Source organism: Lactuca sativa, chromosome 5 (genome assembly GCF_002870075.4).
Source record: "Lactuca sativa cultivar Salinas chromosome 5, Lsat_Salinas_v11, whole genome shotgun sequence".
In the NCBI taxonomy this organism is placed as follows: Eukaryota; Viridiplantae; Streptophyta; class Magnoliopsida; order Asterales; family Asteraceae; genus Lactuca; species Lactuca sativa.
Window position 1 is genome coordinate 198,506,493 of NC_056627.2, and position 72,089 is coordinate 198,578,581.

At 36.3% G+C, this 72,089-nt stretch overlaps 2 protein-coding genes across 2 annotated transcripts; one reads left to right on the forward strand and one right to left on the reverse strand.

Moving 5' to 3' along the window:
• Window positions 1-28,892: 28,892 nt before the first annotated feature.
• Window positions 28,893-31,023, forward strand: LOC111880557 (protein ALP1-like). The gene has a single exon (XM_023876985.3). The coding sequence runs from the start codon at window positions 29,260-29,262 to the stop codon at window positions 30,715-30,717; it is 1,458 nt and encodes a 485-aa protein (XP_023732753.1). The 5' UTR covers window positions 28,893-29,259; the 3' UTR covers window positions 30,718-31,023.
• Window positions 31,024-39,132: 8,109 nt separating this feature from the next.
• On the reverse strand, window positions 39,133-42,005 carry LOC111880587 (uncharacterized). Its single transcript, XM_052771848.1, has 4 exons — window positions 41,997-42,005; window positions 41,179-41,632; window positions 40,542-40,777; window positions 39,133-40,452 (listed from the first exon to the last, which is right to left on the reverse strand). Exons 1-4 carry the CDS (start codon window positions 42,003-42,005, stop codon window positions 39,133-39,135), a joined length of 2,019 nt encoding a protein of 672 aa, XP_052627808.1.
• Window positions 42,006-72,089: the final 30,084 nt, after the last annotated feature.

Consider the following 72,089-nt stretch of genomic DNA (forward strand, 5'->3'; position numbering starts at 1 on the left):
TCAGAACTTATGAGCACTCATGAGTGTTGTAGCAACACTTTGCAATGTCCAACACCTTAGACATATAAAAGCCACCTCATGGCGGTGATGATTCATATCCACTTCCAACATATGACTGACTATGGAGAATTTGAATAATATGAAATAACATAATTATAATTATTCTGGAAGTCAAAACATGCAAAATGAAATGATAGTCAACGATTGACAAAGGATAGCAACACTTTACTCATAAATAAATACAACTTTTATTCATCATCAATTGTTAATTACACTTTACACATTTCAAAGCAATCTAACTACTACAATTAATATCATCCTTCAGCCCTATGCGCCTCGCATGCTGGAGATGCTTAACCCTGCCCAGTCCCTTCGTGAGGGGATCTGTCGATTTCTCATTCGATGAGACCCTCTTCTATTCGATGTCCGATGAAATGGTATTTTCTGTCGATGTGTCTGGATCTCCTGTGATCCCTTGGTTCCTTTGCTAAGGCAACTGGGCTTTCACTATCATAGAAAATCTCTATAGGCTCCTTTATAGTTGGTACAACTCCAAGGTCTCCAATGAAGTTCTTTAGCCATATAGCCTCCTTCGATGCCTCACTTGGCGCTATATACTCTGATTTGCAGCTTGAATATGTACTGTCTTTTGCTTGGAACTTTTCCAAGAAATTGCTCCTCCATTTAAGGTAAAGACCCAGCCTGACTGAGAGCGGAAATTATCCCTATCAGTCTGAAAGCTAGCATCACTATACCCCAATACTCTCAAGTCATCACTCCCACCGAGGGTAAGGACCCAGTCCTTAGTCCTCTACAGGTACTTGAGAATGCTCTTTACTGCAGTCCAGTGAGCCTTGCCAGGATTCCCCTGATATCTGCTGACCATGCTCAACGCAAAGGCCACATCAGGACGAGTACAAGTCATAGCATACATAATCGAGCCTACAGCGGAATCATATGGTACTAGACTCATCTCCGTTATCTCAGCCTCTGTACTTGGACTCTGAGTCTTACTCAATCTGGTGTTACTCTGGATCGGTAACTCTCCTTTCTTGGAATTTTAAATTCTGAATCTATTCATCACCTTCTCCAAGTAGGTACTCTGAAAATCCTTATCCCTAGGATATAGGCAGCTTCTCCAAGGTCCTTCATTGCGAAACACTTCCCAAGCCAGGATTTCACTTCCTGCAGAGTTGGGATGTCATTTCCTATGAGCAATATGTCATCCACATACAATACCAAAAAGCTTACTATACTCCCACTATCCTTGACATATACACAAGATTCATCTTCACTCCTCGAAAAGCCAAACTCTTTGACTTTCTCATAGAAAAAAAAGATTCCATCTGCGAGGTGCTTGCTTTAATCCATAGATGGATTTCTCAAGCTTACACACTCTATTAGGGTACTCTATACTGACAAAACCCTATGGCTGACTCATGTAAACATCCTCAACCAAATTTCCATTAAGGAAAGCGGTTTTAACATCCATTTTCCATATTTCATAATCATGAAATGCAGCAATGGCTAACATAACCCTAATAGACTTAATGTTCGCTACTGGTTAAAAGGTCTCATCATAATCAACTCCCGGAGTTTGAGATAAGCCTTTTGCAACTAGTCGCGCCTTATAAGTGTGTACATTACCATCCATGTCGGTATTCTTCTTGAAGATCCATTTGCACCTGATTGTCTTATGACCTGGCACATTGTCAACCAAGTTCCAAACTTGATTGTCATACATGGATTGTATCTCGCTGTCCATAGCCTCTTTCCAGTTAGCAGCCTCAGGGCCTACCATGGCTTCCGTGTAGCTGTTAGGTTCATCCAGACTTACCAGTGTGTTGTCACTGATAAGTGTATCACCTTCTGCAGTAATATGGAAACCATAGTAATGCTCAGGTGCATTCCTAACTCTCGTGGAACGCCTCATAGGTACAAACTCTTATGTCGGATCAATAGGAGTGTCCTCCTCAGGTTGATTGCTAGGGTTTGAGGTTCCTTCACCACTTGACTCTTGAATTTCTTCAAGGTCAATTTTCCTTCCACTGTTTCCTTGGCTCATGAATTCTCTCTCGTAAAAGACTCCTCTCCTTGCTACAAAGACCACATTATCATTGGTTCTGTGAAAGAGGTAACCTAAGGATCTCTATGGGTAGCCAATGAAAATACACCTCTCACTTCGAGGTTCGAGCTTATCGTAAGACTCGCGCCTCATGAAAGCCTCGCAACCCCAAATCTTGATGTGGTCTAGATTGGGAACTTTTCCAGTCCACATCTCATGAGGTGTTTTAGCAACTTTCTTTGTAGGGAGTAGATTAAGAATATGGGCGGCAGTCTCTAAGGCATACCCCCAGAATGATATTGGTAGCGAATCTCGACTCATCATGGAACGAACCATATCCAACAAGGTTTAATTGCGTCTCTCAGCCACACCATTAAGCTGTGGTGTCTTGGGAGGTGTCAATTGTGAGATAATCCCACATTCCTTAAGATAGTCAAGGAACTCTGTACTAAGATACTCACCACTTTGATCGGATCGAAGCATCTTAATGTTCCTGCATAACTAATTCTCCACTTCCTGTTTGAACTCTTTGAATCTTTCAAAGGTCTCTGACTTATGCTTGATTAATTAGACATATCCATATCCACTAAAATCATCAGTAAAAGTCACATAGAAGCGGTTAGCATCTCTTGTGGCGGTTCTGAAAGGTCCACACACATCAGTATATATGAGGTCCAAAAAACCCTCACCTCTAGCACAAGTACCAGTGAAGGGTGACTTTGTCATTTTCCCAAGCAAACAAGATTCACATCTATCATCTGACTTTAGGTCAAACGATTCTAAGACTCCATCCTTTTGGAGTTGGCCTATTCGTTTCTTGCTTACATGTCCAAGATGACAATGCCATAATGATGCTTTATCCAAGCTAGTGGAAGAATCGATAAACCATACATTATTTCCTAGGTTATCAACAACCGACACAGTTTCATACACACCATCACAAGGTAATGCTTTAAAATAAAAAACATTTTTAAATAAAGCATTAATACCACCACTATCATTATCAAACGAAAAGGTAAAACCTTGTTTGTGCAAACCATGAAAGGAAATAATATTTCTCGCCATTTCAGATGAGTAACAACACTTATTCAAATCTAATACTAATCCACTACTAGCAATAAAGAATAAACTCCAATCTTGGTGACAGTTGAAGCTTTCCTGTTCCTCATGATCAAGTTTATTTTCCCATGCTCCACATTCTCACTTCTTCTTAGTCCCTACAAATCAGTACATATATGAATAACACATCCTATATCAAGGACCCCAAGAATTAGAATGGGGTGAATTATTAGACAATATAGTGTATGTACCTGTATGGTTGGGTTTTACTATCCCATCCTTCACATATTGAAGGTACTTTGGGCAGTTTCACTTCCAGTGCGACTTTTCATGGTAATAGAAGCATTCCGCCTCTTTAGGGCTAGCAGAAGGAGTGACGAAGCCTTTCTTGGTTCCACTTGAAGAGGAGCCATCAAGGGTCTTCCTCTTGGTGCCCTTCGAAGGGCTCTTCCTCTTCTTTCCTTTGCCTTGCCCGATTACCAAGACAGGGGCCACGGTAGGAGTAGGAGTGGTAACAACCGACTTACCTTTAAGACCACTTTCCGCGGTCTTCAAAAGTCCTTGAAGTTTGCTGAGTGTAACTTCCTCCTTGTTCATGTGGTATGTCATACAGAATTGATCATAACATGAAGGTAAGGAGTGCAAAATGATGTCTATTGCCAACTCCTCGGGGAAGTTCACATTCAGTTTCAGCAAACGGTCCACATACCTTTGCATTTTTTGCATGTGGCCCGTGATGGGTTCACCATCCTTCATACAGATTGTTATCATGGAGGAGATGATCTCATATCGCTCTTGACGAGCACTCTGATGGTAGCGGTCCATCAAATCCTGGTGCATCTCAAAAGGATAGTAGTCCTCATAGGACTTTTGGAGCTCGACTGTCATAGTGCCCAACATGATACATGCCACTTTGGTAGCATCTCTTTCATGTGCCTGATATTCAGCGATCTCCTCAAGAGTAGCAGACGGCTCGAGTTCTTTAAGCTCCTTGTCAAGGACATATTCCTTGTCCTCATACCGAGTGACCATCCTGATGTTCCTAATCCAATCCATAAAGTTGGATCCATCAAAGATGACTCTCCCACAAAGTTTCATGAGGGAGAAGGAGTCGGTAGGGTTTGAGCCAGAAGCAACATTGTTGGAAGACATCTGAAAAGAAGAAAGACAAGTTTAGATTAGATTAAAGATAGTCCTTAATAAAACACCCAAATGTAATATTAAGGCTAGGACCCAAAAAAATATTTTATAACTTAGAAGAGGGATGTCGTAATCCAGGCTATAAAATATTTGATGGTAGGTGAATGACGATTCACCAATTTCCACCATGAAAAACAAAATAAATTATTAGGTTTTAATTGGTTTTGAAACTCCTAGATTCTTTGAGATTCATTGAACTTTTCAATGACATGTTTCAATCTTGAGTGTGCCCTTCAGGTTTTGTGACTGGGATGCTGAGGATCACAAAACAAGGTGTGAAATAATCATGCAAATTACTTGGTACCCTTAATATTTACCCCTCAATCGATCTGCCGGTTAACCATACGTGCTCCACCGATACTATGATAAACATTAAGTTACCCTTTGCCTACCATGTTAAGTCCAGGTTAGTGTGCCGATTAACTACACACACTCCACTAACAACTTAATCAAAGTGCAAAGTGTAATTTCATGGGTTAGCACCTTATTCATATTTTCCTAAAGTAACTAAGATTGGGAATTTATAAAAACATTTAGTTACTTTATATTCGTCATACATTTAATGAAGATTTAAAGTCCTTGTCTTACCCGTTCGGCTAATGACCCTCCACTGATCAAGGAAGCGGTGGGTGAGAGTGGACACCCATTAAGCTTCCATTTTATAGGAAGCAACCTTATACCCCCTTATAGATCGGCTTCGTGAATGAGGCCTACTAATGGTAAAACTACTTGTTCTTATACATATATAATTATTATTAAACTTATAATATTATAAAGTAAAAGGGTTGAATTTTAACTTTTAAAATTGTAGGAGTTGGAACTAAAGTTTTTAAAGTGAATTTACATGTTCCAAAACTTGAGGGCAAGTTTTGTAACTTTCAAAACTCTTCATCTTTCATAACTTATGATTTAAATGGTTTAATAAAATGAGAGACTTTTCATTTTATGTAATTTATGTGTTTCTTTAATGGACTTTAAAAGGATGACTTTTGGTAATCCATAACTTGAGGACAAATTATGGATTCAATTAAAACACATAACGATAAAGAATTAAATCAAGCAAGTTAAAAATAATTCCTATGATCTTCTAAACTCATAAGTTCATGAATGTTCATATCAATAATTTCAAGAATCATAAATTAACCATATAAAACTTGAAATTTTGATAATATCTATTGAAAATGGATTAGCATAACCATTACACCATCTAAAACAAGTTTTATAAGACCAAAACAGTTTAGGGTAATGTTTCTAGTCCATTTACAGCAGCAAAACTCGAAAATCTGCATTCTGGGACTCCTACTCATCGAGTGCACGAACCTACTTGACGAGTAGGATGAATTTAGTCATGTACTCGGCGAGTTCATGCTGTAGAGTGGAGAAAAACTGAGTTTTTCACAATTTTGCATCAAGTATCAAACAAACAAGCCTAAGCTCTGATACCACTAAAGGGTTTTTGAGCATTCTAACACTTCTAAGGTGTACATGCAACCCTAGAAACCTTGGATCTATGTTTTACTATGATACATGCAAAATTGATTTTCCAAGGTTCTTAACCTATCTAGCATACCATGGGGAACTTTTAAACATAAATGGTAGAAGAAGAACATACCTTTGGTAGTTTGGATTTCTTGAGAACCTTGTGAGCCTAGCACCTCAAGTGTGATGCCTCAAATGTCTCACACAACACTACAACTCTTGGAATAGACTTGAGAGAAGTTCACTAACACCTCAAAATCGGATAGCCCTCTTGTTCCTCACTTAGTGCTGATTTTGCTTGCCTTGGAGCTTCTTATATAGTTGTGGCACAAGTAGGGTTACACCATGTAAACCCTAATTGTCATGGCTTTTTATATTCCATGATCCATGGGTTTGTAACCTCCATGGATTATCCATGGAGCACCTTATGGGTTTTAACCCAATCCATACAAACCATGGATCATTAGCCCACTATAAAAGAATAGATGATTTACACAATCAACCACATATATTTAATTTGTCTTTTTTCGATCACTTAATTAATTCAAATTAATTCTTTGATCAATACTAATTAAATAATATTATTAATATATTAGAACCTATAATATATTTGTAACGCTCCGATTCTCAGGTATTGTTTTAATTAAGAATTTATTTGGTTTTAAGTCCTACTCGACGATTTAAGGTTGCCCTACTCGTCGATTAGCAACGAGGTGGGATCACGTATTTAGTAACCTACTTGCCGAGTCCATAAAGGGACTCGACGAGTAAGAGCTTGCAGATGAAACCCTAAATCTCGGGGTTCTGCACTCTATTTAAGGAAGCATAAGCCTCATTTGGCCTCTTTGCAGTCCTTGAGAGCTCATAGAAACCCTAAATCGTGTGGTGCTTCATTCTTGTGCATTGTAAGCTTGGAAAGGAGGTCTTTGGGAGGAAGAACTTGGAGAGCAAGAGGATAGGAACAAGGAAGGAGTGGAAATCCGAGATCTACCTTAGTTAGCATCCATTGAAGGTATCAAGTCATCATCTTTATTTCTTTTCTTTCTAGACCTCATATGGTGGAGATCTAGGGTTTTTATGGTTTGAATAAGGTGATATTGCAAGATATGAGCTAGATCTGAAGTTGTAACTTCAGATCTGGACCCTTCTCAAGTTTTAGAATCATAAAGTTTCTGCTTTGGTCGTGGATGAGGCCCTCCTTGTGCATGAAACCCCATTAAGAGCTTAGATTTGGCATTAAGATCCTTTTTAGCCATGCATGCACGTAAAGTTTGCAACTTTACGTGAAACGCACGCCCTGGAAGCTTGGATCTGTAATTTGGAGCCATTGCATGGCTTAAATGAGTCTGTATGGCTTAAGGACTGAAGGAACTCGGCGAGTCGCAAGGTCGAATCGGCGAGTCATATGAAGATGGCCGTGAACTCGACGAGTTGGATGAACAACTCGGCGAGTCCGATGAAGATTTCCATAGACTCGACGAGTTGCATGAACAACTCGGTGAGTCGGATGAGTTTTTCCCAAAGTTAGGAATGCGTGTGTATCGATGTGTTACTAGAAGGAAACTCGACGGATGGCCATAGGGCCTCAATCGAGAATCGTGGGAACTCGACGAGTCACCCCGGTGACTCGGTGAGTGGGTAAGGATTTCAAGGAACTCGGCGAGTAGCCGAGGGTACTCGACGAGTTAAGGTCAACATGGACCGTTGACCTTGATTAAGGACTTTGACTTTGACCAGGGTTAACTAGTTGGGTTATGAAGTACTCTGTGAGGATGAAGACTTATGAGCATGTTCGTATTATGGTAATAAATGGTGGAGTCTTTGACGAGTGATCGGAGAGCTGTGATTTATTTATCGAGCTGACATCTACGAGGTGAGTTATCCTCACTATACTAAGGGGTCTAATGCACCAAGGCCGACCCATTGGATTTGATATCCTAGTAGTTATTGATATGCTGAGTTGAGTTAGTGATGAATGCCAGTTGATATGCTAGTCGGGTAGATCTGTAGGACTGCTTGTGATACTGTATGATTATCTGTATGTGCATTAGTCATGATACATGTTGACATGTTATGTGGCATGGGTTGAGGTTGTATTGCTCCGTGCGGTAGCCAACAAACCCTAGAGTATTCCAGATATGAGCTGAGGGCCCGGTAGGCATTCCAGACTCATACTGGGACTCGAGAGCATTCCAGATACAAGCTGAGGGCCCGGTAGGCATTCCAGACTCGTATTGAGGGCTTGATGGCTTTCCAGATACGAGCTGAGAGCCCAGTAGGCATTCCAGACTCGTACTGAGGGCCCAGGGGGTATTCCAGCTTGAAAAGTTGTAGACCCAATGCATGCTGTTCTGTTTTGATTAATATGATATGTTAATGTTGATATTGTTATATGGAATGTATGTGTATCGGTATTTTGGGGGCAACTCACTAAGATTTCAGGATTACAGTTTTAGTTTATTGTTTCAGGTACACCAGGGGATCGAGGCAAAGCCAAGGCATGATCGTACAGCTCCTCCTATTGTGTTTATGTTTCTGGGAAAAACTCTGATAATCAATATTTTAAAAACAAAGTTGTAATGTTTTGATGAACTTGACATGTTTTAAAAAGTTTAAATTGGTTTGAAATTTTTGAGTGTTACAATATTAATAATCCTTAAGTGTCCTTTCTCTCATTTAGTCTATCCAAGTGTTACAATGTCATGCAACCCAAATGGACCATGCTAATCGGGTCAAGTACATTCCAGAAATAGTTATGAACTTAGACACCTAATCCAACATGTTATGTATCTATGTGATTATTGCATGTGTATGTGTTTATTTGATATATGTTATTGTATGTTTGCTGGGGCCCGTTTTACCAAGCTCAACACGATGTCGGGTGGGGTCCGATGTTGGAGGTGGCCCACTATATGTTTATTTTATGTTTGGTATGTGGTATTTTGGGAACTTAATAAGCTTTGTGCTTACGGTTTTCATTCTATGTTTCAGGTGATTTGGTTCAACAAAATGGAAGAGCTCGGGATGATTGTAGGGCACACACCACATGTTTCTGTATTCTGTGATTTACTTTGATTTAAATGATGTTTTTCTAAATCTTGACTACCTTGGTTTTATAGAAATGATATGTATTAACGATTTATTAATTTAAGAATGAAATTTCATGTTATTATTTTTGGGATGTTACAAGTTGGTATCAGAGCCTTGGTTTGAGGGATTCGGGCATACTCTCGGGTGTGCCTGAACTCAAACTGAGGATTTGGTTAAAAAAATTATTAAATAAACACGTAAGTAAAAAGAAATTTCTAAACAAAGAAAGGGGTGTGATGCGTGCAATCGGCCAAGCTCAAGTAAGTCATTCCCAAAATACCAATACATTTTTATTATGTTATATGATATGATTATGTGAATTACATGCTAGATTAGGGCTAAGGATCTACTCAGTATTATATGTTAGGAGAGATGCCTTTATATTCCTGATTGTATGAGCTTTAGAATTGCATGAAACTATGGTTTTCAGATCAATGGATAGAATGGCCTTATTAGTGTATGTTGGTTAGATTTTTCATTGCCCGACTGTTGCTTGCTTTGTGCTTTGTGGGATTCTTAGTGATGTGGATCAACTACTAAGTGAATAGGTTAAGTCATATGCGACACAAGTTATATAATATAAGAGTGATGGAGTTGACCCTATTTCGCAACTCTCGTTTAGGGTTGAGTCTTTTACTCGAATGATTATCTAATATCTGTTGCATGTGACTATATTCATGAGGTATTTGTTCGACATTGGTGAGAGTCTATCAGCAGCTGAGGTAGCTGGTTGTTGACTTGGTTCTTCAGTCACTCCCTAATGACATATCACGACATGACCCTTAATGATCTTACCTATTTGCTTGATGATGCTGAATCAGCAATGATTTGGAGAATTGGTAAAGCAAATTAGATTGGAAGATGTACTTCCCAACCCTATTTAGACATTGACGGTGGTAACATTGAAAGTCCAGAAAAAACTTTCTCTTCCCAATTGAAAGGGATTGGCCATGGTCAAGTAATTTTGACCCAATGGTAAAGAGAAAGGCTAAGTCTGTGATAGTCCTGTGTACCATTTCCAAAGAGTCCATATGTTTCCTTTTGCCAATAGGAGGGGTATTGGCTGCGAAGCTGTCGAATTTACCCGAAACCTCATAAGGATGGTAAAGTCAAAAGTTTGACTCTACTTCAGGTAAAGTCCATTATCTAACTCTATTAAGTCTCTTTTGGAGATTCTTAATACATGATGTAATGTAATTACATTTTGATGTTTTTGAAGAATCAAAGGAAGCTTAAAGAAAAGGTAAGTTAATTTTGATCGCATCATTCGATGACCAGAATTTTGAGCCACTGCATAAGAGTTATGAGATATTGCTTAGCAATAGATAGCAACAAAGTTTTCATATGAATTTGCATTGTAAGGATAAGTTGTTCCGCAAGTTTTAAAATAAAAGAAAAGTTTTGATTTTATTTATTTTAAGTATCCTTACAAACGTATCTGTGAAAAAATGTTTTTTATATGTTTCCATTGATAAGAAATATTGGAAAATGAATTTGATTCTCTCGTTTGTGGTAGTGTCATAATTTATTAAATAAGGAAAGATTCTCATCACTCAAGTTTCAGTAGGATAGAAACTTGGAATCATACAAGTTGTATTGTGTGATGAATGAGAATTTTCATCTTTGGTAAATTAAGACTAATTCCTTGTTCACATTCGCATGTGAGTCAAGTGAAGGACTAAAGGATCGGGTACATTAGGTTGTGCACTAGTCAGGTCCACCAAAAAGGTTGATAAGATTATTCGTTATGATTTACTAAAGTTTAGTAAATATGATTATGCTTACAAGTTTAACTGTAATTCTAAAACATTGGAAAAGTTTCAATGTATGGCAGCATGAATAAGAAGAATCAAATAAGGCAGAAAGATAAAAGTTTCTCCAATCTGAAGAGATGGGAGAGTACTTGTGTATCTTGTTTTATGATTATCTTAGTGATTATGGAACCATATCACAATTGATCCCTTAAGGACACCTTAGTGCATTTGTTTGCCTAAGGAGTGGAATCGTGAATTGTTGAAATGGTTAGATCAAAAGATAAATCATACTTCGTTCCAAAAACAAATCCTAGAGTTATACTCCAAGATTGTAATTTGAGTGACATAGTCTTTAGAAAGTTTTTAACACTTGTCAAATGTAGAGTAAGATGTTTCCTATTCTTGTACATTTGAGATTGGTAAGTTGTGATGTTTTGGATAAGACAAAGACCAACTAAGACCAATTGTGAGAAGTGTTTAACTTGATAAGAATCTGCACTAACTCTTAAATATTTGTTTTATCAAGGAATGGTTCTTAACAAAGAGAATCTTATATTCCAAGATGTTAGTGGGAGTCTTAAAGATCTTAAGATAGTTTCAAGAACTAATCAAGAGGATTGTTAATCACTAGCCCATGACTTGAGGTTTGTAACTTATCATGTTGACATATTCTTATTTCTGTGACCATTCCAGTTAAAAGTTGAATATGCTTATGAGTTCTATGAGTTCTTAATTGTTTGCATAACAACCTGGAAGTAATGATAGGCCCTTGTGCTGTCGGGTGGCAAGAAATTAAGATTGAACAAGTTTAGTCCATATGTGTTTGGATTTTCCACTAACCTTGTCTTGTGATTATGGTTATGAAAAATTCACATGGATAGGAACACTTACACCATAAAATCTAAGTTTCATAAGGTTTCTCTTCGATTCGTGAAACTGATGGCGAGGAAACTCTTTCACTAAGTAGATAGCAATTGTGAGAATGACAAAAGGTCTAAACATTATGATTACGGCATCCCTCTTCATAATTGTTTAGACACACAAGTGAGCTATCTAAGGAAAGGTGTATGATTTGATAAAGTCTTATCAAAGCAATTGCGTATCAGAAATTTGAACTTTGGTAAGAAAGTCAATAAAGTATTGATTTCTAAAAGTCCAGCTGATCTCTGGATACATGTCAAAGCTAGTGGGAGCATAAGTGTTATGCTAGTAAGATAATAATCATTATGCTAGTAGGAGCATGATTATTATGTTAAGTGTTGCAAGTTAGCAATATTAGTTATAGAAAACAAAAGTTTCAATACACCTTGAAAAAGTTGTTTTGCTATAATTAAGGGAGAGCATTTTATACTTCATTCCAATTCTACAAGCTTAGATTGAAATTTTAATCAACTTTAGTCAAGGATATATATGAGTGTTATGTTGTAATGGTTCAACATAAGGAAATTCTATATATTTTGTGTTCTCAAAATTCGATTATGATTACGGCATACCTCTTCATAGTTCGAATTGTGAGAATATGGCAAATAAAAAGTTATAGCATGAATCGTATCCTACATGCTTCGGGTATGGGTTCAATTACATGTGCTATAATCCGTTCTAAATTTTCCAAATGCCTAGGGCATTAAGATGGAAAAAGGAATAGAACTGGAAATGACTAAAATGATAAAGCAAATTGTCAAGGAAAATCTGAGGTTTACCAAATATTGGTTGCTCATGGACAATTAGAAGTATAGCGTAAGGACCATATTGACATATTTTGAAAAGAGGAAACTATTGTTCAGAAGTGATGGTCAAAATGGTAATATGTAATTGTTTCTATAGGTGGAAGGTATTCTTTGAATCTGTGTAAGATTAGAGAACTTAATGTAAGAAGGATGTTCAAAGGAATGTACTTTGAATTTAAAACTTCATTTCCATGGAATTGATCTCCATTGGAATTCTTTGTAATGTTTGTTGCCAAGTCTTTGTGACTTTTGGTTATAGTCATTACAAGAGGATCATTGCATATAAGTTTAGAATCTAACAGATTATAGTAAATGAGAAGAGGATTGGGATTGTGAAATGAGCATCATTGAAATATTGTCAATCGATCTGTTTCACAAGGAAAAGACCATATGTAAACATAGTGTGCATACTTGAAGTATGGCATAAATATTTTTTAGACAAACATGGTATGCATGCTTGGTGCATGGCATGACTATTGTTTCAATTCAAGTATTAAGTTGATAAATTGAAACAATGAATAATGAGTAATCAATATGGTGCTTAGATAAAATGGTTTTTATTTACACTCAAGAGTTTGGGACCATATAGGATTAAGTATTGTTCTTGTGTTTCACTTTGCATGTTTTGACTTCCAGAATAACAAGGACATTCTTCCGAATGACTAAGTTATTCAAACTCTCCACAGTCAAATATACTTTGGAAGTAGGTATTGATTTAAGACTATCATGAATTTGGCTTGCATGATTTGTCTAATGTGCATTAGACATAGCAAGAGTTGCTACAACATTCATGAGTGCTCATAAGTTCTAAGTATTGGATTAAACCCACGCTCATTTGAATCACTTCATGGATTTTATCACGAGTGAATCGTGAGACAATAATATCTTATATTCTTCAAACCTAGAGATATGAGTTGTTGACTATGAGTTGGTTATACATTGATTGCACGAAAACGCATTGGTAACTCGATGTTATAAAACATGCATCTGTTTAAGATTCAACAAGTAGTCCGTACAAGCATATGAGTCCAAGTTTATCCATTCCTTTTACCCTCAAAGGGATAAAAGCGATATCTGTGGGCCCCTCGATGATTTAGTGATGACAAAATGTAAGTTCTCGATTGGGCCTGGACTGATTTGATTTGTTCAATTAGTTAATCGTCATAAATCGGAAATCAGGAAAAAACAAATGGACAAAGAGAATGATTATAATCCATGTCTCAGTCCATATGATATCTAGAATGAAGGAATATATGATCACTTATCTAATGGACGTGTCATTGATTTGTTCAGAGTTTGACAGTGGCTTTTGAGAGCTATAGTCGCTAGTCGGGTTATGAAGTTGTACTTGCAATAATAGTTTTAGACTTATCCAAGTGGGAGACTATTGGATTAATGTCTAGGTCCATAACTATAATTGATATATATTTGACCCGACCCGGCATGGTCCATTTGGATTGCATGGCATCATGCATTTGGATAGACTAAAATGAGAGAAATAACAATTAAGGTATATTAATATATTAATAAGATTTTATTTAATTAGTATTGATCAACATTAATTTAGAATTAAGTAAGTGATCAAAAGAAGACTAATTAAAATATATGGGTTGATTGTGTAAATCATCCATACTTATATAGTGGGCTAATGCTCCATGGATTATCAAGTTGGGCTAAAACCCATAGGATGCTCCATGGATGCTCCACGGTGTATTTAAACACATGGATCCAAGGAAATGGAAAGCCATGACAATTAGGGTTTACCCTAATTGTGACTAACTATATAATGATTTTATTATTAAAGACATCAGTCACTAGTGAAACAAGTGAGGGCAAACCGATTTTTGAAGTGTTCTATTTTCTCTCTAAGTTATTCCAAATGCATTTGATGTTGTGTGAACCATTTGAGGTGTCACACTTGGGGCACTAGGCTCTTAAGCTACATGGAATCAAGTGATGGGTTTTGGTCATAAGACATCCTATGTGCTCATACAAACCCTAATGCTTGGATCTAGGTTTCTCTATTGTACATGCAAGTTATCCAAGACTATAAACCCTAATTCTAGCATTCAAGTAATCATATTAACATGAGAATAGGTTTAAGATGTTACCTTGATTGTTATGTAGTAATAACAATCCCAAATCTCCTTGTATTGACTTTAGAAAGCTTAGAGTCACAATTGTCACTCCTCTAATGGTTCACAAACACCATAAGCAAGAGGATGAAGAGGAGAGAGGATGGAGGCTGCCCAAAATGTGTTCTAACCCTAGAAGAAGTCTTCCCCACGTTTTTGGGTCATAAGGGTCTTATATATAGTTAGGAAATTAGGGTTATCTAACAAGGAAACCCTAATTTGGATGCTTAAGCCCTAAGCAACCCATGGACTCCTTTAATTAGGGCCTTGGACGATTTCCTTATGGGCTTCCCCATAGAATTCGTCCACTCCTTAATTTAAGACAATCCATAGCCCAAATTGCAATTATCTTATAATTACAATTCCAGTCCCTTAAGTTTAATTAATCTCTTTTAGTCACAAAACTAATTACCAATTAATTATTGACTAATATTAATTAAACAATATGATTTCTCCTTTAATATATTATTCTCATAATATATTAAGAAATCATATTTAATCCTTTCTATCCATAATTCATCCTATCAAGTTGCTTTGGTGAATGCAACCCAAAAGGACCATGCACCATCGGGTCAAGTACATACCAAAACAGTTATGGACTTAGACACTAATCCAACAGTCTCCCACTTGGATAAGTCTAATAACTATTCTGCGTATGACTTCAGATCCTGATCTGCAATCGTAGCTTTCCAAAGCCGCTGTCAACTCTGATCATATCAGATACGTGTGTCCTTAGATAAGGGATCATATATTCCTCCATTCTAGATATCATATGAGATATGATTTCAAATCATTCTCTTTGTACTATATCTCGATTCCCGATTTATGACGACTGACTAATTGAACAAATCAAACTAGCCCTAGCCCAGCCGAGCATTTACGTTTGTCATCACTAAATCATCAAGGGGCCTAAAGATATCGCTTTTATCCTACTTTGGATAAAAGGAACGGATAAACTTTGATACAATGTTTGCTTGCACTTACTCACCGAATCACACACAACAATATGTTTTATAACACCAAGTTACTAGTGCGTTTACATATTAACAATATGCAACCGACTCGCAAGATACAACTCACACATCTCGGTTTCAAGAATATAAGATGTTATTGTCTCACCAATCACTCGTGATTACAATCCATGGAGTGATCCAAGTGAGCATGGGTCTAATCCAATGCTCAAATCATATTCATAAGCACTCATGAATGTTGCAGCAAACATTTGCTTATGTCTAATACTCTTTTAGACAATCCACACACCAATTCACGACAGTCTTCATTCATATCTACTTCCAACATATGAACGACTGTGGCCCGTTCGAATAATTCGATTATTCTTAATAAATTCAATTATTCTGGAAGTCAAAACATGCAAATGTGAAACACAAGAATAATACTAATCCCATATGGCCTCAAACCTTTGAGTATAAATAAAACTCCTTTTATTTATCACCATATCGATTACTCATCATTTTTCGTTTCGAGTAATCAACTTCTTACTTGAATTATTACACTTGTACCATGCTCTTAGCATGCACACAATGTTTACCTATGGTTCTTACTTTTGTGAAATAGATCAAATTGAACACATTTCCAATCATTCTCATTTCACAACTCCAAATCCTTTTTCATAAGTGTGAGAATATCAAATTCTTATTACTTATAAAATATGCTAGATTCTAACATTCTATGCAATGATCCTTTCATAATGTCACTGCACCAAAGTCACAAAGACTATTGCCAATGATATTACAAAGTCTTCTATCGGAGATTGTTACAAGACAATTCCTTAGATATGATGTCTCTCACTCAAAGTACATTCCTTTGAACATCCTCTTGCATAAAAGTTTCTAATCTAGACATAGATTTTCACGCTTCCATATTTTCCATATGACAACTCATTCTTAATAGAATATTATCTATTCATAATAATGTCGATATGGTCCATCCAATATGGAAACATTTCCATATTTTCCAATACTATACTTCCAACTACTCACAAGCGACCAATCCTCGGCGAACTTTGGATTGTCCTTTGATAGTTGTTTAATTATTTTAGTCAAAACCGATTCTAGTCCTTTTTCCCTCTAAATGCGCTAGACATTTGGAAAATTTTAGAATGGTCAAACATTAAAGCATTTGCAATCGATCCTATACCCGAAGCGTATGGGACACAACTCATAATGTTTTATTTGCTATGTTCTCAAAATTCGAATTGTGAAGAGGAATGTCGTAATCATAATCGAAATTTTAAGAACACACTATATACCTTTGACTAAATTTATTAACATTCCACAACCTAAGCCTTTAGATTTGAAATGAAGCATAATATTCTCTCCCTTAATTATAGCAAAAAAACTATTCCATCCTTACAACTTTGCAAAGAATGACTCTTGTTTTCTATAATTAATATTGCCAACTTGCAATACTTTCCTTAATAATCATACAATCATAACATTTATGCTCCCATTATCATGATGATTATTATAAACATAACACTTATGCTCCCACTAGCTTCGACATGTATTCATAAACATCTTAACTTTCAGAAAAACAATACCTATTGAATTTCTTAAGTCCATGTTTCTAATACTTAATGCTTTGATCAAGGCTTCTTGAACTTATACACATTTGCCTTAGATAGTTCATATGCATGTCTAAACAATTAAGACTAATTGCCAAACCTCACAATTCAAATTATGGAAAGGGATACCGTAACCATAATCGAATTCGATAATGCAATTTTACAATCACTATCTTCTTAAAATCTTTCTTAGTGAAAGCATTTCCTCACAATCATTTTCATGAAGGAGGAAATCTTATAACACTTAGATTTAAACGGTGTATTTGTTCCTATCCATGTGAATTTGTCAAAACCAAAGTTTACGACAAATTCAAACTCATATGGATCGAACTTTCTTAATCTTGATTTCTTGCCTTATGGTAGCACAACTGCCCACCATGTCTTCCAAGTAGTTAAGCAGCTCACCCTTTCCTATCAATGTACCTTTCATTGATCAAGGTCCTTGCCTTTTATGCATTCAAATGAGAACTCATAGAACTCACATGCATGATTAACTCAATTGGAACGGCATAGAAACAAAATAATGTCAACACGATATGTTGTAAACCTCAACTCGTGTGCTAGTGATGATCAATAAGGTCTATTTTGATTTGTTCTTGAAACCTTTCAAGACCAATAAGACTCCCACTGACTCCTTGACATATAAGAATCTCTTGTCAACAACCATTTCTTGACAAACAAATATTCAATAGTTAGTGTAGCTTTTATCAAAACACTTCATAAATGGGTCCTAGTTGGTCTTTGTCTTATCCAAGACATCACAACTTTCCACATTTGATGAATGTTACAAACCTTCTTAATACTTTTCACTCAATGTCACAATCTTAACTTTAAGACTTGTTTTGGAACAAAGTATGATTGACTTCTTGATTTAACCATTTCTTCAATCCTTGATTCCTCTTCTTAAACATACAATTCTACTAAGACTCACTTAGAGGATCAATTGAGATATGGTTCTTAATCATTAAGACCTATCATAAAGCATAAAAGGTACTCTCCCTTCTTCTTAGAATGGAGAAACTTTTATCTTTCTGCCTACATGATTCTTCTTATTCGTTTTGCTATTGATTTAAACTTTTTCAATCAATTCATAATTACACTTAATCTTGTGAGTATAATCATATTTACTAAACCTTTAGTAAATCATGACGAATATCATTGTTACTCTTATGGTGGACTTGATTAACATGCAACTTTGTGTGCTCGATCTCCTAGTCCTTCACTTGACACTTTGTCAATGAATTAGTTTAATTTCCAAACATGAAATTTCTCATTCATCGTGCAACCAAGTTGCATGATTCCAAGTTTCTGTCCAATTGAAACTTGGGCGATGAGAAACTCTCCCTATTTGGTAAATTCTCGACTTTCCACAAATAACATAAAAAGAACCAAATCCATTATTGCTAATAATAGAAGCATTCAAACATCAATTTTTTCATATACGCCATTACAAGGATAAATAAATAATATAAAATCAAAATTTATTTTATTGCGGAAAAATTTTGTCCTTACAATGTAATTCATTGAAAAACTATGCTAATACATCTTTCTTAGCAATCTAATTCTAACTCTAAGTAGTAGCTCAAAAATCTAATCTTTGAGAAATGCGATCAAAATCCATTCCTTCACGGTTAGATTCTGCTCACTTCTTCCCTTAAGCTTCCTTTCTTTTCTTCGATCCTACAAAACATCAATTGCAATCTTATCACATTATATATTAAGAATCTAGAATAGAATCTTAAAAGAGTTAGTTAATGGATTTTACCTATATTAGAGCCATACGTTTCGACTCTCCCATCTCTTAGATCTCTTAGGTAAATGGGGCAGCTTCGTCTTTAATGCCCTTTCTCTTGGCAATAAAAGCAAATTGACTCTTTTGGAACATGACATGAAACTATTTTAGACATTGCCTTTCTCTTATGATCAAACCTTTCGATCATAGCATGTCTTTTGTTGCCATCGTCTATATCCATAGAGGTCTTGAAGGCAGATTCACCAATCAACTTTGCTTTTCTATTACGCCAAACCATTGCTGATTCAGCAGCAATAAGCATATAGGTGAGATCTATAAGGGTCACATCGCGGTTCATCATATAGTACTCTCTTATGAACTCACTATATGAGTTAGGAAGTGACTGAAGAACCCAATCACCAGCCATTTCCTCACAGACAACGGATCCCAACATTCTTAACCTATCAATGTGTGACTTCATCCCTAGGACGTGTGCACACACCGACTTTCCTTCTTTATGTTTACTTGCCAAAAGGGCTTGAGTGATCTTGAACTTTTCAAGCCTTTGAACTTGTGGGTTAGGGAGAATAATTGGAGGAGGTGGAGAAAGTGAAGCATGATTTCTTGTTCCTCGATCGAATCGTGGAATATCATATTCATGTGGAATACTTGTTCCACGGGATTTGGGAAGACCATAGTTGTCGTACTTTGACATCTACAAAACGGGAGAAAACGAATTCAAGTTGGTTGATTGATCGAGTCCTTAGTAAATCACCCAAATGAGATACTAAGGCTAGGACCCAACACAATATTCTAAACTCGGGAGAGGGATGTCGTAACCCAAATTGCAGAACATTTGAAGGTAAGTGAATGACAATTCACTAATTTCCATCATGAAAAACGAAAAAGAAATTTAAGTTTTAAATCTATGAAAACTCCTAGATCCAATGAGATTCATTGAACATTTCAATGGCATGTTTAAATCTCGATATGCCCCTCTATTTTGTGACTGGGATGCCGAGGAAAACAAAGCAGGTGTGAATAACCATGCAAACTTACATGGTGCCCCCACATGTTACAGTCACCTATTCGATGTGCCGGTAAACCACACACGCTCCACCGAACTATGACAAACATTGAGTCACCCTTTACTACCTTTGCTTAGAACCATTTAGTGTGTCGGTAAACCACACAAGCTCCACTAACGTCTTTGCAAGGGAACAAAGTGTAATTTCATGGAATTGCATCAATTCACTTTGCCTAAGTAACTAAGATTGGGAATTTTATGAAAACATTTAGTTACTTTAATAATTCATTATACTTATAATGGAAGGTTTCATCCTATCCTACCCGTTCGGCTAACGACCCTCCACTAGTCAAGAGTGCGGTGGGTAAGAGTGGATACCCATTCAATCGCCATTTTATAGGCAATTTCCTTAAACACCCCTTATAGACCAGCTTCGTGAATGAGGCCTACTAATGGTAAGACTGACTTTTACTCATACATATATATAATGTTAGACTTTTAATGTTACATATAGTATAGGGTATATTTTACACTTTTAAAATACTAGGTGGTCAAATTTAATAATTATACTTTTAATTCAATTAAATTGTAAACCAAAACTTTATGGATTTATTAAACCTCTTTTAACTATACACGTTAATTAATTAATAAAACCATAAGGGTGTGATTTGAACTTTTTCAAAACAATACTAGGGTTTTAGAATTTAACATTCCTAATTAAACTTTTAATCAACTTTTAAATTCCAAAACTTGAGGGCAAGTTTTGAAACATTTCAAAACATTAGGGTTTAGAATTTAAATATACATCAAAATTAAACAATTAATCAAAATTTAAATTCCAAAACTTGAGGGCAAGTTTTGAAACCTTTTTCAAAACATTAGGGTTTCAACTATTTAAATTTCAAAACAACAAAACTTTTTGGGTTCAAATTTAAACTATAAAACCTAAAGGGGAAAATATGAAACTTTTCAAAGCACAAGGATCAAATAACAAATAATCTAAATTAACATTTAATCACATAATTATCCATATTTGATTTATTTAATGATTTCTTGCAAAATAATTTACCAATTTAACCAAAATAATTAATCAATTATCACATAAGGAAACAAATAATTTATTAATTGATAAATATCTTCAATTAGATCAAGAATATAGTCATATATATCAAAAAATCGGATTTATATTGATCTAATATGATAAGGAAACTATCCTTAAGCAAAAACAACAAGAAATCCCGGTTTTCCCTCTCACTGACCAGCCGACTCGTCGAGTCAGGCATGGACTCGTCGAGTTCATCATGAACTCGGTGAGTTCATCTAAAAAACTCGACGAGTTCTGACCCCAGAAGCACAAAAATCGAATTTTTTCAACATACAAAGCATCAATACAATAGAAACCAACCAGGCTCTGATACCACTGATGGGTTTTGGTCATAAGACATCATATGTGCTCATACAAACCCTAATGCTTGGATCTAGGTTTCTCTATTGTACATGCAAGATATCCAAGACTATAAACCCTAATTCTAGCATTCAAGTAATCATATTAACATGAGAGTAGGTTTAAGATGTTACCTTGATTGTTATGTAGTAATAACAATCCCAAATCTCCTTGTATTGACTTTAGAAAGCTTAGAGTCACAATTGTCACTCCTCTAATGGTTCACAAACACCATAAGCAAGAGGATGAAGAGGAGAGAGGATGGAGGTTTCCCAAAACGTGTTCTAACCCTAGAAGAAGTCTTCCCCACGTTTTTGGGTCATAAGGGTCTTATATATAGTTAGGCAACTAGGGTTATCTAACAAGGAAACCCTAATTTGGATGCTTAAGCCCTAAGCAACCCATGGACTCCTTTAATTAGGACCTTGGAGGATTTCCTTACGGGCTTCCCCATAGAATTCGTCCACTCCTTAATTTAAGACAATTCATAACCCAAATTGCAGTTATCTTATAATTACAATTCCAATCCCTTAAGTTTAATTAATCTCTTTTAGTCACAAAACTAATTACCAATTAATTATTGACTAATATTAATTAAACAATATGATTTCTCCTTTAATATATTATTCTCATAATATATTAAGAAATCATATTTAATCCTTTCTCTCCATAATTCATCCTATCAAGTTGCTTTGGTGAAGGCAACCCAAAAGGACCATGCACCATCGGGTCAAGTACATACCAAAATAGTTATGGACATAGACACTAATCCAACATCAAGCACCAACAAAAAGGTATGTCATTCTACAAGATTTTATATTATTTGTACTTTATAATATTCTAGTTAGGATAAATACATTGGAGATTGATATTTGCATGTATAATAGAGAAAACATAGATCCAAGGTATTTAGGGTTGCATGTACACCATAAGAGTGTTAGAATGCTCAAAACCCATCACAAACATCTGTTTTGATGTAGTTAGTGTTGGGTTTAGAGCATTCTAACACTCTTATGGTGTACATGCAACCCTAAATACCGTGGATCTATGTTTTCTATATTATACATACAAATATGAATATCCAAGGTATTATCCTAACTAGCATACCAAAACATTGATACTAGGGTAATAAAATAGATAGAATACATACCTTGTTGTTGTTGCTTGACTCCATGAAGCTTGAGAGCTTAGTGCCCCATATGTGACACCTCAAATGGTTCACACAACATCATGAACACTTGGAATAACCATGAGAAGAAGACACTCCAAGCTCAAATTTACTAGCCCTCATATGTGCATTACTTGTGTCAATTTCTTGAGCTAAAGGGGTCCTTATATAGTGTGCACATTAGGGTTACACCATGTAACCCATGACTTTACCCATTCCTTATGCTCCATGGGTTTTAACCTCCATGGAGTATCCATGGACCACCACATGGGTTAAACCCAACATAACGAATCTTGGATCATAAGCCCACATATATTTGAATGAATGATTTACACAATCAATCCCCATATATTTAATTAGTCTCTTTTGATCAATAAATTAAGTCCAAATTTATTCTTGATCAATACTAGTTAAATAACATAATTTTATATTAATATATTAGAACTTATAATATATTAATATGTCACAAATGTCCTCTTCTAATAAACAGTCTATCCAAATGTCCCAATGCCATGCAATCCAAATGGACCACGCCGAGTCAGGTCAAGTCTTACCAATTATAGTTATGGACTTAGACACTAATCCAACAGTTAGATGTAGGTTTCGGCTTAGGATGCATGGGTTTGTGATGGTTAGAATGGGGTAAGGTCATGGGTGGTAACCATGGTTGGTAAGGAGTGTTGTAAGATTATGATGGGATCGTAGCATTCACCAGTCTGGGGTAGACTAGCGTTGGAGGTAGTCATAAGAGTAAATGGGAATCAGTTTGTGCCTTAGGCACGCCGATAGGATTGTCGAAGAGTATTTCTATGTGTTAGATTGAGGAGAATTGGGGGTCTGAGGCAAATTCGGGCATCTGTAGCTCTAGTTGGGTGGGACCCATGGGTGAGTCCTGTGTAATTATGGCAATACAAGTGGGACCTGGTAGAGACCGTTAGGTCAAGGTTTTGGATTTTGAGTTGTAGGATTGAGTGGTTGGTCAGTGTGTGATGCAGAAGGGTTATAGGCTGGGTAGCCTTGTTATTTGACTCTTGGGTAACCTAGTGGTTGAACCAAGTGCGAGACTGGTAGTCTCAGCGATAGTTTGGGGACCTTTATATCTCGGTCTAAAGTGGGATTGTCGTGAATCAAAAGGTTTTTGGTGAAATCCAAGTGTAGATCTATGGATCTCGGGTTATGAGTTAAGTATCGGGTTGGTTTGGGTGACATCTCGAGTTGGTAAATCACGAGTGTTTATGTGCAGAATTTTCTTTTTAGTGGGTTACGAAATTGGGGTATCTATATGCCTAGGGCATCAATCAAAGGGTTCAAAGGTAAGGAATGGATTCGGTTTTGGTGATAGATCAAGCTTTTTTGATTGTGTCTTGGATTGGTTCAATTGGTGAAGGTAATCAAGATAAGTCAAGGTAGTATTATAGATTTGGATCTCGTGTGTGGAGTCGCTCATTCGAATAATATGTTAGGTTACTAGTTGTTGGGATTGGATAATCTCAGAGTAGATGATTTGATCTTGTTGCGCAACTCTCGTCTGATTCTAACCATTGCAGGGATGAGTCTCTTACTCGAAGGATTATTTGAGCCTTGGTCAAGTATAAGTTTTATGTAGGTATAATTGATAGGAGATACTGTTTCTAATATGAATCTCAAGTATCAGAAGTTGAGTAGTCAGTTGGGAAAATTAATGGGATAGATTCAGCAATGTTATAGTATGGGCGGTCTGACGGGAGTCAGATCAATTCGAGACTTCAGATTTCAAGCAAAGTGGGGTTGGTTTTTTGCATGGGATTATGGATCCGTCTTCTTAGGGATTAGAAACTTCTGCTTGGGGTAGCTTTTGTTGCCTTGGGAAGGCCTTTGTATACTCAAGGTTGTGATTGTGTCCCTCAAGCTGTCAGGATTTTTGGGGACGGTGAGGAATGATTTCAAGGACGAAATCGAATTTAAGTAGGGGAGAGTTGTAACGATCAGTTTCAAATCGCTTCATTTTTCGGGACCGTGGCCCGATCATCAGTTATCATAAGTCTTAGGGCCTTGGGGAAGAAAGTTTTATACCCATTTGGATGTAATGGTGTTGGTTATGTGATGATAGGGTTCGGTTTGTGTTTTAGAGTCCAAGGTTAATGGTAAAGGCATTGCTTCAGACATTTTATGAATTTTGGATTTAAGTTCGGTTTGTTTTCGGATTAAATAAAGTTGATATAAGTGTAGGGCTTCTCGTTACCTTTTCGTGGATATAAAGAACGTTGAAAACGGATAAGGGATGCAAAAGTTATGACCATTTGAAGTTGGAGGGGTTTTGGGCCAAATCGGGTACGCAAGGCGTACCAAGTGGGAATGCATGGCGTTCAAAGGGAAAATGGATAGGGGCCAGCTTGTGAACGTTGGGTGTTCCCTAAGGGAACATTGGGCGTTTGATGGGCTGTTTCAAAAGCTCGTTTTTAGGGTTTGGCCCCTTTATAAGCATCATTATGGACCCAAACCTCTTCCATTCTTCAACCTCCATCTTTTATAACCCTAAGGATGAAACCCTAGCCCCATTTGTGTGTTTCTTGATCTTCATGGTGATTTTTGGGTGTTTTGGTACTTAAAGAGAAAGAAGGAACTTCTTGAAGAGTCAATGCCCGACTTAGAGCTTTTGGATCCAGGCTTTTCTCACCAAGATCTAACTTCTGGAGGTATAAAGTCTCAACCTTGACAACTCTTTCATGTAAATCTAGCTAGTTGGTTTTGGTTATTTCTTGGTCCTTTTGTGGTGGTTCTTGTGAGTAGATGTTACTCCAGAACCTTTGAGCTTCATATTTGGTCCTTGTTGGGTTATAAAGTGTTAAAGTTTGGATCTTGATGAGTATAAACCTTTCATGCATGTTTTAGTGGTCCTTTGGTAAAGTTTAGGACTTAGGGTTTTGTTTTGGTTCCCATTAAGTCTTGCTAAGTCATAAATAATGGGTTTTGGTCATAAGAACATCCTATGTGCTCATACAAACCCTAATGCTTGGATCTAGGTTTCTCTATTGTACATGCAAGTTATCTAAGACTATAAACCCTAATTCTAGCATACAAGTAATCATATTAACATAAGAATAGGTTTAAGATATTACCTTGATTGTTATATAGCAATAACAATTCCAAATCCTTCTTCTATTGACTTTAGAAATCTTAGAGTCACAAATGTCACTCCTCTAATGGTTCACAAACACCAAGAGCAAGAGGATGAAGAGGAGAGAGGAAGGAGGCTGCCCAAAAACGTGTGAAACCCTAGAAGGATACTTCTTCACGTTTTTGGGTCATAAGGGTCATATATATAGTGAGGCTATTAGGGTTTTCTAACAAGGAAACCCTAATTTGGATGCTTAAGCCCTAAGCAACCCATGGACTCCTTTAATTAGGGCCTTGGACGATTTCCTTATGGGTTTCCCCATAGAATTCGTCCACTCCTTAATACAAGGCAATCCATGGCCCAAATTGCAATTATCTTATAATTACAATTCCAGTCCCTTAAGTTTAATTAATCTCTTTTAGTCACAAAACTAATTACCAATTAATTATTGACTAATATTAATTAAACAATATGATTTCTCCTTTAATATATTATTCTCATAATATATTAAGAAATCATATTTAATCCTTTCTCTCCATAATTCATCCTATCAAGTTGCTTTGGTGAAGGCAACCCAAAAGGACCATGCACCATCGAGTCAAGTACATACCAAAATAGTTATGGACTTAGACACTAATCCAATAATAAAGTCAGGAACTTTATGACTTAAGAAGTCCCTTTGAATTAAATTTGGAAGTTTAGACTAAGGTATTAAGGTAAAAGCTTGAAACTTGGCCTCTTTATGGAGTTAGAATGCTTGAAATCATGATTAGGTCTTTTTTGGACCATGCAAAGGTGCCAAGTTGACAACTTTATGGATTAAGTCATTGATATGAAGCTATTTTGAGGATTTGGACGTTGGACTTAAGGTTTTAAGACGTTTGGGGTAATTTTTGGGCAAAGGTCGGGAACATCGTGCATTCATCTCAGAAACACATCGCGTTTAGACAAAAGGACCCGATTTGTGGTCTGGAAACGAACGCCTTGCGCTCCACCAGGGAACACAGCACGTTCTATTCATCTGTGGGCTTTTGGGGCTTTTGGTCATGGGCTTGTTTTGGGGTTTGGGCTTGTTTCTTTGGGCTAAGAATTATATGTTTGGGCTCTAGTTGGGTCTCAGGACTTTGAGTGGGCCTTAGGTTTGGTTTGGGCCTCGAGTTGTGTTATTAGGCCATTAGTGGGGCTTGGGCCAAGTTTAGGTTTGGGCCCATTATGGAGAGGATAAAATGGGCTTTTACCCTAGGAGTCGGTACTTTTGAGTTGAGACCACGGTTATTGGATTATGGCATAATTATTAATTGGGTTTTATTTGTTGTTAGTGTGGGATTTCCGGTTCGGTAGTTGAGTGTTATCTGATTAGCAGCGGATCGAGGTGAGTCTCCTCATTGCTCTATGGGTCGAAGGCACCAATGTCGGCCCTTGTGTATGCTATGTTAGTATGCTAGTTGTCTTTGTGACTCTTGCATGTGTATGTGTTTATATGCTTACCGGGCTAAAGTTCGATGTCAGGCGGGGCCCGATGGATATTTGTATGTTATGTATCTATGTGATTATTGCATTTGTATGTGTTTATTTGATATATGTTATTGTATGTTGGGCGAGACCCATTTTACCGAACTCAGCTCGATGTCGGGCGGGGCCCGATGTCGGACAAGGTCTGATGTCAGGCGGGGCCCACTATATATTTATTTTATGTTTGGTATGTGGTATTTTGGGAACTCACTAAGCTTTTTGTTTACAGTTTTCATTCTATGTTTCAGGTGATTAGTTTTTAAAAAATAATGGAAGAGCTCGAGATTATTGCAGGGCACACACTGCATGTTTCCGCATTATGTGATTTACTCTGATTTAAATTATGTTTTTCTAAATCTTAACTACCTTAGTTCTATAGAAATGATATGTATTAACATTTTATTAATTTAAAAATGAAATTTTATGTCATTATTTTTGGGACGTTACACTCCGTGACTGAGAACCCTCCATCTGATCATATACTCCAACACCAAGTATCTTCATTGTCTCTCGAATTAACATCTTACAGAGCTATATTCAAATTATCTAACTGAGAACTTTCCTCTCCTCCACGTATATCACGACGCCAACACCACCTCCAACATGAAGTCATTTTTTGATCAACAATTAAGCAATTTTGCATCAACTCTAAAGGAAAAAGACGTGGAAATCTAGTAGACAACTTTTGATCTCCAAGCCAAATATCATTCCAAAACTGAATTTTATTCCCGTTTACTAATTTTCTTTTAGCAACCGACTTAGGAAGAATATATTTATTGTTCATCTTGGTTGAAACTTTTGAGTAAAACCTCAAATGTTTTGATTTCAAATGTACATATCGATAAAACCCTAAGATGCTGTGAGTTTCAAAGCTACATATCGATGTTCATCTTGACTTTTGTCCATCTAGTTTTTAAATATTTTCGAATACTGAAACTACATAATGTTTGTATAAATCAATATTTTGTATACATTTGTACAAAAATAAACAAATCAATTTCTTTTTCAATACATGAATTTTTTCCTGATGGGTTTTTAATTTTTTCAGATATTCATATTAATTTTCGTATAGATCAATGTTTTGATTATTGTCCATGGGGGTTCTTGATTTTTGTTTATCTGGACTCCATCAAATTTTCCATAAGCTATCATTTCATTGATGCTTCTACTCCTATCTACAATTTTGATTTGGAAATGTAGGATGAATACACATATATTTTGTGTTCTTGGTTTCGATCATAGGCATGGGTTTGGATATGGTTCCAACTTCCATGTTCTTGGATTCATTCATGCGTTTGGATATGGGATGAAGAAAAAATGCAAATGGGTCCATGGGTTTCTATTTCAATCATAAATAATTTCATTATCTAAAAAAGACAAACCTTAACAATAATAATAATAATAATAATAATAATAATAATAATAAAATTAATTTATAAAAAAATGAACAAAATGAAAATAACAAACCCACATGGCCGCCATAAAGATGAATCTAGTCATCTAGAACACAATTTACACCTTCTTTAACATGCGATAGTGATTAAATTGCTACAATTATAACAATTTAGAGTATAATTTAAGACAACATGAAACTTTGGAGACTAAACTAAGAACAAACCCAATACAATCATATGATATGTAGCATAATTATTATAGTTTTCTTTACTTAGTTACTTGAATGACAATAAATTATCGATTTAAAATGAATGGATGACTTTCCAATTGAACAAAATAAATGCAGAAATATTTATATTGAAGTCTAACCACGTGGTACATTGTATTTCCAATTCAAGCGACACCAATCCCAAGTGACAACCGGTGTTCCCCCTCGTCTTTCAAAAGTTCACCGTCCCACGCCAACAATCGTAGACACTTGCCAGGAACTTTCCTCTTCTTTTTTAAAGTACTCAAAAACCGCATTCACACCAACCTGTCGCCTCACGTCTCTATTTCATCCCTTTTTTTATTTTTTATTATTTCAATTCTATTTTTTCTTCATCAAAATCCTCCTCATTATTACCAATCACAGTCTTTCTTGTTGTGTTCACATCTGTTTTTGGGTATTTTGTCAATCAGAACAATTGCATCTGTTCATACCCAGTTTCCCTTTCTGCGTTTTTTTGTCTTATGATGTAGCTACTTTCTCAATATTCTTTAGCAGCTGGTTACTTCTGAAATTCGACGGGATGAATGACAAATCAGTGCCGCAGCAGCAGCGGAGGAGAAAGGTAGCGAAAACTGAAGTCGCCAATGGAAGCGGCGGTGGCGATGGAGGCGATACGGAGGGGACAGAGACAAATGGGTTGACAAAGATTATTACGTCTTTCTTTTTTGTTGAGGAGCAAGAGAAGTCCGATAAATCCCAGGTAGAAGATAAGATGATGTTCGAGGCTAACCATAAGAAAGAACACGGTGATGTCTTTGATACATCCAACCCGATTAAAAAGCGTAAGTCTCGAACAGCTAAGCCAGCTGCCTCGATTCCTTCGGATGCAGCTGCTGCAGTTGACTTTGGGTACGATTTGAATCTAGCTACCAGTAGCGGTGGAGTAGCGACGGAGAAAGGTGGCGATGGCCCACAAAGGAGGCTATGGGTCAAGAATCGATCACAAGATTGGTGGGATAAGTACAACAGTTCAGATGTTTCAGAAGATGAGTTCCGAAAAGCCTTCCAAATGGGGAAAGATACGTTTGAGATGATATGCAATGAGCTTACAGCTTCTGTTGCCAAAGAGAACACCATGTTAAGAGACGCAGTTCCTGTAAGGCAAAGAGTTGCTGTCTGTATATGGAGATTAGCAACCGGAGAATCTTTAAGACTTGTTTCAAAAAGATTCGGATTAGGCATCTCTACATGTCACAAGCTTGTTCTTGAGGTTTGCTCTGCTATAAAAGATGTGTTGATGCCAAAGTATCTCCAATGGCCAAATGACGACTCCATGAGAGTAATCACCAACGAATTTGAATCACTTTCAGGTATACCAAACGTTGTAGGATCAATGTACACAACTCATATACCAATAATCGCTCCAAAAGTTAACGTAGCTGCTTACTTTAATAAGCGTCATACAGATAGAAAGCAAAAAACTTGTTATTCTGTAACAGTTCAAGGAGTTGTGGACCCACGTGGGGTGTTCACAGATGTGTGTATCGGGTGGCCTGGATCGATGCCAGATGATCAAGTGTTGGAAAAATCCGCACTTTATCAAAGAGCAAATGGAGGACTTTTAAAAGGTGTATGGATTGTGGGTGGATCTGGATACCCTTTAATGGATTGGGTCCTCGTACCCTACACACAACCACATTTAACATGGACTCAACATGCTTTTAATGAGAAGATCGGTGATGTTCAGAAGGTATCTAAGGATGCTTTTGCAAGATTGAAAGGTAGGTGGACATGTTTACAGAAGAGAACAGAAATGAAGCTTCAAGATCTACCAGTGGTGCTTGGGGCGTGTTGTGTTTTGCATAATATATGTGAAATGAGGAGGGAAGAGATTGAACCCGAGTTGATGAATGAAGTTGTGGATGATGAAATGGTTCCTGATATTGCATTGAGGTCTGCAGTTGCAATGAAGGCGAGAGACTCAATGGCACATAATCTTTTGCACCATAATCATGCTGGAACTTCATTCTTGTCATGATCAATTGCACATATCACTGTGAGTTTGTTTCATTACATATGTTTTCATATATCGTTGGTGTTGAATCACAAACATGGTCTACAAAGATTTCTTTGTCTTGTGGGACTACGACATCATCATTTTGTTTTTGTTTTTTGAATACGCGCGGCTTCTTTGATGTGTATACCCTTCTACAAGTATATGAATATTTGGCATATAGCTAGGAGGAGGTTATAGACTGTTGCATATACAAGTTGTAATTTGGTTCTTATACATTTTTAAATCAACAGTGGATGAATGAATCCAAAGTCCAAACATTTTGTTTAATATCCTTTGGCTTCACTCCATTATTATATCCAAAATATAAAGTGGGACAGTGTTATTGATTACGATAACTGGATTGATATTTCAACTAGTTTTTACTTTTTGATTGTCTTCTCGTTTTATTTGCAAAAGGAATGGAAACAGTTTTCAAAGGAACTGTTACTGTCCTTTTTGTCTATGCTTTGGGCATGAAAATCACATAGAAGATCAAATTAGAATAACCCCTGAAAAGCTGCTCATGGTGGTCTAATTATGTAAACAGTGCCCTGAGGTGTACAAGCTGATTAATGAAAAAAGTTGAACCATGGAGGGTTAAATGCAAAGACATAGCAAGATACTTGCAAATGATAGGGATTAAGGGTTAGGGTTAAGAAACTTCAAGTATAAATTGGTCATTAGGGTTAAGTATTAAAGGGGCAGAAATTGAGTCTCACAGTGGAGATCCCCATTTCTCGAATCAGAGGAGCCCTTTTTGTATTTTTTTTTCTTTCGTTAATAGATTTGCGATAAAGAATCCTTTCTACTCCTAGTTTTATTAAATTGGTATCAAAACATTCTGGATTAACCCTTGTATATAGTTGCCATTACTGTTCGTGACGTTTACTATTCACGATGCTACTATTCATGACGCTAATGTGCGCTACATGGTAGCCAACAAAAAAAATAAAAAAATTTAGAAGCTGAGTTTCCAAATGTAGGTTGATGAGACGAAGTACTAGTTATGTTCAAAATTTTGATGATGTGCCCATGGCAATTGCGGGTATGGTCAAAGCAGTGAACAATATCTAAAATGAGCTCAAGGAACTACAATATGATGACCACAGGTCTTAGGTCCTAGCGATACGTTATATCTTAAGGAAAAAAAGACCGATGAGGAATTGGATTCCATGTTGAATCTGAAATGAAACGTTCGAGTAAGATTATCTGATGAGAAAGTTAGAGATGTATATATATGATGGTGAGGACGCACATGGGCAGATCTACATAATCGAAATGTATTTTGTAGTCCAGGTCATCATGCTTGAGGAGATACTCAAAGTTGTGACTTTATGTATCGAAAGGTATTTTGTAGTCCAGGTTATCATCATATCAATCATCAAAACAAGTACCTAATAAAACATACTAATATGTTGTTTTTTAAGCATAACTTCTATTTGCAATGCTAACTATGAATGATATATTATGTCAAGTTTTGGGTTTAAACCTACTAATTAAAATGAGAAACTTATTTTTATTATCAACACGATCATATCAACCATCAAAACAAATACCTAATAAAACATACTAATATGTTATTTTTGCGCTTAACTTTTATTTGTAATGTCATCTATAAATGATATACTATGTTAAGTTCCGGGTTTAAATCTGGTGATGCCAGTTTTGGTAAAAAAAAAATATTGATAATGAAAAACTCATTATAATTATTAACATGATCATGTCAACCACCAAAACAAGTACATAATAAAACATATTATGTTATTTTTTTTATGCATAACTTTAATTTGTAATGCAAACTATACATAATCTATTATGTAAGTTTCGACTTTAAACCCAGTGGCACCGGTTTTGGAAAAAAAAAATACTAGTAAAAATGAGAAACTCATTTCTACTTGTTGGGATATTAAAAGACATATGGTATAAAAAGAATCTCATATCATCTCACATCCGTGGGGGAAGGGAAGATGAGAAGCAAATTTCTTCTATAAAAAATCAACTTTAAACTAGAAGAAGACATTTTTTTTGTAGGTTGCCTTTTGCAAAATCAAGTTGTCAAAGTTTATCAAACCTAAAATACTTGGTTTAAAGTCTGGTTTCTTTAATGTTGCTCAAACTATTTTTTCTAGGGAAAAAAAAAATTGGTTTGAGTTCATCTAAGTTTGACGGATTTCTTAGGTTTGACATATATATATCCAACCCAACACAAACCCGTTTTCGGCTCTATATTATTATTTTTTATTCGAATTTTTTTAATTTCATTACTGCTAGATATTTTTGCGTCCTCCCCTATTAACCAGTATCACTGAAATGATGGTCGGACCCTGTTCAAATCATGGGAAAGGACCCCGTTCAAATCATGGGAAACCATAAAAAGTTGTATGCCGACTAGATTTTAGCCATCCATGAAAGCCAAATTGTATGAGCAAATCTTAGCCCACTCAACATATTCAGCGATCAAATTAGTTTGTTTAAAAGGCTTGTGGTTCAACATTCGGGGATGCCAAAACCCATATTATAAACATATTAATTTTCATGCAGTTGGTGAACATGAAAGTTTGGGACTTTAGAAATCGGGTATATAACTTCTTGGATTCACAATTTGACCACCAAAGTTTTATACTTTCTCTTTTCCTCCCAATGACCATTGGATTTAACCAATCACAATGTCACCGCCATTGACCAATGTCCTCTTCTTCAACCAAAAAAAAACTCGTTATTACATTCAAAGCTCTACAATCTTCTATATCCTTCCCCTATCCCTTAATCTTTCATCATTGCACCGGAGGTTGCCTCCTCTTCTCCCAATCAAATAGCACTGATCAGAGACATGGCTGGAAATCGACTCACGAGCATCCTTTTGTTTCTTCCCGTTATCCCTTTCCCTACGTTAGGGCTACCAAGATGATAACCTAAACTAACAAATACCACCACCTTATGAAGATTATAATTATAAAACATAACATTTGTCAAAATGTTAAACACTGTGCATAAGAGCACATCAAGCTACAATGCTTTTTGTTTTTCTACGCCCACAAAGCCCATGCGCACACACATACACACACACACACACACACACTCTCTCTCTCTCTCTCCTAAATACAATTACTTTTCATAAAAAAATATTATACAATTGTGTGAAGGCACAACTAATAGCATGCTACTAATTATCTTTGATAATGAAATGAGTGTGAAACATATTCATGAAATCCCTCCTGATCTCAATGTTCATGGTTTCCCTATACACTGCTGAAAATAATGCCCAATACATTGCTTGAAAAAATATCAACTTCAATGAGTAAAAAGTGAATGGTTATTCAGGTTATTTTCTAACTAATTGGTTGGACCATTAGATTTGTTTGAATGTAGGTAGTTTGTGTTGACAACATGCTTTGCTTTTTGGCAATGCTAATTAAAGTTTTTACCCACAATTCACCTATGTATTTTTTTTATTTTATAATTTCATGCCTTTTGGTCGTTTTATGTTCTTTAATAGATTGCTTAATGTTAAACACAAAATTATAAAATAAGACCATTGTTTAATTGTATTGTTATAAGTTATAGCATAAAAAAATGAAAGTAGGATGATCTACTATAAACATAAATAAAAGTACATTGTTATTTCTTCTGTTTTAGCTTTTTATATTTTGAACCATATTCATTACATTGCATCTTTACCTTTTGAGTAACATGATTTTAAACCATATTTCTTCTGTTTTACTTGCTGTTGTGATTGTGAATTTATATATGGGATAGAAATTGTAGGTTCTGCCATGACATTTTTGTTGGTGACATGGAAATTCGTCAGAGTATCGGGCAACCTAAAGATCATCCAAAAGAAAATCGTACGATAAGTTCAGATTTCAAAAGATGGATTGTAGTAACTAAAGTTCGGTTTACCCTTTAAGATCATGTGAAGATGAGTGCATTCTTTTTCATGGTCAAATTTATGAATAATTATAATAATAATATTTATCACTTTTAGTACCCGGTGTATTTTTGAAGGAGATAGGGTCAAAACTATCATTGTTAATGAACTATTTCATAAGGACTTGATTACAGTAAACAAATCACATAGACAAAAACGATAATATACTCATTTTGTTATTAGAGAGATATAAATGACACCAATTTCTAACTCAATAGCTTTTGATGGGAAAAATTAAGGTAACTTAGGCGATGTACTCTATCTTTTACCCTAAGATTATTAGTAAAAATGAAAAGTACGTTGCTATTTTTGGTAAGATATTACAAGCGGGTGAAACGTAAACTTCAAAATGACATTTTATCACAAAAGTTATTGCTTAAACTTCCGCCGCAATGCGCGGCTTAAAAACCTTGTTAAGGAACATTTATCAAGGGGATCAAATCGGAGTTACGGTCCAAGTTACAGGGGACACTATTGCTAGAATTAATGTATAAGGAACAACAAAATAATAATTGTTACATATTTACAAGAATAAAAGAAACATATCAATAATAAATATTTATAATGGATATGTTTTATTAAATACCAACTTAAATAAATAAAATTATTTTTTATTATTTATGAAACGATGGTAAAATAAATAAATTGCTTTATTATTAGTGAGTTTAATAAAATAGTTTATTAGTTACTTAAGGGATTTTTAATTATAATTAATAATGTTTTGGCTTTCGGCTTTTATTTGTTGATTATGAATGTTTTTTTTTTTAATCCATAATAAGTAAAATGAAATGAAGCTTCTAGTGGTCGCTCTAAGTATGAGAAAATAATAAATACTATTCAAGTCTTGAAGTGCCATTAAGGGGATATTGTTTGGGATTGCTTATGAGAAAAGTTTAGGGTAAATTACACCATTAGTCCCTTGTGAACATGCCAAAAAAACATGTTTAATCTCTATTTTCAAAATTTAACTCGGGCAGTCACTCGTTATTATTTTTCTTGCACGGTTAGTCCCTATAGACGTTAACCGTTAAATGCTTTCGTTTAAGCTCCCCACGTGCCTTGCACGCTGGGGCATTTTCGTCTTTTGAGGGTTTGTGTCCCTTCTTAATGTCGTTGCAACTTAAAATCTTATAAAACACTGCAACCCTCTTTTCCTTTGTTATCCTCTCCTTCGTCTCCCCTTGTTCGATCGATTTCTTCCAACTAGATAACAATGATCGATTTCTTCCAAAACCAAGAACGGCGGAAACGTTCTGGGGCGGAGGACCTCATGTAAAGTATCACAACACAGTAAAAGTAAACAAGCAAACAACATCATCCATTGCATTAAATATATAATTTTAATACAAGCGTGTTCTGTACAGTTATAGACACCAAAAATAATGTGAATCAAAATAATAAGATGAGTCTTGGATGCGCTCCATCTTCTCAAAAGTTGGCATCGGTACCTGTCTACTGATGACCTGAGAATACAAGTTATTTTGAAAGAGTTTATCAGCATTAAGCTGGTGAGTTCATAAGTATTTTAGTGTCAGTGTTTGTATCAAAGCGTTTGAACATAGTTTTAAACAATAGTTTGTAAACATTGGTGATAAAAGTATGTGAATGTTTGTACGTGTTTGTAAAAGTTTGAATCTCTCAGAAAAACCTATATTTTCTATTAAAAGTAGCCTTCTACCAAGGCGTAACTATTTTGTACGTTCGTTTATCGTAAAAGTGTGTAATTTTCCCAAGGGTAACTATCATTATCAAAATATAGTTTGTACATAAATGTTTAAGTGAAATAATCACTAAATGTATATAAAGGATAAATTATTGTAGTACTGTAGTATTGTAATATAGGAACTACTGCTGTACTAACTACCTTAAACCGGATTTATATTAAGGTATCATGCGATTAATTGTACCATACTATCGACTGGGTAACAACGACAAATGAATGGTCGTAAAAAGAAATGACGTTTGGCACCCGCAGACCTGCAGGTCCGACTGTAGCTAGCAGCAAGGTGTAGGATAATCAATCCAGTATAGATCTATACGCAAACTCACGCTCTCCCTCTAAGAGACTCTGGCTACAACTCGGGCCATGACATTTAAGGCATGCTCCGATACAGTGGATCACAATTTTGTCAATGTATATATGTATATGTAATGTATTGTTACTTGTTCTAGTATCGTTGTATATGTTCTCTTTCTAGTATAGTTGTATATATTCTTTCTCTAATATAATTGTATATGTTCTTTCTATAGTATAATTGTATATGTTCTTCTTCTAGTATAGTTGTATATGTTGTTATAGTAGTAATGTATATGATCTCATAGTAATGTAATGTATATGTCCTCATAGTACTAAGTACTGACTCATGAATGAACTGACTCATTGATCTAGCAATAGTATAAGTATGATCCTGTGTTACCCCGATGGTAACTTACTAATGATGTAACTGATACATATGAATATGGAAGCACTTTTATGTCTATATATGCACATATGATATATAATTAATATTGAAACGACCCTCGGACGGCTACCCGACATCCCACCAGACCACATCCAAATCGAGGAAAAGGAAATAGGGCGGATGGCCTTCCTAAGCCCTTTAAACATTGCTTATATATCTATACATATATGGGCATGCAATTTATAAGAAGTATAACAAAGTTTAAATAAAAGTATTTGATAAGTAAAAGAGTTTGTAAAGCAGTTTGAAGTAAAACAGTTTGAACAGTAATAAAATCATTGGTTTTATAGTTATTAATCACATGTGATTGATGTAATAACTATAAGTATTCAACTTGTATCCCCCCCCCATAAAAGCATTTAAAACATTTAAAAGTATTTCAAAGGTTAATTAAAGGGGTATAAACTCACTTGTGGTGAGTGGATTGGATTGAAGTGTCGGTTACGGTGCTAGGTGACAAATGAAGACTTGTACACATGCACGAGCCTAGTTATCATATAATGAACATATATATAACTAATTAGCCTTATTATAACTGATAAAATGAGTTGGGACACTCTAGAACCTGAAAACACTTTGTTTCAAGTGTTAAAGTTCACAAGGATTGCATCCGAGTGTTAGTAGGGCAAAACTAGGGTGTTTGGGGTCCAAGGGTAAACTCCTTGGGAGTTTATGGTCTAAATGACCTTTACCCTAGGAGTTTACGGCAGTAAACTCAAGGGTTTACGGTCTAAACTCCATTCCTTGCAACCATGTGTTGTTTGGAGGTTTAACAAGTCCTTTGAAGCAATCCTACTAAGTGGTTTAGTCTTTGGAATAGACTATGGCCACAAAACACCCTCTTTGAGGAGTTTACGGCCTAAGGGCATTTTCCTTTGGGTTTACTAGCGTAAACCCTTATGGGAAAGGATATTGTCATGATTTCAAGTCCTTAACACAACTAGGTAAATGTCTATGTTAGTTTTTAGGTCTAAGGAAGGAAAATGACCCATTTAAACACCTTTTAGGGTGTTTACGGTTTTGGGAGATCCTTAGACCGTAAACACCTATGAATGTTCGCATTTGGTGTTTTTCAAGGCTTAAACACATCAATGGAAGGTTTAAACATGTTAAGGTAAGTCTTAAACATCAAACTAGGGCTAAACATGGGACTTAGGTTCATTTTGGGGACTTTATGGTGTTTACGGCCCAAGCATCACCTTGGACCGTGAACACCTCAAGCAAGGTGTTCTTGACCGATTTTCTTGGTGTTTAAATGAAATACTAGCTTACAAGCACTCAAGGATGGAAGTACTTACTATAATGTAGCTTGATTTGAGCTAAAAGGGCAAGAACACTTAGTGTGTGTTCTTGGTGTTCTTGGTGTTTTGGAAAATATAAACAAAATACATAAATGAATGGATGAATAGATGCACAAACACTAGATTAAGTGTTTTACTAACTTGAAATGGTTAGAACACTTACAAGATTGAAGTTTTGGAATTAAATGTTGGATGATACTTGAGAGAGTTTTTAGAGTTTACTCTTTTGACTTTTGGGGAGTAAACACAAATGACTAGTTTCTTGGGGAGTAAACTCATACATAGGCATGAGTTTACGGTTTTTGGCTGATTCCTAAACCCAAAACATAAAAGTTTGGTCGGGTGATTCTAATACGCGAAGTGTTTGCGGTTTTCAAAAATAAAATCCCGAGACGACACTTTCTTTTAACCGTTCGTTTAAAAATAATATTAAAATAATCAAACGAACTTTATATTTTTTAAAAATGAGAAATAGTGATATTAATTCACGATACGAAGTGGTTGACTTTTAAGGTTTTACCGAATGAAAATTTCGGGTTGTCACATCATCAAGGACGGACGCAGGAATTGATAGTAGGTGTTGCCGATTTTTTTTTCCGGTCAAACATAATATAAAACCAAAAACTAAATCATTATGTCTAATACAAATAAGCGCTCCATTACATAAAAGTTAAAACCATAAAAACAATCTATCATCTATTACAATTTAAATTTGTCCTCTTCGTGCGGACATCTTTTGAAACCGTTCCATTACCTTTTCATTATCAACTTTCACAAGTGCTTCGGTCTCAACATAGCAAAGCAACGCATCGTTCAAAAACTCATCGCCAATCTTGTTGCGTAAGTCGGTCTTCAGGAGCTTCATCTTCGAAATACATCTTTCTACACTAGCGGTTGCTACGGGTAATATCAAAGCTAACTTTAAAAGCTTATAAACCAAAGGATAAGACCGATGTTTCCCCGTACTAACCATCAAACGAGAAAGCTCGAAAATTCCTTTCAAAGTGGTAAAACGCTCATCTTTGATGGAAGAGTGATAAAATATCTCAAGTTGTCCTTCAAGATCTATCAAATCCGAATCATCAAAGTCATACTTGTACAACTTAGCCAACTTCAACAACTTTGATTTGTCAAATTGTGAAAATGAATCACAAGGGCTCAAAGCACCCATGTATTCTCGTAACTGGGTGCTTGTTTCACTAAATCGATCCCGGTATTCTGTCAGTTGCATATCTACCACCGTGTTGAAGATTTCAACCTCAAAGTGAAATCTATTGGTCTTTGTGGTCGTACGGTTTCTCGCACCAATATAAAAATCCTGCATTTCCAGAGTAGCAATATTGTGTGTTTGACAAAAAGAGGATACCTTTGGCAAAATGGTAGCAAACCCCGTGTCTCTTAAAGATTGCAATGCGTCCATTGTCCCTCTAACCATCGAAGCCGCTTCTAGAATGTCTAGATCTTTTTTTTGAAGTTGCTTTGATAATGTACCCGTGAGGTGTAAAATGTCATACATCATATACAAGTAAAACACGAACTCATAAGATTGAAAATATGCTAAAATTCCGGACGCTTGTTGGCGGTTTGCCAATGACCCTCCATCCACTTTCACAAATTCTAAAACCACAAGAACATCCGCAAACAACTTCACCAGACTTGTGAGTGTGTTGAAATGTGAACCCCATCTTGTATCTCCCGCCCGAACAAGTGTAGTCTCTTGATTTAACCCTCTTCCCGTTTCAAGTTCACCACTACATAAGCCTTTTTGCACCCTTTGTCTTGCTTGTTCCCGTAGCATGTCTTTTCTTTTACACGAGGCACAAACAACATTAACCACCAACGAAATTTGCTCAAAAAAGTCACTAACACCATCATGCTTCTTTGCTACAGCTACAACCACCAATTGAAGTTGGTGTGCAAAGCAATGTACATAAAAAGCTGTGTCATTCTCTTGTAATATCAAAGCTTTCAAACCATTGAATTCCCCTCGCATATTGCTCGCCCCATCATAACCTTGTCCTCTTATCTATTTAAAAAATTGAAAAATATATAAATAATATAACACACAGCTAATTAAATTAAATTGAAGTAACAAAAAAGTAAAGAATAAATTACCTGACTAAAACTCAACTTATTACTTGTAAGTACTTCATTTAAGGCGTTTTTGAGTGTCAAAGAGGATGTATCCTTCACGTGCACAACTCCAATGAATCTTTCTTTCACAAAGCCAAGACTATCAACATATCGCAAAACAATAGCCATTTGTTCCTTTTTTGAGACATCGCTAGATTCATCAACCAATAAAGCGAATACATCTTGACCAATCTCTTGACGAATACTCAAAAGTACTTCTTGTGCAAAACATTGCACAAGTTCTTTTTAGATTTTAGGGCAAATAAGTTGATTGTTCTTAGGAGCATTTTCTAAAGTATTGTTGAAAATATCTTCACTAGTCTCTCGAATGGCTTTTAACACTTCAATGTAAAGCCCTCTATTTTCCGAGTTAATCGACTCGTCATTACCACGAAACGGTAAACCGGTCTTCAATAAAAGTCTAACAACAATAATAGAAACACGTAATCGTGCTTTATATTTATGGTCCTCTGCTTCGGTTTGCCTCCTCAACACTACATTAATAGCTTGTTTTTCTCTCAATAAAAAGTCACACTTTTCTCTTGCTTTGTTGTGAAAACTATCAACATTACCCACATGAGTCCGAAATGCATTTTTTTTTTATTCCAAGTATCAAAACCTTGAGAAACAAATGCATCTCTCCCTCCTTTTTGTCCCATGAGGTCTCCACATACATAACAATATAAACAATATGCTTTTTTATTTTTCACACTATATTCTAACCAATCAAAATCGTTAAACCATGAAGGAACAAAGCTTCTTAATCTATCACCTATTTTCTTTTTTGGAAACTTATGTAGCCTTATTTGACAAGGTCCTTGAAGCAAATTTGCCCTTCTTACATCATCTCTTATATTTGAGGCATAACTTGTAATCATTGGCCTATCCGCCGGGTCCTTTGGAAGATCTTTCAAATCAACACCATCATTAGTTTCATTAGAGCATGGTGTTTGTGGAATTGCATTAGAGACCGAAGGAATTGATTGGTTGGTGATTGGTGTTTGGGAAGATCCTTCACCACTTTCATTAAGATTAGGTCTTGGTCTTTTGGTAAGAAAACCACCAAGGGTAACCTACAATTCAACATTAAGCTAAATAACTAATAATTTCACCAAATCATCCAATAGCTTCAATCAAAAGTCAAAACATAGAAATTACACCAAATCAAAATTGAATTTCAATAAAGACAATATGACATAGCAATTTTATTTCACCAAATCAATCAATAAGTCAATAACATCAATGAAAATATAGCAATTTCACCAATTCAAGATAAAAACATAGCAATTTCAACCTAAATAAATTGGTAAAATTTCACCAAATAAATCAATAAGGCAATAACATCAATGAAAATATAACAATTTCACCAATTAAAGATAAAAACATAGCAATTTCAACCTAAACAAATTGGTAAAATTTCAATTTTCAAACACTTACTTGTTTCATTCTTAGCTAGGGCTTGGTCAATTGGAGTCAAATTGAACAATTGGGAATCGATTTTTGCTACTCAATCAACAAGATACTCAAGAAATTAGAAGGAATTAGCAATGGAAGTATCAAGCACCAAGCAAGTCTTCGTGAATCGTGAGGGCTGAGGCGTCACAGTCGAACTCTACAAGTCGACTTCATTGTGTCGATGATTTTTTTTTCTTTTTTTTTCTTTCTGTTTTGCTACTCATCTTGGCCGCAAGTTTTTTTTTTTACCCTTCTTCCAATTGGATCAAAAGATCCAATTATCAAAATGAGCTTTGGGCTACACTAGTTTTTTTTGGCTAAAATTAATAGGCTTTTTGGACTACTAATTGATAAGTCTAAGTTATAAATATATTTTTGGGCTTAGTTGATCCAATTGGGTGGCAAAAAAAAATTTGTAGTTGCCAATTTTTTTTACGTAGTTACCGATATATAAAAAAAATTTGAAAAAATTTACACTTAATATATTTTTTATATATCGGCTTAGTTGATCCAATTGGGTGGCAAAAAAAAATTTTGTAGTTGCCAATTTTTTTTACGTAGTTACCGATATATAAAAAAATTTTGAAAAAATTTACACTAAATAACGAAAATTAGGTGTTGCCGGTGCCACACCGGGCACCACTACAAAACCGTCCCTGCACATCATCCCCTGTTAAGGGAATTTCGTCCCGAAATTAAAGTCTAAACAAATAAAGCAGTTACACATAACTAAGCAAGAAGATGAGGGTATTTCAGTTTCATCAGATCCTCACTCCCAAGTGTATTCCGGTCCTCGCTTGGCGTTCCAACGGACCTTCACAATCGGGATACGGCTTTGCTTCGTCTGCTTGACTTCTCGGTCCATGACCTCTACCGGTTCTTCCACGAAGTCGAGGCTCTCATTGATCTCGATCTTGTCGAGTGGAATTATGAGAGTCTCGTCAGACAAACACATTTTCAAGTTAGATACGTGGAATGTAGAATGTACGTTACGAAGTTCGTTGGGCAGGTTGAGTTTGTAAGCCACGGGGCCGATCCTTGCGAGGATCTTGAAGGGTCCTATATATCTCGGATTAAGCTTCCCACGCTTACCGAAGCGTATCAAACCCTTCCAGGGTGAGACTTTTAGAAGGACTCGGTCTCCCACCTGGAATTCCAAAGGTTTCCTTCGCTTATCAACGTAGCTCTTCTGTCGGTCTCTAGAGGCTTTCAATCGTTCACGAATTTGAACGATCTTCTCTGTCGTTTCCCGAATGATCTCCGGACCCGTGAGAGTGCTTTCGGGAACTCGTCCCTTAGCTAAGTGGGTATCACCCACCTCAGCCTAGCACAGAGGGGATCTGCACTTTCGGCTGTAGAGGGCATCGAATGGAGCTGCCTTTATGCTCGTGTGATAACTGTTGTTGTAGGAAAATTCGACGAGGGGTAAATGGGTATCCCAAGCTTTTCCAAATTCAATCACACAGGCACGCAACATATCTTCTAAGGTCTAGATTGTTCTCTCACTTTGTCCGACGGTCTGTGGATGGTAGGCGGTGCTCATGTCCAGCCTTGTTCCCAGGGAGTGTTGTAGCGATTGCCAGAATCTGGAGGTGAACCTACTATCTCTAACGGAGATAATGGATATAGGTACACCATGTAGTCGTACAATCTCCCTAATGTATGTTCTCGTAAGCTTCTCCATCTTGTCAGTTTCTTTGATAGACAGGAAGTGTGCAGACTTGGTCAATCTATCGACGATGACCCATATGGTATCAAGTCCACTCGTTGTCTTGGGCAACTTGGTTATGAAATCCATATTGATCCGCTCCCACTTCCATTCTGGAATCTCTGGTTGTTGTAGTAAATCGGAGGGCTTCTGGTATTCGACCTTGACCTTTGCGCAAGTAAGGCATTTACTTACGAAGGTAACAATCTCTGCTTTCATATTAGGCCACCAGTATAGCTTTTTAAGATCCAGATACATCTTATCCGAACCTGGGTGGACAGAATACCGAGTGTTGTGCGCCTCGGTCATGACCAATTCTCGGAAACCACCGTTTTTGGGGTCCAGATCCGGTCCATGAAATATAGGGCTCCGCCACCCTTGGCTTCTAAATTCTTATCCATTCCTCTGAGGGATTCACTCGTTACCCGTTCAGGTTTCATAGCTTCTACCTGGGCCGCCTGAATTTGCATATACAAGTGTGAATGGATAGTCATTGTCAACGACTTGACTCTTCGACCAGAATATTCCTTCCGACTTAGGGTGTCCGCTACTACGTTGGCTTTACCCGAATGATAACGAATTTTGCATTCGTAGTCACTGAGTAGTTCGACCCACCGTCGTTGTCTCATGTTGAGCTCTTTCTGATCGAATATATGTTGTAAACTCTTGTTTTCGGTAAAGATAGTGCTTTTCGTTCCGTACAAGTAATGTCTCCAGATCTTCAGAGCAAATACGACTGCTCCTAGCTCAAGATCATGGGTCGTGTAGTTAACTTCGTGCGTTTTCAGTTGTCTCGAGGCGTAGGCGATGACCTTACCTCGCTGCATCAGAACACATCTGAGCCCTTGATTCGACGCATCGCAATAGACCACGAAGTCTTCTATCCCTTCGGGGAGGGATAGTATTGGTGCGGTGCACAAGGCTCGCTTGAGCATTTGAAACGCTCTTTCCTGTTTCTGTTCCTAGTCAAAGGCCACGCCTTTCTGGGACAGGGTTGTAAGAGGTTTCGCAATTCGGGAGAAGTTCTGTATGAATCTGCGGTAGTAGCCAGCGAGGCCTAGAAATTGACGAATTTTTGTAGGCGTCTTCGGTGCTGACCAGTTCTCAATGGCCTTAATTTTGGATGGGTCCACGTGAATTCCCTCTTTGCTTACCACGTGTCCTAAGAATTCGACTCTTCGGATCCAAAATTCACACTTAGAGAACTTCGCATAGAGTTTCTCCGTTCGTAAAGTTCCTAGAACTTGTCGCAGGTGATCGCCATGCTCTTCCTTACTTCGGGAGTAGATCAGGATGTCGTCAATAGAAACGATGACGAACTGATCCAAGTAAGGTCGGCATACTCTATTCATCAGATCCATGAAAACTGCAGGCGCATTTGTCAATCCGAATGGCATCACCACGAACTCATAGTGTCCGTAACGAGTTCGGAAGGATGTCTTTGGAACATCCTCCTCTAGCACTCGTAACTGGTGATATCCGGATCTTAGATCAATTTTGGAAAAGTAACTCGCCCCTTGCATTTGGTCAAATAGATCGTCTATGCGAGGCAAAGGGTAACGATTTTTGACCGTCAGTTTTTTGAGTTCTCTGTAGTCGATACACATACGGAATGATCCGTCTTTCTTATTAAGAAACAAGACCGGTGCTCCCCAAGGTGAGAAACTTGGTCTTATAAAGCCCTTGCTGAGCAGTTCGTTAAGTTGACCAGATAGTTCCTGCATCTCTGTTGGTGCTAATCGGTAGGGCGACTTGGCTACTGGGGTAGCTCCTGGAACTAAGTCGATTCTGAACTCGACCTATCGTTGCGGAGGTAATCCTGGTAGCTCTTCTGGGAAGATGTCGGGGAAGTCGCTCACTACTGGAATGTTCTTTAGTTCTTTCGCTTCGAGGCTCGTATCGACAACGTGAGCATGGAATGCTTGGTATTCTTTACGTAGGTACTTTTGTGCTTGAATACTTGATATAATACGAAGACTCGCACCGGGTTTGTCGTCGTAGACTATAAAGGTTTCATTAGACGGGAGATTTAGACGGACTGCTTTCTCGAAGCACATGATGTCGACGCGATGAAGACTTAACCAATCCATGCCGATGATAATGTCGAAGCTTTTAATCGAGACCGGCATAAGGTCGATTGGGAATGAATGGTTATCTAGAGTTAGGGTACAACCTAAGTATATGCTACTTGTGATTTCTGTTTTTCCATTAGCCATTTCTACTATGAATTGTTCTTTGAGTGCGTGTGGTTGCTGTTTAAGCATGCAAGCAAATTTATGATTCACGAAGCTTCGCTCCACTCCACTATCAAATAGAATGCATGCATAGGAGTTATCGAGGAGGAACGTACCAGTCACCACCGTTGGGTCAACAACTGCTTCCCCATGGCCTATTGCTAGTACCCTTCCCGCTCCGCCAACATTCTTTGCTTTGGGGCAGTCCCTCTTATAGTGGCCTGCTTCTCCACATCCATAGCAGGTCGGGCTCGCGCCAAAGCCAGGGACTTGAGTGATCAGTCTTGCCGGAGATCTACAGAAACGGACAGTGTGTCCTTTCTTGTCGTAGTTAGAACACTGCATTTCACGGCAGGGGCCGTTGTGGTGGAAGTTGCATTTGTTGCACTTAGGCAAACTTCCAGCATACTGCTTCACCGGAGCAGTAGCAGCAGTAGGGGTTATTGCGGCATGCACTGCCACAACTTGCTGCTTTTTGGCAGCCCTTTGTTTCTTTTTCTCCTCCCAGAACTTCCGCTTAGTGTCAGCGGGTTTGGAGGGTTCCAGGATGGCTACGGTTGTTGTTGTTGTTGGGGATTTGACTCTATGGTCAATGAGTCACTGTGACGGTCGTTTGGCACTGTCGAATGTAGCTGGGTTTGACGATAGGACATTTCCTTGATACGGAGGCACCAGCACCCAGATGTATCTTTCGATCTTCTTCCCTTCAGTGGGAACCATATTGGGGCAGAGAGCCACCAGTTCACTGAACCTGGCGGTATAAGCGACTATGTTGGAGCCCTTCATGGTTAGGCTCCATAGCTCTTGCACCAATTTCTAAATTTCGCCCCTCGGGCAGTACTCCTCAATCATGAGGTCTTTCATCGTTTCCCAGCCCATGTCGTTGGCTCCAACGAGAGTTAGAGCTTTAACGTGGCCGTTCCACCACGTCAGGGATTTTCCTTCAAAGGTGCATGCGGCATATTTAACCTTGCTCGCCGCAGGGCATGAACAAATTTCGAAGACAAATTCAGTCTTCTCGAACCATTGCGAGAGGGCAATGACTACGCCGGTCCCATGAAAGGACTTCGGCTTACAGTTGGTGAAATCCTTGTAGGAGCACTCTCTCGAGCGCACAGGGGTTTCAACCGGAATTGATTCAACAGGGGTTCCACCTCTGCTGGAATCAGTAGAGTGATACTGAGCCATGGCAGTTGCCACTGCTGCAGCTACGGCAGCATTCAAGGCTGCAGTATCGATGACCGGAGGAGGTGGTGGAGGTGGTGCAGGGTTTCACCTTGTTGACTTGCGCGGAGGCATCTTTCAGCTATTAGTTTATAAAGATAAACAAAGTGGTAAGAATCAATCGTAGGTAGGGTGAGAGTGACACATGGACTAAATAGCCATAGTCCAATAATTGAATGAGCGTACGAATTGAGATCACAATAGGGAAGAATAGTAGGAAAACACAAGCGTACAGATTTTCCACAGATTAGATAGTTGTCAATATTACTGGTATTATTGATGTAATAAGTTTAGGGAAAATCGACCTAACAGTAGGCCTTACATCATACCATACAGAACAGTTTGACAGTTTCTAGATTCCTAATTAGAGTATTGAAAGTTAGGAATATTTTACAGACAAGCGCTACTTAGAGCACATATACTAAAGGCTATTCCTTAACCAAAAGACAAATATGTACTAGACATCTTCTAACGGCGATGGGAATTCCTCGGGCGAACCCTGAGGTCTGCCACTTGACGAACCACCTCTTGAAGGTGTCGCTCATGAGCGCTCTGACGGGCTCGCAATTCCATGACTTTAGCTCGGGAGGCAGCCAGTGTTGCTGTAGGGTTTCATTGGTTCTCTGGGTCCGTTCCATGTCTTCTTCAATACGGCGGATGCGGACTGTGTTGACACCAGAGTTGGCATCAATCTCCATGACCCGGTCGATGGCCGCTCGACCTTGCTCAGCATTACGAGCTATTCTGCGGATAATGACGGGCAGAGCTCGATCCGCAGAGCCACCATCGCTAACGTGGTAAAATGTTCCATCCCCAAAGTAAGGTAAGGGTTGACCCTGTTCGTCACTCCAGCGATTCAAGTTGTTTACCCACAAGGGGGTGGGACCTGGAAAAGCTGGTCGAGGGTTGTTGTTTGGGGCTTGACCTACTGGACGTAGGTTGTTGACTTCGGGCTCAGAGTCAGATCCATCCGAGAAGCCTTCTTCTTGATGATCATCCAACGGGATTTGGTGCTCATCATCGGACTCTGCTTCGAGCCATCCTGCGTTGCCTTCATTTGGAAAGTACGGATCGCCATGATGAAATCCAACCATCTTGAATCTATGCGAGAAGAGAGGTATAAGAATGTAGTATATACGTAGCTCGTAGTAGTAAAAGATACTCCTATAGCATTTTAATTTTAGGTTCTACTGATCTTCTTGTGGTATTGTTGGTAAGTTTTTAGACTTGTTAACACATCACAGCCATTCTAGGGTATATGCTAATCACTCCTAGGACCAACATAGTTGATCAGGCTATGCCATTCCCAAGACTAACCATACATCCCCGAGCTTACCTATGATATTTAAGAATCGTAATACTTTTGTTCTTGTCATTGTGACATTGATTTTAGTATGAATGCAGACTAGTATACTTAATTAAATATTTTAGTATTCAAAGTATAGACTCTTGGTCAGAGTGTTTTAATCCCAAATGGGTTTATAGTTAGTATATCTTTTATGGGTTGATATACTTAATTCACTATAAGCAATGCTCTGATACCAATCTGTCGCACCCCAAAACCAAGAACGGCGGAAACGTTCTGGGGCGGAGGACCTCATGTAAAGTATCACAACACAGTAAAAGTAAACAAGCAAACAACATTATCCATTGCATTAAATATATAATTTTAATACAAGCGTGTTCTGTACAGTTATAAACACCAAAAATAATGTGAATCAAAATAATAAGATGAGTCTTGGATGCGCTCCATCTTCTCAAAAGTTGGCCTCGGTACCTGTCTACTGATGACCTGAGAATACAAGTTATTTTGAAAGAGTTTATCAGCATTAAGCTGGTGAGTTCATAAGTATTTTAGTGTCGGTGTTTGTATCAAAACGTTTGAACATAGTTTTAAACAATAGTTTGTAAACATTGGTGATAAAAGTATGTGAATGTTTGTATGTGTTTGTAAAAGTTTGAATCTCTCAGAAAAACCTATATTTTCTATTAAAAGTAGCCTTCTACCAAGGCATAACTGTTTTGTACGTTCGTTTATCGTAAAAGTGTGTAATTTTCCCAAGGGTAACTATCATTATCAAAATATAGTTTGTACATAAATGTTTAAGTGAAATAATCACTAAATGTATATAAAGGATAAATTATTGTAGTACTGTAGTATTGTAATATAGGAACTACTGCTGTACTAACTACCTTAAACCGGATTTATATTAAGGTATCATGCGATTAATTGTACCATACTATCGACTGGGTAACAACGACAAATGAATGGTCGTAAAAAGAAATGACGTTTGGCACCCGCAGACCTGCAGGTCCGACTGTAGCTAGCAGCAAGGTGTAGGATAATCAATCCAGTATAGATCTATACGCAAACTCACGCTCTCCCTCTAAGAGACTCTGGCTACAACTCGGGCCATGACATTTAAGGCATGCTCCGATACAGTGGATCACAATTTTGTCAATGTATATATGTATATGTAATGTATTGTTACTTGTTCTAGTATCGTTGTATATGTTCTCTTTCTAGTATAGTTGTATATATTCTTTCTCTAATATAATTGTATATGTTCTTTCTATAGTATAATTGTATATGTTCTTCTTCTAGTATAGTTGTATATGTTGTTATAGTAGTAATGTATATGATCTCATAGTAATGTAATGTATATGTCCTCATAGTACTAAGTACTGACTCATGAATGAACTGACTCATTGATCTAGCAATAGTATAAGTATGATCCTGTGTTACCCCGATGGTAACTTACTAATGATGTAACTGATACATATGAATATGGAAGCACTTTTATGTCTATATATGCACATATGATATATAATTAATATTGAAACGACCCTCGGACGGCTACCCGACATCCCACCAGACCACATCCAAATCGAGGAAAAGGAAATAGGGCGGATGGCCTTCCTAAGCCCTTTAAACATTGCTTATATATCTATACATATATGGGCATGCAATTTATAAGAAGTATAACAAAGTTTAAATAAAAGTATTTGATAAGTAAAAGAGTTTGTAAAGCAGTTTGAAGTAAAACAGTTTGAACAGTAATAAAATCATTGGTTTTATAGTTATTAATCACATGTGATTGATGTAATAACTATAAGTATTCAACTTGTATCCCCCCCCATAAAAGCATTTAAAACATTTAAAAGTATTTCAAAGGTTAATTAAAGGGGTATAAACTCACTTGTGGTGAGTGGATTGGATTGAAGTGTCGGTTACGGTGCTAGGTGACAAATGAAGACTTGTACACATGCACGAGCCTAGTTATCATATAATGAACATATATATAACTAATTAGCCTTATTATAACTGATAAAATGAGTTGGGACACTCTAGAACCTGAAAACACTTTGTTTCAAGTGTTAAAGTTCACAAGGATTGCATCCGAGTGTTAGTAGGGCAAAACTAGGGTGTTTGGGGTCCAAGGGTAAACTCCTTGGGAGTTTATGGTCTAAATGACCTTTACCCTAGGAGTTTACGGCAGTAAACTCAAGGGTTTACGGTCTAAACTCCATTCCTTGCAACCATGTGTTGTTTGGAGGTTTAACAAGTCCTTTGAAGCAATCCTACTAAGTGGTTTAGTCTTTGGAATAGACTATGGCCACAAAACACCCTCTTTGAGGAGTTTACGGCCTAAGGGCATTTTCCTTTGGGTTTACTAGCGTAAACCCTTATGGGAAAGGATATTGTCATGATTTCAAGTCCTTAACACAACTAGGTAAATGTCTATGTTAGTTTTTAGGTCTAAGGAAGGAAAATGACCCATTTAAACACCTTTTAGGGTGTTTACAGTTTTGGGAGATCCTTAGACCGTAAACACCTATGAATGTTCGCATTTGGTGTTTTTCAAGGCTTAAACACATCAATGGAAGGTTTAAACATGTTAAGGTAAGTCTTAAACATCAAACTAGGGCTAAACATGGGACTTAGGTTCATTTTGGGGACTTTATGGTGTTTACGGCCCAAGCATCACCTTGGACCGTGAACACCTTAAGCAAGGTGTTCTTGACCGATTTTATTGCTGTTTAAATGAAATACTAGCTTACAAGCACTCAAGGATGGAAGTACTTACTATAATGTAGCTTGATTTGAGCTAAAAGGCCAAGAACACTTAGTGTGTGTTCTTGGTGTTTTGGAAAATCTAAACAAAATACATAAATGAATGGATGAATAGATGCACAAACACTAGATTAAGTGTTTTACTAACTTGAAATGGTTAGAACACTTACAAGATTGAAGTTTTGGAATTAAATGTTGGATGATACTTGAGAGAGTTTTTAGAGTTTACTGTTTTGACTTTTGGGGAGTAAACACAAATGACTAGTTTCTTGGGGAGTAAACTCATACATAGGCATGAGTTTACGGTTTTTGGCTGATTCCTAAACCCAAAAAATAAAAGTTTGCTCGGGTGATTCTAATACGCGAAGTGTTTGCGGTTTTCAAAAATAAAATCCCGAGACGACACTTTCTTTTACTCGTTCGTTTAAAAATAATATTAAAATAATCAAACGAACTTTATATTTCTTAAAAATGAGAAATAATGATATTAATTCACGATACGAAGTGGTTGACTTTTAAGGTTTGACTGAATGAAAATTTTGGGTTGTCACATTGAAAATGTTCACATATAACCATTATGACCTGTTGTAGCTAGATGTAACCTGCTATAGCAGGTCATAATGGTCATATGTGAACAGTTCCAAAAAGTTTGTTGCCTAGATGTGTACAAAAAAAAGGTAGTTACCTATATGCGAACAACCTGAAAAGTTTATTACCTTAGTAAGTCCTATTCCTTTTACCATTAACATAAATGGACATCCAAAATAGCAACATAGTGTTATGGCATACAGATAGTTATCCTAGATAACAACAAAGTATCAGAATACAAAACATAACAACATAGTAATAAGGCAATAAATGACTAACAAAAACATAGTTATACTTCATGATCATGATACCAAACTACAAATTCTCTAAGTATAAGGCTTTTTACCTTCTTCCCAACTCCCTTTTTTACACCACCACTGCTACCTGCTGCACCTTGACCTATATTTGCACCTACACTCTTGTTAACTCATGCATTGCAACTTTCTGCACCTCCTCTTGTTGTATTCCCTGTTGCACCTTCTCTTGTTCCATTCCCAGTCTGTAATTGTCCCTTGCAGGTCCTTCCATTATGGCCCACATTTCCACATTTTGTGCATGTTATAGATTTCCATTTTGTGGACACTCCATTATCTTCTGTTGCAGATCTTCTTCTCTTTTTTTTGGTCTACCAATAGGGACACGATACTTTGCTGGTATCAACTTGGTAGGACATGTGCTTTTTCTCATTTTCATTGTTGAGCCTCATATCCAATATAGTTGCTATACTATGTTTGCAGGGTATGCATGTCAGTTCCACCTGTTACATGAACAAGTTTGTTGTTCATTATGTGACATACCTAAGTTCACGGTCATTTTAAAAATTTTATTTATGCTTATTTTAAAATTAGATTAATCTTTTAAAGAAAAGTGTTGTGGAATTTGTTCCCAGAAAACATGATAAATATGTTATCAAATGTCACACCCCCAAACCAGGATGACGGAAACGTCCGGGGGCGGTTGACGTCATTGTACAGTATCATAACAATTAAATATGAATGAAACATAGCAACTAAACATCATACATTGGAAATACACAATTACATAGTTTACATATTGAACTAGTTCATCAGTTACACAAAAGTAAGAAGGTAAATTTCCTTGAAGTCGCACCACTTGATCTCATAGCCGAGCTTATTACCTGTTACTGGATCCCTGAGAATACAAGTCTTTTTGAAAAGCGTCAACTAAAAAGTTGGTGAGTTTATAATCAGTTTTGTATAAAAATGGTTTTTGTACTTGTTTAGAATAGTTTTCATAGTGTTTTCAGAAATCCGATATTTTCTAAAAAGAAATTGTTTGAAATATTTGTGTCTGGTCTTATATTAATACATGTGTGTTAATGTTTGTGAAAATAGAAAAAGAATGATTCCAGACAACCCGATGTTGTCTGTGATAGATGATGCTAGAAGCTCAACCCCCGTGGTTGAGTACCGATGCGTATAGATTACCGTTTTATCAAAAAGAATGTTTCCCGTAAATTTATAATGTTAATTCCTCTAAGAAAGCAATTATAACCATACTTGATAATGATAATTTTGCCTGTCATGACGTCTATTAGAAGCCGACTTGCTTAAGGTATGGTGTGCCACGCTAGACTGGCCTTGTCTAACTGTAGCGAACAGCTCAGGTGTGGGGTGTCACCCTCGTATAGATCTATACACAAACGCACGCTCTCACTCCGGCAGACTCTAGTTATAACTACAGGCTACGTTTGTACACTCATTTGGTGCCAAACAAAACGTCTCACTAGATCCTTAATCAAAGTTTACGTGGAAAAAGAAGAAAAACATATAAAACTCATTCCCAGGCCCAATGAACCATGTAAGTGAACCACTAAGGCATCGCTAAACATGTAAGTCATTTGAAGGCCTGATAGGAATGATATTATATAACATGGGCCCAAATATATATATATATATATATATATATATATATATATATATATATATATATATATATATATATATATATATATAAGGACCACTAAAGCCCATTTCACATGTAACGTATTTACAAGCCCAAATAGCACGTAAATAGAATCCAAGGTTCGTTGCACATGTTAATGGGTCAATGAGGCCCAATAAACATATAAATAGTATTCAGGACCTATCAAACATATTAAGGAGTTACTAAGGCCCAATTTTAGTAAAAATAACACCTTAGTCCCCCTGTCACATCCCAAAACCAAGAACAGCGGAAACGTTCTGGGGCGGAGGACGTCATGTCAAGTATCACAACAATGCAAAATAGTAAACAAGCAACAACATCATCCATTGCATTAATAGTATAATTTTAATTACAATTGTGTTCTTTCATAGTATAAAACAACATAATGAATACTCAAAATAAAAGATGAGTCTTGACTGCTCCGTCTTCACAAAACCTGGTCGTCGTACCTGTCTATTTGTGACCTGAGAATACAAGTTATTTTGAAAGCGAGTATCAACAATAAAGCTGGTGAATTCATAAGTATGTGTGTGTCTTTGACTTGTAAAAACTGTAAAGGAAAGACTTGTAAATGTTTGAAGAAAAGTTTGTATAAGTACGAAAATGTTTGTAAGTAATTGTAAACGTTTGAAAACCCTAGAAAATCTCATATTTCCTACTAGTATAAAAAGTAGTCTTCTACCAGGACCTGACTGTTTTGAAAGTAGCCTTCTACCAAGACACAACTGTTTTGAAAGTAGCCTTCTACCAAGACCCGACTGTTTTGAAAGTTTGAACCTCTACTTAAGTGAAGGTTTTTCCTTGTACAACTATTATTATTCAAATCTAATCTATCTCATCGATTATGTGAATATGACACAAAGTAAAGGTAATAATAATATAATAACTGGGATTGTATCATTTTGTATCTGTCGTATGTAAAGTGTAAATACTGTAGTATTTGTAATAAGTGACTACTATTATACTAATTGCCTTAATTGAGTAATAAGGCATGATGTGATGGCTAGATCCCATACTAAACGCTCCCCTGTCAAGAGATTCTGGGAACCAAACGCGACCCTTGCAATGATTGCAAGCCGTGAAGATCCACATTATTATGATCATGTATACCCAATATAACTATCACCTTTTGTTTAAAACAATGCGTTAGTGATTCATTGGTATAGTTAGATCCTGTAATTGTTCCATGCTGTAGCACCTTATTATGTTTGTTCTGTTATCGTGTATTGTATCTTCCTCCTTGTTTCTGTTTATTGTGTGTTCTCTTATGTTATCGTGTATTGTAATTGTATTTATGCAATTGTATCTCTTCATATAGTATATATTGTATTAGTATAGACTCATGAATGAACTGAATCTTGTGTGTTTCCTTGTACTTGGAATAGTGAGTAATATCTCCTAACTATACCTATTATAGTTACTAGTAATGTACGTGTATAACCGGAAGTATGCCTTTGCTACCCAAAGGTACTGAACTAACTGATGGAACTTTTATGTCTATATATGTATACATGATATATAACTAATATTTAGACGACATTTGGACGAATAACCGATTCCCTAAGGCCACATCCCAACGAGGAAAAAGAAATAAAGCGAGCTAGCCGTCCTAAGTCCTTTAAACATTACTTTTATAACTATACATATATGGGCATGCATTTGACAATATAAAAGTATAAAAGAAGTTTTGTAAAACCTTTGAAAAGTTTAATAACTAAGAAATGATGACTTGATGTCAGTTTATAAAATGATTTTAAAGTAGTTTGTTTGATAAGACAGTTTTAAGTATAAGGAAAACCTTTGTTTGAAACACAATTGTAACAGAGTTCGAAAGGAAACATATAGTATGTAAGATAGTTTGATAAAGAGTTTTAACATGTAAAGACGTTTGAGAAGTCATTTGAAGTAATATGTTTGGTAAAATAGCTAACCGTATAGTAAATCCATTTGTATGCTAGTTATTAATCACATGTGATTGATATAATAACTAGCATTATTCAACTTGTATCCCCCCCCCCCCAATAAAAGAATTTATAAACATTTAAAAACATTTAAAAGGTTAATTTAGGGGTATGAACTCACCTGCAGTGAGTGGATCGTATGGAAGTGTCGGACAAGTGCTTGGTGTCAAGTGAAGACTTAGACATACATAATGATCCTAATAACATATAAAGACATATGTGTGTGTGTGTGTGTATATATATATATATATATATATATATAATTAGTGATTATAACACTAATTAGACAAGTATAAACATCCTAATGTGCGGAAAACACTTTTGTCAAAGTGTTAGGATGCCATTAGGTTGCAACAAAGGATTGCAAGGCATTGTAAGTGAGTTTATGGTCTATGGACCATACTTATTGGAGTTTACGGCCCAAGGGAGTTTACTCCTAGCCATAAACTCCCTAATGGGTCTCCATTTGAGGCTTAAAGGCAAGGTGTCTTAAGTAGTTAAGTGTTCCAAGGCTTAAACAAGAGGTTAGGTGAGATTAAGGTCCAACAATGACCTTTACATGTGTTTACGGCCTGGGGACCACTTCCTCATGAGTTTACGGCCATAAACTCATGGTGTGAAGTACCAAATCAATGTATGAAGTCCCTAGTTCAATGGGGTATGGTTCTAGACTAAGTTCCAAGGCTTGGTAAGGGGCTAGGGTGTAATTTGCCCCACTTATAGGGGTTTACGGCCCAAGAACATGTCTTGGCCGTAAACTCCTTGGATCATGTGTTTATTTGTGATTTCTAGGCTCTAAGCATGTTAAACCTAGTGTACAACAAGTTAGAACAAGAGTACTTACGATCTAGGAGCTTGAATGGTCGGTTTTGGCCAAGAACACTAGTGTGTGTTCTTGGTGAAACTTGAAGATCTACATAAATGGAATGATTTCACGGATGAAATCATGTAAGATCACTAGTTCATGTAAGATATCAACTAGTTAGGGCAAGAAACTTACGAGTTTCGAAGATCGGGGACGAACATCGGGATGATACTTGAGAGGATTTCAGCCAAGGGAAGTAAAGGAATAAACTAATGGTCACATATCATCATATAAGGGTGGGGTTTACGGCCCACATGGAGTTTACGGCCGTAAACTCCCATGTGGTGGCCGTGAACTCCTTGTAAAGGTGTTTAAGGCTCGTTCTTTGAGCTATAACTTCAGCAGATAAACCCCAACACTTATCCCTTAAGTGTACAAGGCTCAGAACGCTCAAATAAACTCCTGATTGTGCTAAATGATAGCAGAAATGAGTTTGACTTTCAATGAAGTGTTTGATTGTACAGGCTAGAAAATTTCGCGTTGTCACACCCCCTTTTGTTCAAAACTTGTATTTATGGCTAGTTTTTGGTATAGATAACATTTTAAACCCATTTTTATCAAAAATATCATTTTTGGCTTGATTTTTGTGAAAATACACATTTTTCTGTTTTTTTTTTACCTTTCTGACCTGTTTGTTGGAAAATTTGTAAAAAAATCATGGTAAGTCAAAATTTGGATCCGTAAACTCTGGGAGTTTGGAAATTTTGTCTACTTTGTTCACAATGTTTCTCATAATTTTTAATGGACTCAAACAAGTGTGAAACTGCTCACCTTCATAGGCTGGTCCGAGATTATTTCAAATATGATAGGCAGTTTTGTAAAATTCGCCAAAAATTGTAGGAAATCATATGAAAACGTGAGAGTAGTCATTTTAAAGGTAATAACCTTAACTTTTTTCATGTAAAACAGTTTTGAAAAATATTACCATTAAGCCCGTTTTTGATGAATTTAACGGGGAATTTTCACCCAAACCCATATTTTAACATATTAAACCCCATAAATCCATATTTTAATCATATTTTGGGGAAATCCTTAAATAAGGATAATATCTTTTAAACAAGATATTGTCTAGGAGTGTTGACATTTCCAAAAAGTTATGACACCATACCCACTTTATGTCACTATTCACTCCTTAACATGTCAAATCAAAGTCCTTTTATGCATCTTCCAACTCTCCATTTGACTTTCTTACACTAAAAGATCTATATCTCACTCACTCCCCAAAACAATCATTCATCACATTCTTAAAATAAATACTCCATCTCTCTCTCTCTCTCTCTCTCTCTCTCTCTCTTTCTTTCTCAATTTTCCTCACTAGAGCTCAAAATTCCCAGGAAGTTCTTGAACTTCTCCTCCACTCTTGATAAGTAACTTCATCCCACTCTTGAATATTCTACACTCTTTCACTCATATCATGGAATTCTTCTACAAATATCATCATATTTGCTCTTAGGATCTTCAAATCCTCAAGCATTCTCCAAGTGTTATTGACTTGGAAATCCCCTTTCTTCAACATCCATCTTAAGGAATCACTCAAGGTGAGTTCATACCCCCTTCTTTTTATGTTTTTATCTAGTTTTATGGGGGAGAATACAAGTAACACCATCAAAAACATGCTTAAACTCAAATGATAGCTTTCAATAGAAAAGTTATGGCTCAATCACAATCTGTTTTGACCATCTTAAACACCATAACTTGACCCTAGCTTGAGTTCTTGGAGAGATCTCGAAATGGTGGTGATTCTAGGAGTATAAAAACGTAAATGAGGTGGTTATGACGAAAATTTTTAGCATAAGATGGAAATAGAACATCTTGAGAGTAATATACACTTACCAAATGTATGATCTTTGAATAGAAACTCTTGCAAACACACCCACTTTACATGATTTTTGTAGAGAAGAAGAGAGAGTTCTTTGTGTTTTTAGAGAGAGATGATAGAATTTTGTGATGGAGTGAGAGTTTGAAAAATGAAATGAGGTGAGGAGGGTGGTGGTGTTTGGACGATATAGAGAAAGAGAGGGGAGAGAAGAAGATTATTGTATGTTGGACAAGAGTTTCATGCCTAGATGTATGATATGTAATGCATGTTTATTTGTGGTGTAATTGTTGTTGGATTAGGTGTCTAAGCCCATAACTATAATTGTTATGCACTTGAATTGATAGCAGCACGGTCCTTTTGGGTTGCCCTCAAACCTAGCAACTGGACAAGGAAATTATGAAATGAGAGATATTGATTTATTATAAGATTAATAAATTAATATAAATGATTTATTAATATGTTAAAAGACTAATATATTAATTAGGAATCATAATGTTTAATTAATAGTTAGCCAGAAATTAATTAGAATTAGTTTTGGGGTTAACTGTATTAATTATAAAGTATAGGGACTAGTTTGCAATTATCAAATAGTTGAGTGGAAGGTTCCAGAACCTCCTTGGAAGGGGTTGGACGAAATATATAAGGGAAACCCTAATGATTTCGTCCAAGGGGCTTGGATAAGGCCTTTGGATAAGCTTAGGCCCCAAGCAAAGGAACATTAGGGTTTTCCCTTAACATAAATCCCTCATCTATATAAGGAGCTTCCTGACACCTAAAATCGGTCACTCCTTCCTTGAAGAAACCCTAGGGCCAAAAATTGCATACCCTACTCTCTCTCTCTCTCTCTCTCTCTCTCTCCTTCAAGTTTCCTTATTGCTATCTTTTGGGTGTGACTCCATTAGAGACATTACATTTGTGGTGTTAAGCTTCCAACAAGATTAAGATCAAAAAGATTACCAATTGTTTGCTATAACAACTAAAAGGTATGTAACTCTTCAACCCTAATTGTTTAATTTCGAAAATAGCCTCTCTCCTTAGGGTTCTTGTTTTGCAATTCAAAGTTATATTTTCAATAGTTAAAACATAGATCCAAAGTAGGTTTCATGTGAACTTAGGAATTGTTTTCTAGTTTATTTTATGTTCAATAGTTAAAACATAGATCCAAAGTAGGTTGCATGTGAACTTAGGAATTGTTTTCTAGTTTATTTGCTTTACCTAAAACCCATCAGTGGTATCAGAGACATTGTTTTTGTTTTAAATTGAATTATTATAATAGTTGAATTGCAAATTAGGGTTTATAGCTATTAAACCCTAAAAGGCCAATTTTCGTTTTTAGGGTTTTTGGTTCAAAGGGTTTTTCGAAAAACCCTAGCCTCCATGAACCCTAATCGAAATTAGGGTTAGGGTTTTGGAAACCCTAGCCTCCTCCCTTAAATTTTGAAATTTACATGGTATTTTTAGGGTTTCTTATTTTTAGATAATTGTTACCTAATTGGATAATTGAGAAAAAACAAGGAAATTATCCTATACCCTATTTTTCGAAATCTAGAGAGATATGGATTAGGATTAAATTAAATGTTTAATTTAATTAGATAATCCTTAAAAGATTTAATGAATTAATTAAAAGTTAATTAATAGATAATTATTAAATCTAGTTATTTGGTTTATTTTAAATTTAAATTAAAAGTTTAATTTTTGAAAATTTTAAGATAAACCCCAAAGTTTTAAAAAGTTTAAAACACACCTTATATATGTATTATAATTAAAAGTTAAATATTATATATGTATAAGAATATGGTCAGTCAAATCGCTAGTATACCTCATTCATGAAGCTACTCTATAAGAAGGTATAAGGAAACTGCCTATAAAATGGTAGTTGAATGGGTGTCCACTCTCACCTACCGCTTCCTTGATTAGTGGAGGGTCGTTAGTAGAACGGATTTGATATGACAACTAAATTTCATTAAAAGTATAATGTTATTAAGAAAACACTAGAACATTATTTTACAAAATCCCAACTCTAGTTACTTTAGGAAAAGTGTGAAAAGTATGCTAGTCCATGAAATTGCACATTATGCTTTATTGGTCATTAGTGGAGCGTGTGTGGTTTACCAGCACACTAATAGGCACTAATAAAGAGTAGTAATGGGTATCTCATAATTATAATTTTGATAGAGTGTGTGTAGTTTACCGACACATCAATAGTTAATGATAAAGATAATGAGGTTACCAAGCACATTTGCATGGTTATTCACATCTTGTTTGTGATCCTCGGTATCCCAGTCACAAATAGAAGAGCATAATCTAAGATTAAAACATGCCATTGAATAGTTCAATGTATCTCAAAAGGAATTAGGAATTTCATTTTGTTTGTTTCGTCTTATGGTGGAATTGGTGAATCATCATTCACCTACCTTTATGAAATTGACACTTGGATCTCGGCATCCCATTTCTAAGTTGTGAATCATCATAGTTGGATCCTAACCTTGATATTGTATTTTTGGGTTACTATATTAAGTTGTCTTGAAATCTAACTAAAATGATCTTTCTTTTCAGATGTCTACTCCTGGAAACACTTCTGCTTCATTATCCTCCAACCACAACTTCTCTTTACTCAATATTTGCTCTAAAATCGTTATGGATGGATCTAACTATAACGATTGGATGTGTAACATCAAGATGGCAATTCCATTTGAGGATAAAGAATATGTCCTTGAAAAGGAGCTCAAAGATCTTGATGAGTCCAAAGCCACTCCCGAAGAATATGCTGCCTATAAGAAGCACTATGATGATGCTACCAAAGTGGCATGCATCATGGTCGCAACCATGTCCCCAGAACTGCAGAAGTACTATAAGGACTACTGGCCTTTTGAGATGAACAAGGACCTTATGGAAAAGTACCATAAGAGAGCTTTTCATGAAAAGTTTGAAGTAGTCAAGTCACCAATGGCTTGCAAGATGAAAGAAGGGGAGTCGGTTGTATGTCATGTGCAAAGAATGCAACGCTACATAGAGCGTTTGGTCAAGCTCAACATTCACTTTGATCAGGAATTGGTCATTGATATGGTCCTGAACTTGTTACCCGATTGTTATGGTCAATTCATCTTGACGTTACATTTGAACAATATTGAGCAAACACTGGCCCAATTGCACAACTTGTTGCAAACAGCTGAAGCATGAATGAAGGGTAAAAGTATATCCTTTACTCCTACGAGTGCTCTTGTCTTAGCTATTGGACATGGAAACTGGAAAAAGACGAAAGGTCCTCCTAAGCAAAACTGGAAGGGAAAGGTCCAAGTTAGGCCATCTAACAGTGGCCCAAAGGCTAATCCCAGTGCTACCATTCCCCATGTTCCTGATCCAAAGGATGTTGTTTGCCTTTATTGCAATGAAAAAGGGAACTGGAAGAGAAGTTGCCTAAAATATTTGAGGATATTAAAGATGGCAAAGTGAAGCCATCTTCGGCAGGTATTTACATTATTCCTTCTAATAACTCATTATCTTCTCGTCACTACTAGAAAAATAGCCTTTTACGACGTGCAATTAATGACGCACACTGATAGAGGAAGCGCATTTGTGCGTGCCTTAAAATTTAATGTTAGTTTTCCAAAATTTGAAGGATAGATAACACGCATTTTTGTGTATCATAAAAATAGTGTCAGAAAACAAAATACGGAGGGCACTTACAAAAAAAAAATGTGCGTCGTGTAACTGTGTCGCTTTAAATTTTTTTAAGGAAACACGCGTTTTAGGGGGAAAATAAAATCCAAAAAATTAACACCCTGCCTATTCATCCCAAAAATTTCGCGCCTCTTCGAATTAGGGCATTCGTCTTCATCCACAGCTTCCTCAATTCCTCGATCCATCACCTCCACCAAAAACCTAATTCTCGGTTCCAACAAGTTCTTACACTCTTAATTCGATCCTGATCTGAGAATTTAGGGTTCTTACCTCCCAGTTATCAATTTGAGCCGATGATTTAGGGTTCCTAAATCTGACCCTAATTTTTTCTATCTCACTCTCGTATTTCCATCTCATCCCTCTCGCCTGGTTCAAAACACGTAAGGGCAACGAGGAGTTGTTGTCTAAGATGTTACAGGTGGAGGTGCAGGAGAAGACGTAAGGGGAGATGGACTTTAACTCGGGTGGCGGCGGAGGTGCACGAAGCAGTGGAGCATAAGCTGTTTTACTTTGATCTCAAGGAGAATCCACGTTGTCGTTACCTGAAGATTTCAGAGAAGACGTCAGCGACAAGGTCCACCATAATCGTACCTTTCAATGGAATCTCTTGGTTCTTTGATATCTTCAACGACTACGTCACTTCTGATGACCAAGATATTTCTAGAAAGGAACTTCAGCTTGATAGCAAGGCAATTTATTATATTACACATTACACATACTATACATACACTTTCATATTTATTACTCTGCAAAATGTGGATTGACTTTCCTAGTTTCTTCAATAATTATCATAGATTTTTCTTTCAAATAACCTTCATATCTGTCCAATTACCTTTATGATTAGGGTTCTTTCTTCAAGTGTTTTACTTTGGCATTGGGGAAAACAGGAGGGATCGGTTTCTCAAGGTACGCAGTTGTGTAATTATGGTTTCAATATGCTTAAAAACGTGGAAGCTTGTAGGTTTTTCTGTTTGTGCCTGTATAATCATGTAGGAATCACTTGTGTGTACTTGTATTGCAATATGAATATACCTAAAGAGAATGCAATAATGTTTGTTCAGATTGCTAATATTCACTAGGGGTATATTTGTCCGAAAAAGATCCTATTTTGATGCCATCACAAGATTCACGGCTATCTGTGGGTACTATTAGACGTGACGTTGGGAGTAAAGTAGCTGCAGCTGAACAAATTGAAGAGACCCCTCTTGTGATCAAATCGACTTCTTGTGAGAACTTTTTTTAAAAAATTTATTTAACCACCATTTTGTTATCATCTTGTTTTGTATTTGAAATTAATTTTTATTTAATGTAAACTAATTGTATTTATGAATGGTTAAACATGATAGCTGGTTCTGAGCAAAGGAAGGTGGGACCCAATGAGCTTCAGGGAGTGGGGAAGAATGTGGTTTCAGAGTCATCTTCACGACCAGGATCATCTTCTCATGTCTCCTTTTCCATTTCCAGGCCTTTATCAAATTATAATAATAGGATCCAACCTGTCATCTTTAATTTAATTTTTTAGTAGAGTTAGGAACTAACTCTGTTTTTTTTTACTTGTAGATTGCTCCTGTTATTCATGAATGGACATATGATGCAATGTGCCATGATTTAGTTGAAATGGAGGGAAATAAATATGTTCACGTGGTTAGTGTAGTGTACATTGTTTATTATTATAAAATCTTGTTAGTGAAATTTTTTATATTATTTTTGTATTATACGTCAAGTAATTATACTGCTTAGGTTCCAAGAAAAACAGGTGATGGTTATGAAAGGAAAGAGGTCCTTTTAGAGGATCATGATCCAGTATGGCTGGAGCTCCGACATTCCCATATAGTAGATGTATGTCATTTTTAGATTTTTTATTTATTTGGTTTTGGTTTTTAATAAAATATATAATTATATAGCTTTTGATCAATGGTTCATTGTCAGGCTAGTGAACGCTTGCATGACAAGATGACAAATTTTGTGTCCAGAAATAAAGCTGCTCAGATGCATGGCAGGTCTGTTTGTTTGTTTTTTCTAGTATGAATGATACTAAATGACCATTTTACCCTTACAATTCAACAAACATTTTTAATATTCATGAAATTTAACATGAATATTATGAGACTAAATGACCATGTAAATTGTGTATACATAAGGTCTGTTTTTTTTCTTTCTAGAATGAATAAAATGTCTGAATGAGACTAAATGACCATTTTACCCTTGTAATTCAACAAACATTCATAATTGTTTTTGTAGAGATGGTGGGGAGATGTCCACTCATGACTTGCAAAAGATGGTTCAAGCATTACCACAATATAATGAACAAATGGACAAACTAGCCCTCCATGTTGATGTAAGTCTCTAGGGTATTTGTTTGTTTTTTTTTTAATAAATAAATAAATAAATCCAGGGTTATGTTGATATAATGGTCAACTATGTCTGATATTAGTTTGACTGAAACAGCTTGCTGGAAAGATTAATGGTATTATCAGGGAGATGGGGCTTAAAGACATGGGGCAATTAGAGCAAGACCTTGTCTTTGGAGATGCAGGAACAAAAGATATCATTAAGTTTCTCAAAGAACAAGTGAGCAAACAGCAGGAATTAATAATTTATTATATGCATTCCACATGTCATGTCCATAATTGTAATGTTGTATGCTGTTGCTTCATGCAGGATGCAACAGATGAACAAAAGATCTGATTATTAATGATATATGTAGCAACTCATCCCGAGAAATTTGAGACTGATAAACTTGCAAAGATATTGGAGGTGAGGATCTTTTTTTTCTTTCTATTACAGCATTGTATTTTTGTTATCAAGGCATTGTAGTTTGTAAAATATACCCAATAACATCATTTTTTTAATATTCAGTTAGCAGATTTGCTTCCTGAAGATATGAAGGCAATTTACAATATGAGATTTCTGGAGTCAACACCAGATAGTATGAACAACTCAAACAGTGGCTTCCCACTAAAATTTGACAAGGTGTAATTATAATTGTTGATTATAATCATAGCATCCTACTTTCATGTTTGACCATGTTTGACCAGTCAATCTGTTTCTCTTCAGAAGAGGCGTGGTCTTAGAAAAGATCATCCTGGTGAATAAGCGGCTTGGCAGTTATCACGCTTTATCTATCTAGAATAAAAAAACCTGATCTATGGATCTAATCTAAAAGCTTAGGTTCAAGATAAAAATGGTATCCAAGCATAACTTGAAGAAGAAATAAAATTTCAAAAAGATTTGAATAATAATTTGAGTATACAATTGAATAAAACTCAAGAATCAAATCTTGAGCTAGTTTCTATCCTCCAGGAACTGGACAAACAAATAGAAAAACAGAAATTGGAGATAAATAGTCTCGAGGAATCAGAACAATCAGTAGTTGATGAAGACAATGTAGAGGAGCATACATGGGTAGAAGTGTCAAGAATCACAACAAAAGACAACTTTAGACTTGAGCTTAAATTGCAGAAATTTCAGGAATCACAAGAAAAGTTGAAAATTCCATGAGAGGTATGATTATGAAACAAAGAAATTAACTTTTAACTTTTAACTATTAATCTTAATTCTTAAATCTTAATCTCTTAATTAAGGTTATTATCTAATTTTTTTAGCTGGTCTGTCTTCACCCTGTTCATAATTATGCTATTATTGCATATGACCCTTCTGCCCTTGGAGCCACTGGTGCCTTAGTTGTACGAGCTGTTGTACGTCTTCTTTGTAGGCAAATTTACATAATCTTATTGGTGGGCATTTTTCTAATTAAAAATGATCGTAACACTTATGGAGAATTGTGTGTAAACTTGTATGAGTTCTGATCGTAGCACTTATGGAGAGTACTGTTTATATATCTTTCACACCACACATCTCTCTGAACACAGTATAATCTATTTTTGTATCTTTTTTTCCTCTCCTCCTAAATCTTGCACAATTAATCAAAAACCCTATCTTTATATTTTTAAAATTCAAATCTTTTGATTTCCTTTTCTTGAATATACGAGTCTGAATAGCATAGTAGCAGATCAGATGAATTCTTGTTGTTGTTCACTTAGCTGCACTAGAGATGGAACAAGGGATGCCCCTGCTCTACATGAGGTAATAATTAAAGCTCTTTCATGATTAATTTAATTATTTCTGCTGTATTTTTATGATTTTTGTTTTTTGAAATTGAAATTGTAGGATGATATTGGTCTTGCTATGGGCATCCAAGGAACTGAAGTTGCAGAAGAAAGTAGTGATATCGTAATCTTGGAAGACAATTTCGCTTCCATTGTAAAGGTCTGATATCTTCTGTTTCTGGTCTTTATGTTGGTATAGAAAACGCTTCAAAAGTATTATTATTATTATTATTATTATTATTATTATTATTATTATTATTATTATTATTATTATTATTTGAGATTAATGTGTTTCTTCGGCATGCAAACATACAAAAATTTATTCAGTTCCAACTCACTGTAAATGTGGTTGCCCTTGTGATTAATGTTGTGGCAACTGTTTCTTTAGGGGATGTCCCCCTTAATGTAGTGCAAGTCTCTTTTTTTCTCAATCTTGTCAAAATATCAAAGATCAATAATAATATGATAAAGGCAACTTACTTTGTATCATTGTACTTTGATTGAGATAAACCAAAGAAATTTAATATATGAATATTTCTTTTCTCGATAGTGTTGCTCATTTATTGGAGTCGCGTGGAATGATTGATGAAGCTTTAGCAGTTGCTACAGATCCTGATTATAGATTTGAACTAGCTATTCAGCTTGGTAAACTAGAGATTGTGAAGGTAAACAAAAGATATTCCAATACTTGACTTTATGAATTATAATTAATAATAACATTTGTTTGTGTATATAGGATATCGCACTAGTAGCACAAAGTGAGTCGAAATGGAAGCAGTTGGGTGAATTAGCAATGTCTACTGGACTGGTATGTGTCATTTTCAATATATTTATTTTTGGTTTTAGATAAATAAATCTAAAATAATAATAATTTATAAAACATTGTAGTTGGAAATGGCTAAATTGCAATGTAGCTACAAGACCATCTACTAAAGCAAGGTTAGTGTAAGAGTTGATGACGAGAACATTGTTCCAAGACCTTCAATGAGTTATGATGATGTCCCCTAATAGCAATGTAGTATTAGGTTATATAGTTAGGGATGATTATTTGTATTTGACATGTTAGTGCAATGAATTATCTTTCTTATTTATTATATTTTATTTTGTATTTTGTATGACATTAACTTTTGTGCAATGGATTGTATTTTTTGTAAATGGTATTTTATTTTCTATTATGAGACATGAAATGCAAATTTAATTTGAAAATTAGTAAATCTATAAATAATTTTTTTACAAATAAAAATAAAAATTACGATACGCAAAAATGTGTGTCATCTTCGTTTATGACATGGCCTTTCTTGAAAGCAACTTTATTGATACGCATTACGTGTCATAAATGCGTGTCGTAAATGCGCGTCGTCTCTCGTTATGACAGGGCCTTCCTTGACACGCATTTGCGCGTCGTCTGAGAGTTTTACGATGCGCAATGAGCGTCGTAAAAGGCTGTTTTTCTAGTAGTGCGTTCATGGGTCCTTGATACAGGATGTGGTTTTCACATCTGTTCTGATTTGCAGGGGCTAAAAGAAAGTGAGGATATAGAGTGAGGAAGGATAAACTTGATCATGGGAAACAAGAAGTCTTCACCAGTGACCAAGATCGGAGTTTATCAACTTTTGCTTAGTAATGATGTTAAATTAGATTTATTGAATTGTTGTTATTCATCTGAGATGAAGAGAAACATTATTTCATTTCATGTATTGTTAGGACAAGGTTTTAAATATATTTTTAATGATTTGAATGGTTCAATTTCAGTTTATAAGAATTGTGTTTTTGTGTTTGAAGCTTTACCTTGTGATGGTGTGTATAAAACAAGGCATGCTTGTAGCATTGTCGTCTTGGACACATTAATAAGAAACGCATAGCCCAACTCCATAAGGATGGAGTGTTGGAATTAATTGACCTAAAATCAGATGATATGTGTGAATCTTGTCTTTTGGGAAAGATGACAAAATCACCATTCAAAGGGTCTTGTGAAAGAGGTGAAGTTTTGATGGACTTCATACATACAGATGTATGTGGACCCTTAAGATCAACCACAAGAGATGCTAATCGATTTTATGTGACTTTCACTAATGATTATAGTAGATATGGCTATATATACTTAATCAAACATAAGTTAGAAACCTTTGAAAAGTTCAAAGAGATTAAACATGAGGTCGAAAATAATTGGGCAGGAAAATAAAGGTACTTAGATCCGATAGAGGCGGAGAGTATCTTAGTATTGAGTTCAATGACTATCTAAAAGATTGTAGGATAGTCTTGCAGTTGACTCCTCCTAGTACACCACAATTAAATGGTGTGACTGAGAGGCATAATCAAACCTTGTTAGACATGGTTTGTTCTATGATGAGTCGTGCTTCACTTCCAATTCATTTATGGGGCTATGCCTTAGAGACAGCCACCTACATCCTTAATCTTGTCCCGACAAAAAAGGTTGCCAAAACACCTCACGAGATGTGGACAGGGAAAGTTCCCTCGTTAGCACATATTAAAGTTTGGGGTTGTGAAGCTTTCGTAAGACGAGAAACTCACGACAAGCTAGCAGTAAGAAGTTAGAAATGTGTTTTCATTGGTTACCCAAAACAGTCTTTTGGATATTTATTCTACAGACCTAGTGAGAACGTGGTTTTTGTAGCACGAAGAGGAGTCTTTCTAGAAAGAGAACTCATATTCAAAGAAGACAGTGGGGGTACCATTGACCTTGAAGAGATTCAAGAGTCAACTACTGAAGGAACCTTAAATGACACTAACACTCAACCAGAGGAAACAGTTCATGTTGAACCAGTTGATAACTCATTACCTCTTCGAAGATCCATTAGGGTGAGTGTGCCACCTGAGTTGTATGGTTTTCATATTACTTCAGACGGTGACACATTCATCGGTGATAAGATACTTGGTAAATTTAGATGAACCAGTCTCTTATAAGGAAGCAATGGCAGGCCCAGAGGATTCCAAGTGGAAAAAGGCAATGGACATCGAGATAAAGTCCATGTATGACAACCATGTTTGGAATTTGGTTGATAATGCACCAGGTCGTAAGACATTTGGGTGCAAATGGATCTTCAAGAAGAAGATAGACATGGATGGGAATGTACACACATTCAAGGCTAGACTAGTTGCGAAAGGTTTCACACAAACCCCGGAGGTTCACTATGATGAAACCTTCTCACCAGTAGCCAAGATTAAATCTATCAGGATATTGCTCGTCATAGTTGCCTTTCATGACTATGAAATTTGGCAGATGGATGTCAAGACTGCTTTCCTTAACGGGAAGTTGGCTGAGGATGTTTACATAAATCGGCCAGAGGGTTTTGTTGATGCAAAGTTTCCCAATAGAGTATGAAGCTTGAGAAATCCATTTATGGATTGAAACAAGCATCTTGCAGTTGGGAATTTTGCTTCCATGAGAAAGTCAAAGAGTTTGGCTTCTCTTGGAGTGAAGATGAGTTCTGTGTGTATATCAAGGCTAATGGGAGTATAGTGACTTTTCTGGTATTATATGTCGATGACATATTACTCATTAGTAATGACATTCCAACCTTGAAAGAAGTTAAGTCTTGGCTTGGAAAGTGTTTTGCCATGAAAGACCTTGAAGATGCCTATGTTCTTGGGATTAGACTATTGAGAGATAGAATGAAGAGACTAATTGGACTTAGTCAGAGCACATACTTGGATAAGGTACTAAAGAGGTTTAGTATGGAAAATTCCAAGAAGGGAGAGCTACCTATCCAGAGCAATACCAAATTGAGTAAGACTCAATGCCCTAGTACAGATAAGGAAATAGCTGACATGAGCCGTGTACCTTATGCTTCTGCTGTCGGATCGATCATGTACGTTATGACATGTACTCACCCAGATGTGGCCTTTGCTTTGAGCATGGTCAGTCGCTATCAGGGAAACCCGGGTAGAGCTCATTGGATGGAAGTAAAGAATATACTCAAGTATTTGCGAAGAACGAGGGACTGGGTCCTTGTACTTGGTGGCAATGATACTTTGAGAGTAGATGGTTACAGTGATAAAAATGCCAGCTTTCAAACGGATAGAGATAACTTCCTGTTCTCAATCTGGTTGGGTATTTCTACTGAATGGAGGAGCAGTTGCTTGGAAAAGTTCCAAGCAAGATACGGTGGCTGATTCAACTTGTGAATCAGAGTACATAGCAGCGAGTGAAGCGTCTAAAAAAGTAGTTTGGTTCAGGAACTTCATCGGGGATCTCGGTGTTGTTCCAACCATCCAGGAGCCTATGGACAGATAGTACCATTTCATCAAACATAGAGTAAAAGAAGGCCATCTTGTTGTAAAGAGGGTGTCATCTGAAGATAACCCAACTGACCCCCTCACAAAGGGTCTGAGTAGGGCTAAGCATATTCAACATGCTGGGAGCATAGGACTGAAAGATGATATTAGTTTTAGTAGTTAGATTAGTTTAGTTCAAAAACTTGTTACAAAGTAAATGTAATTGACTTTTGGTGATTAAATAATAAAGTATTATTTACGAGTTTGTTTACTACCTTTTGTTAATTGTTTATTATTGTGTTTCATATTTTTCATGTTTTACTTCCCGGATAATATGATTATTCAAACTCCATAGTCGCTCGTACTTTTGGAAGTAAGTAGTGAATTAATACTATCATGAATTGGATTACAAATTGTCTAAGGATAGACATAGCAATAGAATTGTTGCAATGTTCATGAGTACTCAAAATTTGAGATTTGAGTATTGGATAAACCCACACTCAGAGTATTACTTCATGGAATTCAACACAAGTAATACTGAGACGATAATATTTATGATCTTGAAACAGAGATATGTGAGTTGTAATTTGCAAGTCGGCTATACATTGGTGATACAAAAACGCATCAGTAACTTGGTGTTATAAAACGTATTGTCATGTTTGGTTTGATGAGTGAAAGATAAAAGCATATGAGTCAATGTTTATTCGTTCCTTTTACCCTAACGGGAAAAGTGATATATGTTGGCCCCTCGACGATTCGGTGTTAACTTATGTGCTGGGCCCAGCCAGGACTAAATCGATGTGTTCAATTAGAAGTCCTATATCATCGCAAATCAGAAATCGGGAAACATAGATTCTGGACAAAGATATTGATTATATTCCATTTCTTATGTCTAGGTATATCTAGTAGAACGAAGGGTCATGTGATCACTTATCTTAGGACACGTAACTGATTGGGTCAGAGTTTGGCAGCAGCATTTGGAAGCTACAATTTGATGGTCAAATTTAGAAGTCATACTAGCAATTATAGTTACAGACTTATCCAAGTGGGAGATTGTTGGATTAGGTGTCTAAGCTCATAACTATAATTGGTATGTACTTGAATTGATAGCAGCAGAGTCCTTTTGGGTTGCCCTCAAACCTAGCAACTGGACAATAAAATTATGAAAGGAGAGATATTGATTTATTATAAGATTAATAAATTAATATAAATGATTAATTAATATGTTAAAAGATTAATATATCAATTAGAAATCATAATGTTTAATTAATAGCTAGCCAGAAAATAATTAGAATTAGTTTTGGGGTTAATTGTATTAATTATAAAGTACAGGGACTAGTTTGCAATTATCAAATAGTTGAGTGGAAGGTTCCAGAACCTCCTTGGAAGGGGGTGGACGAAATCTATAGGGGAAACCCTAATGATTTTGTCCAAGGGGCTTGGATAAGACCTTTGGATAAGCTTAGGCCCCAAGCAAAGGAACATTAGCGTTTTCCCTTAACCCTAAATCCCTCAGCTATATAAGGAGCCTCCTGGCACCTAAAATTGGTTACTCATTCCTTGAAGAAGCCCTAGCGCCGAAAATGGATTACCCTACTCTCTCTCTCTCTCTCACTCCTTTAAGTTTC

Bases quoted from the DNA above. Each gene is read 5' to 3' on its own strand.
- LOC111880557 (XM_023876985.3), top strand. From the start codon at position 29,260: ATGAATGACAAATCAGTGCCGCAGCAGCAGCGGAGGAGAAAGGTAGCG.
- LOC111880587 (XM_052771848.1), bottom strand. The intron at 40,778-41,178 runs GTTTTGATACTT...GTTTTGCACAAG, and splicing joins AGATGCATTTGTTTCTCAAG to AAGTACTTTTGAGTATTCGT. The intron at 40,453-40,541 runs GTAATTTATTCT...TTTTTTAAATAG, and splicing joins ATAAGTTGAGTTTTAGTCAG to ATAAGAGGACAAGGTTATGA.